The sequence below is a fragment of the Sardina pilchardus genome, chromosome 13 (assembly GCF_963854185.1).
Source record: "Sardina pilchardus chromosome 13, fSarPil1.1, whole genome shotgun sequence".
NCBI lineage: Eukaryota > Metazoa > Chordata > Actinopteri > Clupeiformes > Clupeidae > Sardina > Sardina pilchardus.
The window spans coordinates 19,250,449-19,320,873 of NC_085006.1; the positions used below are offsets into that span (position 1 = coordinate 19,250,449).

The 70,425-nt window shown below is 43.6% G+C and overlaps 7 protein-coding genes across 9 annotated transcripts; 5 read left to right on the forward strand and 2 right to left on the reverse strand.

The window, feature by feature from the left end:
• The first annotated feature begins 2,143 nt into the window (after positions 1–2,143).
• Positions 2,144–4,430, forward strand: LOC134099773 (P2Y purinoceptor 14). Its single transcript, XM_062552772.1, has 2 exons — positions 2,144–2,423; positions 3,339–4,430. Exon 2 carries the CDS (start codon positions 3,341–3,343, stop codon positions 4,427–4,429), a length of 1,089 nt encoding a protein of 362 aa, XP_062408756.1. The 5' UTR covers positions 2,144–2,423; positions 3,339–3,340; the 3' UTR covers position 4,430.
• Positions 4,431–23,757: 19,327 nt separating this feature from the next.
• On the forward strand, positions 23,758–31,842 carry LOC134099807 (P2Y purinoceptor 14-like). Of its 2 annotated transcripts, none has more exons than XM_062552812.1 (3): positions 23,758–23,877; positions 25,347–25,747; positions 30,953–31,842. In XM_062552812.1, exons 2-3 carry the CDS (start codon positions 25,347–25,349, stop codon positions 31,656–31,658), a joined length of 1,107 nt encoding a protein of 368 aa, XP_062408796.1. In that variant the 5' UTR covers positions 23,758–23,877; the 3' UTR covers positions 31,659–31,842. The 2 variants fall into 2 exon arrangements, with proteins under 2 accessions (XP_062408796.1, XP_062408794.1); XM_062552810.1 differs by having other exon boundaries at positions 23,765–23,886.
• A 535-nt stretch (positions 31,843–32,377) lies between these two features.
• Positions 32,378–36,107, forward strand: gpr171 (G protein-coupled receptor 171). Its single transcript, XM_062552854.1, has 3 exons — positions 32,378–32,820; positions 33,332–33,519; positions 33,863–36,107. Exon 3 carries the CDS (start codon positions 33,901–33,903, stop codon positions 34,888–34,890), a length of 990 nt encoding a protein of 329 aa, XP_062408838.1. The 5' UTR covers positions 32,378–32,820; positions 33,332–33,519; positions 33,863–33,900; the 3' UTR covers positions 34,891–36,107.
• Positions 36,108–36,202: 95 nt separating this feature from the next.
• Positions 36,203–40,821, forward strand: clrn1 (clarin 1). Its single transcript, XM_062552855.1, has 3 exons — positions 36,203–37,742; positions 38,843–39,022; positions 39,702–40,821. Exons 1-3 carry the CDS (start codon positions 37,490–37,492, stop codon positions 39,965–39,967), a joined length of 699 nt encoding a protein of 232 aa, XP_062408839.1. The 5' UTR covers positions 36,203–37,489; the 3' UTR covers positions 39,968–40,821.
• Positions 40,822–42,637: 1,816 nt separating this feature from the next.
• On the reverse strand, positions 42,638–52,437 carry pak4 (p21 protein (Cdc42/Rac)-activated kinase 4). 2 transcript variants are annotated; one of them, XM_062552410.1, is made up of 10 exons: positions 52,199–52,437; positions 50,044–50,268; positions 49,374–49,591; positions 48,149–48,569; positions 47,177–47,674; positions 45,891–46,024; positions 45,524–45,650; positions 45,125–45,250; positions 44,556–44,690; positions 42,638–44,368 (listed from the first exon to the last, which is right to left on the reverse strand). In XM_062552410.1, the coding sequence occupies exons 2-10, from the start codon at positions 50,245–50,247 to the stop codon at positions 44,213–44,215; spliced, it is 2,019 nt and encodes a 672-aa protein (XP_062408394.1). In that variant the 5' UTR covers positions 50,248–50,268; positions 52,199–52,437; the 3' UTR covers positions 42,638–44,212. The 2 variants fall into 2 exon arrangements, with proteins under 2 accessions (XP_062408394.1, XP_062408393.1); XM_062552409.1 differs by having other exon boundaries at positions 50,044–50,273.
• Positions 52,438–54,538: 2,101 nt separating this feature from the next.
• Positions 54,539–60,731, reverse strand: sae1 (SUMO1 activating enzyme subunit 1). The gene is made up of 9 exons (XM_062552324.1): positions 60,497–60,731; positions 59,790–59,901; positions 59,345–59,518; positions 58,997–59,142; positions 58,597–58,696; positions 58,376–58,481; positions 56,132–56,276; positions 55,629–55,698; positions 54,539–54,988 (listed from the first exon to the last, which is right to left on the reverse strand). Exons 1-9 carry the CDS (start codon positions 60,595–60,597, stop codon positions 54,896–54,898), a joined length of 1,047 nt encoding a protein of 348 aa, XP_062408308.1. The 5' UTR covers positions 60,598–60,731; the 3' UTR covers positions 54,539–54,895.
• A 1,823-nt stretch (positions 60,732–62,554) lies between these two features.
• Positions 62,555–66,817, forward strand: socs9 (suppressor of cytokine signaling 9). Its single transcript, XM_062552725.1, has 2 exons — positions 62,555–62,862; positions 63,287–66,817. Exon 2 carries the CDS (start codon positions 63,567–63,569, stop codon positions 65,493–65,495), a length of 1,929 nt encoding a protein of 642 aa, XP_062408709.1. The 5' UTR covers positions 62,555–62,862; positions 63,287–63,566; the 3' UTR covers positions 65,496–66,817.
• The last annotated feature ends 3,608 nt before the right edge of the window (positions 66,818–70,425 follow it).

Consider the following 70,425-nt stretch of genomic DNA (forward strand, 5'->3'; position numbering starts at 1 on the left):
AGGTAGGTTGAAAGTTTCACCCGCCAATCACAAAAGTTACCCGCATTTGGCTAGTTGGCGGGTGCCAATTTCATGCCCTGTTGACTAGTAATGCAATTCCAGGGAATTACCAGCGGATGCTGAGTGAAATAATGATAAATGTTCAGCATCCAAGCACAATGATAGAGGTCAGATAGAGAACAAAGTTGGTAGGAGTCATAGTTGACGACAACAGACAGTTGGAATGGCTGCACGGTTAAATATTTGGATAGATTAAATTGTTAGCCTAAACCATTTAATAGTGAATTATTATAGTGAGAACTTTTATTTTGAAACAGTTGTGGGCAGAGGAAATCATTGGGGGGAGTCATAGTTGATGACAACTGTTGGAATGGCTGATCAGTTAAATAGTTGGATAGTTTAAATTGTTCAATTATCTAATACTGTACTGAGGACTTGCATTTTGAAACAGTTGTGGGCAGAGCAAAGTTAGTGGGAGTCATCGTTGATGACAACTGACATTTCCATACAGTTAAATAGTTCAGTAGTTTAGATACTTAAAGTATTTACTGTAATAGTAAATTATTGTAGTGAGGACTTTTATTTTGATACAGTTGTGGACAGAGAAAATAGTTGGTGGAGAGTCATAGTTGACTCCTGGAAAAAGTGGTAAGCGGAATAATAAGAAGAAGCGTAGGAAGAACAGTACAGTGCATTTTCACGCACTGTAATTGTAAAAAAATAACACCATTGCTTGAGCGCTGTCTTAGTCCATTCCTCTTTTCTGTTTCAGATCCTCCTTGCAGGGAAAGAATGCACCTGTGACATCCTCTCTGGTTTCTGCTGTCGAACGGTAAACCATGTATGGCCACACCAAGAGTGAATGAACTTCTTCCGGTCTCATTCAGACAGATTTGAGACCATTTGTATTCATTTCCCATGTAGCTTCCGCACTGTCATCAGATGCAGAAGTATAATGTTTCCGTAAATTCTTGTAAGTTTGTCAATTGATATATTGTCAATTGATTCATTTCCCAAAAGCTCAAAGGGTAGTGTCACCAGTTGTGTTGGTTGTTGAAATATTGGGTGTGCATATTGGAAAAGGGTTGATGTGTCAAAATATTCAAAACTGGAATTATGTACATTTTCTTAATCTGAAATGGTCAGAGAGGGTCAAACACATTAGCAAACCAAAAAAAGAAGACCATTTTCAAAATGAATGGGAAACCAGTCTAATGTAAAGTGTATACTCACTGGTCTTAAATCTATTTCTATTTGATAAACAGCATGTTTGTTTGGTCTGGAGCGTTGTGGGTTGTGGTGTGTGAGAATGTGTGTGACTCCCATACACTGGTCACATGCCACTAGAGTCTGTAGCCAGGGCTTCCCATCAGCTGTAGCTCTTTCTTGAGAAATGATAGTCATGGATGGTAAGCATGACAGGGCAATATGAAAGGATCATGGAAAAGCAGAAAGAAGAAATGAGAAGTACAGACTAGAAAGTGAAAGGCAGAGAAGAAAGATAGTGACGGATAGGAGGGAGGAATGGTGTGAAGAAATATTGGACTGAAAACAAGTCATGATGTGAGATGTAAACAGACATTGGTGTGTGTGTGTGTGTGTGTATGTGTGTGTGTGTGTGTGTGTGTGTGTGTGTGTGTGTGTGTGTGTGTGGGTGTGTGTGTGTGTGGGTGTGTGTGTGTGTGGGTGCGCACGCCAACCACAACTTTTATCAAGGTACCACCAGGCCCTATAGTCATTTTTTTACCTCAGTGGAGAGAAGTGCACCATAGCACACAGCACAGAAGAACAATGAGTGAATATGTGCACTCTACCTATTATACCTTCACCTTTACACAGGAGATGAGAGCAGAGGGGAGAGGTAGGTGGAGTTCGCCTCAGGCAATTGAAAAAATGTGTTAAAACGTGAAACAGAAACGGAAGAGTGGGAGGAAAGAGAGCATACATTTCACTTCCTGTCCGAGAGAGAGAGGGGAAGAGAGAGAGAGAGAGAGACAGAGAGAGGGAGAGAGAGAGAGAGAGACAGAGAGAGGGAGAGAGAGAGAGAGAGAGAGAGAGAGAGAGAGCATGCTATAAAGGAGCAGGGCAGATGATCAGGGCTCTTGTAGTGCAGCTGGACCTTACATGAGGGGAAGTACGAGTTTGCAGCGCTGGTAGAGTTTGCTAAGAGCTGTGGAGATATCATGACATGAAATATTAGTGGTAAATCTGTGATATTAGTGAATTTTGACACATTGGTCAAATCGTTGACTTTTAAGTGATTATCTACTAAAACGTTTCTGACATTGATCGAAAGACTGCACAGCATTTTGACTAGTTGACAACTGAAGAGAGACCTACTCAGGGGAGAGACGGAGAGAGATATTCAACATTCTGGGTCAACCAAACATCCCTGCCTCATCATTCACCGGTCTCCTCATAAGGTCTGTATACAAACACCTTACAGACTTTTCCAGTCTCAGTTCTCACAGTGTGTTTGTTTAGGAAATGTATCAGTAAATCACTTTACCATAACACACAACAGCTACATATGTTCTTAGTGTTAGATTTGATTTAGATTGAGGTTAGGATTGGGAACATAAGTATTTACATAAGATGCATATAGGAATATATTTATTTTCCCGGTTTCAAATTGTTTTACATGCTTATTGTAGATGGGAAGTTGAAGTGGTCCCTGGTTCCTCCAAAAACAAAAATGTAAACCAAACCACCACAACATCAACAACAACAACACCACTAGAGCAATAAAACTTAATTCCCACCTCTAAAAAGACACTTCCCACCATGGTCCTTTGGGGCTCCGTAATTTATTGCTATCTTTGGTGTTCTATTTTTGCAAATCTCCTACGACAGAACCATTATGCAACAATCTTAACAGTCTTGTCTCAAATGAATGTCTTATCAAGAGGGCTTAAGCAACAGGAAAGCAATATCTAATGGTGAAAATATGGTATTGAGACTCTTCACACAGACAATGTTTCACCCAAAGCCAACTATAGAGGCTAACATAACACTAAGCTAGTGCACAAGTCTCTCCTGACATTTTTCGTGGGGCATCCACAATATATTTGCATGAAATGATGTACATATTTGCATGTAAAAATGATCAATGGGTACACTGTAAAAATCCATTGAGCCCCTTCAATGTTTACACTGTAACACTTTTTTACAATATTTTGATATGGATTTGTACTGTTCTGTTGTTTAAGAACCTCTCAGAAGTTTTAATTCATTTGAACTTCAGCATAACTGAAAGTTGTTTTTGGGGGAGACTGACACTACATGTCCATGCATCCGACTAACCGACTGCTCCTTCTTGACATCTCCATGGTCTGTAGGCATGGACTTCGCCAACAGCACCGGTCTCCGTGGTAACCAGACGGACCTCACCAGTGTGTTCACGCGTCAGGTGCTTCCCGTGCTCTACCTGGTGATCTGCGTGGTGGGCGTGGTCCTCAACGGCCTGGCCGCCTGGATCTTCTTCCGCATGTCCAGCTCGTCGGCGCTCATCGTCTACCTGAAGAACATGGTGGTGGCCGACCTGCTCATGCTGTTCACCTTCCCGTGGCGCATCGCCGGCGAGGCGGGCCTGGGCGGGCGGCCCCTCCAGGAGGTGACGTGCCGCTACACGGGCGTCCTCTTCTACCTGAGCATGTACGCCGGCATCCTCTTCATGGGCCTCATCAGCCTGGAGCGCTACGTCAAGATCGTCCACTCCTCCTCGTCCTCCTCCTGCTCCTCGTCCTCCTCCTCCATGCCCTCCGCCGGCTCGCTGTGCTCCTCCTCGATGTCCTGCTCGTCGTTGCTGCGGCACGTGCGTTTCGCCCGCGCGCTCTCCTGCCTCGCCTGGCTGCTGCTGCTGGTCTGCAGCCTGCCCAACTCGTTCCTGAGCAACCAGCGGCTGCCGGCCAGCAGCCAGTGGAGCTGCATGAAGCTGAAGAGCGAGCTGGGCAAGGAGTGGCACCGCGTCTCCAGCCTGGTGAGCGTGGGCATCTTCTGGGCGGCGCTGCTGCTGCTGGCCTTCTGCTACGCGTCCATCGCGCTGCGCGTCTACCGCTCCTACCGGCGGCTGGGCCGCGGCGGCGGCAACCAGCAGGTGCGGCGCAAGTCCAACCGCAGCATCCTGAGCATCCTGGCGGTGTTCTTCGTCTGCTTCGTGCCGTACCACGTGTGCCGCGTGCCCTACACGCTGAGCCAGAACCGCGACAACGGCTTCTCCGACGCCGGCCGCTACGTGCTCTTCCAGGCCAAGGAGGCCATGCTGTTCCTGGCCTCGCTCAACGTGTGCCTGGACCCCGTCATCTACTTCCTCATGTGCCGCAACTTCCGCGAGTCGCTGCTGCAGAGGCTGCCCTGCTGCACGCGACCCACTCACGCGCCCGCCAGGCGGGGATCCTTCTCCAACGGCATCAGCATCAGCAACCTGTGATTGGGCGAATGTCTGAGGGGGAGGGGGGTGGGGGGGGGACAGACAATGAGAACGACCAATGGAGAACACTATAGACAGAGTAAAGGGGATGTGCTAACTGGTCTGAGGGTTTTCCAGAGAAAGAAAATGGAGAGAACAGGAGGTTTAAGAAGAAGAAGAAGAAGAAGAGAGGAAGAGAGATGGAGTGATACAGAGAGAGAAGGGAAATGAGATGCTGGCTTTGTGACATAAGGACACGGAGGGACGTGGGCATGACTCCAGTGCTGCGTCTGCCAGTTTCAGTTTGCAAGTCAGCTGAAAGGTGAAGCAGAAGTCAGACAGTGACACTCCTGTTCTTCTATGTCCAGTGTCCAGACAGACAGAAAAAAAATAATTTTCAAAGGTGCTTTTAAGACATTTTAAAGCCTGTTGGCTGTATCTAGTGCAAGGAAATACTGGGTTAAAACTAATTTGGTTTGGCCTCATTTCAGAGAATTTGAGTGATTCAATCTCCAAAGTGTTTTTTTTTAAGATCCACCTCGATTCAAGTTGATTCAAGTCTTTCTAATAATTTTCTGGTTGTTGTGTGCTTATCATAAGACTGACATATTTCAGTCCTGCAAAAAAAAAAAAAAAAAAAAAATCCTACCTCTCAAAGAAACCCAAGTATAAACAAGATGACATTTAAGCTAACTACGTAATAGAGTGGAACATCTGCGGGTCAGGTCGTTGCTCTAGCCTCTAGCGCAACCGTTAGCATTGCTGCGTAGCTAGTGTTGGGGTGCAGATGGGCGTTATGTAAGAAGAGGCAGCAGCAGCAGCAGCAGCTCAATAGGCTGAAGGTTAAGGAGGAAGACGAGGAGGAGATCAACACAAGCCTGTGGCGGGGTGCGTTTCCTTCCCTCAGCAAACACGCCACAGGAGGATACTCTGCAGGGTGCGCACGGACACTGGCGGACTCGCACGCACATGTTTACACATACACACGTGTACAGTACACCTTAGCACACACACACACACACACACACACACACACACACACACACACACACACACACACACACACACACACACACACACACACACACACACACACACACACACACACACACACACACACACACACACACACACACACACACACACACACTAACACACAACACAAGCCCACACTGAGACACAGAGACAGATGTACACAGGATGCACTGGTCATTGGTTTATTTGGAGAGCTTACACATGTCCAGATTTTACACACACACACACACACACACACACACACACACACACACACACACACACACACACACACACACACACTGTATGAATAACCTTCAGGGATAGTGCTCTGGAACACCGGAACTGTGAAAAAAAACTGTTGGCTGGAAATATCTGCACTGCCATATAGCACTGGACGATCCACCATGTTACATAGTGAAACCCAATTTGTCCAATTTGTATGTCTTATTGTATGTAAATAATTGTAAATTAAACATGCTCTGCTCAATATTGACTGTTACTGTACGTGTGTATTATTGTGTATCTGAGGACTTCAGACACCAAAAGACGGTCAGTTCCTGGTTTCTGGTGGCCTTCAAGACATGATCCAAGGCACTACAGGAAGTAGGGGCCCCCCAAGTGACACATGATAGCATAAGGCCAAAATGGAGCTGGCAATGCAATAATCCTAGTCTAGGGTGACCAGACGTCCCCGGTTTCAGGGGACAGTCCCCGTTTTGGGTTGCCTGTCCCCGGGAAAACACAGAAAAACTACATACAGTTTGTCCCCGTTTTTGAAGACAAAATTTGTATGTATTTCAATCAGATTGATAGTCAAATTGAAAATGTCCCCTTTTTTTGGGATTATGTACCCGGTTTTGGTCCCCGACATCTGGTCACCTTACTATAGTCCTGTCTACACTTTTTTGTTACTTTCTTTTAAATGTGCACCAAGATGATTTCCCTACGGTGGCCGAGAAGGGCCAAACGCGCTCAATTAGAGAAAGCAGTTTCAAATACAAAACGGTGCAAATTAACAAAAGTACAAACAGAGAAACGTGGTACAGAACTCGTCATCCTCCTGTGTGTCTGCCTCTCCATGGCGCTGTCACTGTGAGAGCGCCCTCTGGAGGTTTGGAGCACTTCCGTTGTAGGAGCGCTGTACATGCAGCTTTTTGTATCTTGCATCGTTTCTCTATTTGTAGCGCATTTCATGAAGATGCAGCGTTTTGAGTTTTGCATCGTTTCTCTTCCTGCAGCGCATTTCATGAAGATGCATTTGCTTTTGTTTCTTGCAGTGCGTTTTTTTCATTTGTACCACGTTTCTCTGTTTGTACTTTTGTTAATTTGCACCGTTTTGTATTTGAAACTGCTTTCTCTAATTGAGCGCGTTTGGCCCTTCTCGGCCACCGTAGATTTCTGTAAAAAAAAATAATAATAAAAAGACTAAATAATGACCTCAATTATTAATGGAACGATCAAGAAGAAAACTGCTATTAGTAGGACACCAGAGGGATGTTTGTTCCATCGTCCCTAAGCACTGAACCGTGAGATGCTTAGAGTATCCCAGTGGTTAGTTAGTTACGAATTGTACTGGATAAGGACAGCTAAATGATAAAGTAATCAAATCAACGTTGAGGACGATGAAAACAATCTTCAATACAACTAGATAACACAAACACCTTCAACATAGCTTAGTAGGCTAAAGACCTTTAAGCACTACAATATCGGATTTTTTTTAACCCATTCAAAAAAATCATGAAGGTCATGAAGGTTAAAACTATAGTTTGTTTTTAAATCTACAGACGCTCCAAAAAGAACACACAAGCCTTAAAACAGCATTTCCTCAGGAAGTCAATGCCCCCTGCAGCTTCTCTTTGTTGCCTTTTAGTCAAGGGGAAAACTTGCAAAATTACATCGGACCCCTCAAAAAAAAAGTTGCAGTTTTTGCATTTTTGGTATCCTTAGGAAATCTAGTGAACATTTCAGGATGATAACATTAAATGTAGGCAGTGGCAAATTTGTTATTAGTCAAAATCGTCGGATGGAATATAAGAATAGCATATCTGCACCTAATGGGTCAGGGTTTTCTGGGATGCTGAGTCAATTTCTAAGGTGAATGAAGAGGTTGGGGGTCAAATTTATATTGTACTGGACAAGGTCATTTCAAGCCAAAAAATGCAAGAACAACAAAATAGATACAAAATAATAATAATAAGGGAAAGGTCATTCAACCACCTACACTAAGATAAACACGGCGCCATTTTGTGACTTTAGGTTATTAATCATATTCCCCAGAGTTACCGGGCCTGACGCACCCACCGCTCGCCTAGTTTAGCACAGGTTTCTTGGTTCCAATAGCCAGTTCTAAGAGGTCAACACCCAAATTGGGGCCATAACTTATGGAGTAAAGGGAAAACTAATTAAACAGCCTACATTGCATATTTTCTTTAAGTGTACACCCTCTAGATGTGAGTTAACATGGTTAAAATATGCCCCACCTACCTCTATACTCTGTAATACAGCTATCACACTAGCACAGCTAGTGCTGCTATACAGCTAGCACACTCATGAAATGTAACAATTGGCAAAGACTGTAAAGAGTCCCAGGCAACATGACTGGTTTGCGTGGATGTGCTTAGGATTTATATTCAGTCATTTGACTTGTGGTAAGTGTTGCTGTTTTCAGACTATGTTGAAGTACAAGCAAGTGCAGATGCATGATAGGCTATAGGCCTACTCTGCTTGTCACACACACATTTTAGTAAACCAAGCTCTGGTCAGGCTGCACACCCAGGATGTTGCTATGGACGATATTCAGGATGTGGCTAGGCTGGTATCCAGGATGTAGCTAGGGGACGATACTCAGGATGTGGCTAGGATGGTATCAGAATCTGACACATCTATGCTAGGCCAAATATATCGAGGGCTGAGAACCAAAGGGGCATAAGTGACATTTTGGTCAAAATTGAGTTATATATCACCTGAAAGCTCCTGATGAGCTCTTTCTAGCTGACAAAATGATAAAAGTAAAATATTTATAAATATAAAGTTATTGAACAAAAACCAAAGGTCTTTAACTGTGAACATATAGAAGCAGTTAGATTTGTTTTGGCTCTCCTGTAAAGTTGGTGAAATGTCACTTACGCCAAAAACAGATTGGTTAAAAAAAACTACTAATCTTGTTGGTTAAGCACATATTGGCTAATTTAACTAAGACATTGGTAGCAATTAAACAAATACATTGGTTATCAAACAACCTAATATCATTGGTAAAGCATACATTGGTTGATTAAATTAAGATATTGGTAGATATTAAACAAATACATTGGTTATCAAACAACTAATATAATTGGTAAAGCATACATTGGTTGATTTAATTAAGAGTCCTATGTTCGCATTTGACGTCATTACGTCGTCGGACGTCTCTGTCTCTGTTTTCAGTGCAGGCTGGATGTTACCGTTGACTTGTGTTATCTCCGGCACCAGATTAGCACCAGATCAAAGCCATCGATATCTCAAAATTGCGACAGCCGTTGACTTCCATGTTAAAGCCAGATTAGAGCGGTCACGTGGTTAGTGGGTAGCCTCAGTAGTTCCCTTGGTCCCTGGTTCACATGTTTGAGTTCAGGACTGCTATCCTTGCATTCACTGAGACATGGTTGAATAAGAACGATGATGATAACTGTCTGCACATTGATGGTTATGGAACCCCTATAAGACTTGACCGTGATAACGAGCTCACAGGCAAGCAACGTGGAGGGGGCGTGTGCTTTTATGTCAATAAGCGCTGGTGCTCAACATGCATTGTAAGGGAGAAGTTGTGTAATTGAACTCCTTGCCGTCTCCCTTCGCCCATTTTACTTACCTAGAGAATTCCCCCAACTTTTCTTCATACTGGTTTACATTCATCCCAAAGCGAGTGCCACTACGGCCACAGAGCATATTGGAAGAACTTTAGAAAAACTGGAACTCATCTCACCTGACTCTCCCAAATTCATCCTGGGGGATTTTAATCACTGCCTAGTAGATAAATTCTTAAAGGGCTTTCATCAATATGTCACCTGTACCACCCGCCTAGGTAAAACACTAGATAAATGCTATGGCTCCATCCCAGAAGCATACAGATCAATTGCACTGCCCCCTATTGGTGCTGCAGATCACAATACTGTGCTGCTTGCACCTGCCTACCAGACAGTTGTTAGGAGAACAGAGAGGGTTGTGAAGACCATTAAGCAGTGGACGAGTGAAAGTATTGACAGGCTACGGGGTTGCTTTGAAACTACCATCTGGAACAATCTTGTAGCTTCTTCCAGCAATATTGATGATCAGGTGGATACAGTCTTCTCATTCTGTGTAGAGAGTATAATTCCAGAAAAGAAAGTTACTATTTTCCCCAATAACAAACCTTGGATCACAAAGGATCTTACAGTAAGCAAATCCTAAACAAGAAAAAGAGAATATTCTTCTCAGGCACTGAGGCTGAAAAGAAGGAGGTCAACAGGGACGTTAAGTGGGCCATTAAACGTGCTAAACTGAGATATAAAGAAAAGATGGAACAATCTTTTTCTGAAGGAAATCTCCGCTCAGCTTGGCAAGGCCTTAAGAACAGTGTAACCGGTGGATTTAGCTCTCTGCGTTGTGATTGGTTGAGCATAGATGATAAAAAAACGTGACGCCGACACACAGCTGTTTCAGTCAGAAGCGGGCGGTTTACTGCAAAACAGTCACAAACAGCGTACAGCTGGGGTTCAGGTTCCTTCCCAACTCCTCTTCCCAGGGTAACAGAAAACAGGGCTCAGGTAACCCAACATATACATATTACAATTAGAATGCCCAATAAAACCCCAACAAATATATGTCAAGTTCCTTAAACAATTCGCTAGGAATTCAGGCTTAATTCGACACAAAACACTGCCTAGCTTCCCATTCTAACAGTGAGCTAGTTAGCTCGCTAGCTAGCTAGCGGGAGCTAGCATAACGGACAAAATAGCTAACTCGTCCACAGTTTTAACATCAAAACACATCAAATTAATCAACAATAATGACACACCTGCAAAACAGTCACAAACAGCGTACAGCTGGGGTTCAGGTTCCTTCCCAACTCCTACAAAAAGCAATAAACGAAAAAGCTAAGTAATAGCGATTCATGCTAACTAGCCGTTAACAACAGTCTGTGGGTAATACAGTATTACAGTAGCTAGTTAGCTACAGGGCTGTAATGCAGTAATAACAAGCTAGTTAGCCACAGGCTTATGTTACACATGTGGCTCTTATTACAATACAAAATACATTAAAATAGTAAAAGTCACCACTTCAATACATGAAGGGAAATGTACCCAAAGAAATAATATGCAATATTATAGTTTCAAAAGTGGTGGATGACAATGTAGAAAGGGGATAGAGATTAGATTTAGAAGAATGAATTAGACATGAAGCATACCTCTTCCCAGGGTAACAGAAAACAGGGAAGAGGTGAAGGGGGCAGGGACATAAAAATATGGAAAAAGGAAATATTAGAGGGGGATAGGGATAGGGGGCAGGAAGCTGAATAGATACCCAGAAGAAGAAGAAGAAGACTATGTACATATTCGGTGTGTCAAAATAAAACCATCTTTGTGTAATTATAAATAATAGAGGAATACAATTGTACTTGTTACACTCACCCCCCTAGAATTATACAAAGATAAAAAAACAATTTCAAACACAACAGCACCCATCAATTCCCTCCAACAGCCATTACAAATACCAGCGTGGCAGCTACCTAGAAAGGTCAGACGTGAACCGGGGTGATCAGGACCCGGGACACTAACTGGGTACGCGAGGTGCCATACACACCTCAGCAGTAAGGCTACAACTAAGCACAGTCTATGACGAGTGAGCAATAACTCTGTAATGTCACACAGAAAGAACAGTTCACACACTCCACAACCCATGGATGACAGCAAAAAGCTGAAAGACAACTAAATACCAACCCACATGTGCCTACTACACGTGAATGACGTGGCCTAAGGCCTCATCCCCACCTAGGATAGTCTGTAACTGAGTCATAGACTCTATCAGTCTACACACAGGTCTAATAACTCTACCAAACCTAGATGTGGGAGGGGGAGGTAAGGGGTCAGTGTAGTCAGTATCAGTGTTGTGAGGGGGATTGGGAGGGGCAATGGGCGTGACATCATCAACAGGGCCCACCACACCATCAGTAAAAGATCCCATATCGCCATCAGGAGACACATCTGAATTGGGGGATCCCAGGCCATCCACATCAGATCCAAGAACATCATCCTGCACTGCAGACTGTTCAGCAACCCATGAGGAGGTACGGTCTGCAACGGGGCCATCCTGGCATGACAGATCAGTGGCAGTAGGGGGTAGGGCATCATCAGAAGAGAGGTCTGACAAGGGAGCATCGGACAGGGACGCACTCACACTGACACATTCGACTGCCTTGCTTGAAGTGACTTCAGAAGTTCCACTGAGTGGCAGAAAGTTCACTGGCAACAGGAGGTTTCTGTGCAGCACTCTTCGTTTACCGTCACTGCCCTCAACTCTGTAGATGTGGAGACTGGGCTTTGAGGCTATCACAGTGTACACATCCGGTTCCCATTTGTCAGCGAGCTTCCGCTTCCCTCTGCAACCTTTGTTGGCAACAAGGACACGGTCACCGATGGAAAGCGCCAAACCTTTGACTCTCCTGTCGTACTGCTCAGCCTGATGTCTCTGTTCGAGCCTGGAGTTCCTCTGAGCAGTCTGCATGGCGGACTGGAGATCGCTGGCCAGAGCCTTCACATAAGAGCCATAGTCCGCAATCTTCTCGTCACAGCTCACGTTCCTGAACATCAGGTCGACAGGCAGCCTCGGGACCCTGCCAAACATCAAATAAAACGGTGCGAACCCAGTCGTCTCATGGACTGTGCAATTATACACAAATGTCATGGTTTGAATCAACTGGGGCCACTTCTGTTTGGACTGTGGAGGCAAGGACCGCAGCATGTTTCCCAGCGTCCGGTTAAACCTCTCTGTACCACCGTTGCCCATCGGATGGTAGGGAGAGGTGTGAGACTTCTGCACGCCAGCCAGCTCCATAAGCTCCGCGATCAGCTCACTCTCAAACGAAGCTCCCTGGTCTGAGTGCAAGCGGATGGGAAAGCCATACACACAGAAATAGTTGTCCCAGAGCTTCTTCGCCACGCGCCTAGCCGTCTGGTCTTGACAGGGGAACGCGTGGGCCAGCTTAGTGAAGTGGTCAGTGACGACCAAGACGTCCACGGACTTGTTGTTCTTGTCCTCTGCAGACCAGAAATCAATGCAGACGAGCTCCAGAGCGGCAGATGTTTTGATGCTCTGCAGGGGAGCTCTGGCTGCTGGCTCAGGGGTTTTGCTGAGGACACATCTCACACAGTTTCTGACATGACTCCTAACATCCTTCTCCATGTCGTACCAGAAAAACCTCTGACGAGCAAGGGAGAGTGTTCGAGGTTGACCTTGATGACCGGCCAAGTCATGCACGCCAGCCAATGCATCAGCTTTCAGAGAGTCCGGCACAACATACTGAAACCTCTTTGTGTTGGTGAGCAGGTCTTTGGAAACTCGGTAGAGAATTCCATCTCTAAGCTGGAACTTTTCCCATTGACGCAGCATTTTCAAGGCCAGATGATTCTCTTGAGCACGTTCACGCCTTGACGGTCTCAGTTTCCGGTCAACGTAGAAAATCACTCTGGAAACGGCCACATCCTGTAGCTGGCGGGCTTTCAGCTCTTCCGTCGACCATGTATGGAGTGTGTCCTGACCACAATTCCCCAGGCTTGTCAGGTGGTCACCGAGGGAAGTGGCTCGCTGCTGAGCCCCATGTTCCCAAGCATCCTGCGTATCCAAGGCAGCTGACACATCATCACCTGACATGGAAAGAGGCTGATCGAGACTGAGGGAAGAATCAGTCATGGTCTGAGGATTACAGGTGAGGCGGAACATGTCCTGAACACAGCCGTTGTCCACTTCAGAAGCTCGCTGCAGCAGATCTAAGTAGGACTCAGACAAGAGCCGTTGGCTGACAAGCTTCACAAAGGGGTCACGACTCAGCGCATCAGCAACCACGTTCTTTGTCCCAGGGACATGTCTGATGTCAAAAGTGTATGGCGCCAGCTTTGAGACCCACCGCTGCTCACATGCATCTAACTTGGGCTTTGTCAGAATGTACGTGAGAGGGTTGTTGTCTGTCCAGACGGTGAAGGTGTGACCTTTGAGCCAGTGACTAAACTTATCACACACAGCCCACTTCAAAGCCAAAAACTCAAGCCGATGTGCTGGATAGTTGGCCTGGCTCCGACTAAGAGACTTGCTGGCGAAAGCTATAGGCCTGGCTCTGTCCTCACCCTCTGGAACCTGAGACAAAACGGCCCCCAAGCCATCAAGGGAAGCGTCAGTGCACAGGATGAACGGTTGGCTGAAGTTCGGATGGGCTAGAACTACACTGGTCATCAGTGCCCCCTTGAGGTCCTCAAAAGCTTTTACACAGGCTGGAGTCCAATCACCCGGAGTCAGCTCACGGTAAGTACCAGGCCTCTGGAGCTTCCGGTCATGCCTACCCCTACGTTTCTGTCCAGCAGTCAGGGCAAACAGTGGTTTAGCGATAGAGGAACAGCCAGGGATGAAATGTTGATAATACATCACCATTCCCAGGAAGGAGCGAACTCTCTTCTGGGAAGGCGTGCACCCATCCGCCATCATGAGATCCTGTGTGGTGAAGCTTGAGATGACGTCAACCTTCTCTTGATCGACAGACACACCACCCACATTCACAACATGCCCTAAGAACCTAACAGACTTGCGCAAAAAGTGGCACTTCTTCTGGGAGAGCTTCAGATTGTGTGCCCTCAACCTGGTGAATGTAACCTCAAGACGCCACAGGGCCTCAGCCTCAGATGGAGCAAAGACTAAAAGATCGTCTAAGTAGCATAAAAGGGTGGAAAAGTTGAGGTCACCAAAAATGCTCATCATCATGCGCATGAATGAAGCTGGACTGTTACACAGACCTTGGGGGAGTCTATTATACTCATACAAGCCAAGTGGTGTTGTGAAGGCTGTGTACTTCTTGTCAGACTCATGGAGGGGAATGTTATAAAACCCAGATGTCAAATCCATGGTGCTGAACAGTGCATTCCCACCAAGGGCAGCGAGACAGTCTGACTGGTGTGGCAAGGGATGTGCATCCTTCACAGTTTTGGCATTAAGCCAGCGAAAGTCTGTGCATAACCTGAGATCTCCGTTCTTCTTCCAGACCATCACTAAAGGCGAGGCATATTCACTGATGGACTTTCTGATGATATTCTTCTCCTCCATGTCACTCAGGACTTCTCTCAGCTTGTGATAGTGAGCAGGTGGAATACGGCGGTAAGGAAGCCGGAACGGGCGATCATCAGTGAGGTGGATGCGGTGTACAAAATCTCTCGCCTCCCCACAGTCAAGCTTGTCCTTGGAAAAGACGTCGTGAAACCTGGTAAGTAGCTCAGCCAGCCTGGACTTCCACTCATCCGACACCTCACACGCGTCAATGTCGACATCTCCAAGGCCACAGGCATCTAGACACTGCTTTGGAGAGTGTAGCGGCGGTGGCGTGTTTGTCTGAGTATGGACAGCACTGTTACAGGTGATACCCTGAGTCAAAGGCAGATCTTCCACAGCCAGGCACGGCAACACATCAGCTAGCTTTGTGTTGCGGCGCAGTCTTACAGGAGACTCAGTCGGATTCAGAACTCTCATGGGAATCCAGTGGTCTCCCCACATCGGTGTGATAACTTTCCCCACTAGAATGTTCCTAGGACCAGAACGAGCTGCGGTGGGCTCCACTATCACTGTGCTACCAGGTGACACATTAACATGGCTCGGTAACTTGCCCCACACCAGGTACTCTTGCTTGGGCAACAGAGTGATGGCTCGCCTCAGCTTAACCGTGCCAATTGGACCCACTGACTCTGGACCTGCCCAGCGTGAAACACAACAAGTGAGGAGCTCCAGAACCCGCTCACACTCAGGGCTGGAGCTAGCAGAGGTGACCACGTCCCAGTACTTCTTCTCAGACTTCAGACGATTGAGGAGGGGCTTTAAGACGTTGGTTCCAATGATAAACTCATCACGCTGGCCAGATATCACAAAAGTAGGCACCAGAAACTTGGATCCAGAAACCTCAATCTCCAGCTCATATATGCACTTAGGGCGTGTGGATAAACCGCCACATCCAATAAGAACAATGTTACTGGGGACTGGCTGTGGACACGGTAGAACGCCTGATGCTTTCAGTCTCATTTCACCCTCTTCGCTCAGCGAACATGACATGGAGCCCGAATCCAGCATGCCCTCCAACGAAACAAGGCCACTGACTACAACTGGGGTGTAGAACAAGTCACTCGCACCCCCGACCCGCTGGGAATTGAGATAGATAGCCGTAGTATTGGCTGGCAAGAGAGTGCAACTATTTACATACACAGATTCAAAGTCATTATCACCGAGGGTTTCGGCAGAAGAGTCCATGGTACCCCTCGCACTACATGGGCTATCTAGTTTAACTGTGTGGCCGGGGCATGGCCAGCACCAACCTGAGTCTGGCGTGCTGTAGGACATCCACTCTTGACGTGCCCAGGCTTCAGACAGTGATGGCAAAGCCGGTCCATTTTGCAGTGGCTGAATGTGGAGTGCTGCAGTGTGCCACATACTCTGCATGGCAGGCGTGCCTCGCTGTGGCGAACCTGGCTCCGCTGAGTTGGCATTGGGCGTGGGGACACAGAGGCAGTGCACACTGAAAGTACTTTGTCCAACATGCTCACCACATGAGACAGGCTTGGTTCAGCTGCTGGGGAGCTGGGTGGCTGTGCAGACTCAGGCGTGACGGGGCTGCAGGACTGGAACATCCAAGGGGCCATAGCCGAGAGTTGTGGTTCGCTATGCTGGACAGTGGACTGAACTAGCGGACGCACAACGTCTGTGGACACTGGTAAAGGAGGCTGACGACCCACTCCCCCACTTCTCTTCAATTCACACTGACGCGCATCCAACCTCTCTTGGATCTCTGACGGCGTCCACTGCTCAGCTGGCTTGAATGTGAGAGAAACAGCAAGTTTGGGGTCTGGACAGTGAGATACGAACATAGCCACTACCTCTGCTCCAGTATCTCCTACAGCCTTCTGCTGCTGACGCAGACACTCCTCTGCCACACCAATAGCCTTATTGAGACGAATCCAATACTCCATAGCAGACTCACTGCGGCGTGGAACAGTGTTGTAAAAGTCTCTCATCGGCATGTTGGAATACGTCAGCTCACTAAAGTTCCTCTTTAGGATTTCAAACACGACAGATAAGCTGCCACTGGAGGCCAGTCCAGAACTGCACCTAAGGGAGACCCTCACCATATCCCTGGCCTTGCCTAGGAGACGACTCATGACAAAGTCAACCTTCTCACGCTCTGTGCGGTCCAAGTGACAGAGATGGCTCATCACCACATCCTCCCACTCATCAACAGAAAACTTGTCTGTGTGGTCGCCTCTGAAAAAGGGAGGGAGTTTGGAGTCCGACTGCACAGTCACACTAACCTTAGAAGCATCTGCCGCTGCCAGGGGTGATGAAGAGTGGCTGGTGTGTGGCTGACTACTGGCCTGATGCAGTGTGTGCATACTGGCAGTGATGTTATCACTGATCTGCCTAGCTAAATCAGACATGATAATGCCCAGTGTATCTGCACTAATCACTTGTGTGTTGGGCATAGGGGCTGCACATGTAAGAGGTGATGATGCAGGGGCTGCATGTGCTGCTAGTGTAGATGTAGGGGCTGCCTGTGCTGCTAGTGTAAACATAGGGGCTGCATGTGCTGCTGGAATGGTTTGACTTGTGCGGGGCATGTAGACAGTATCTCTCAGAGGGGTGGAAGTAGCCACTGGGCCTCTAACCAAGGCATCTAGGCCCACACTACTAACTGACCTCCCCCCACCAACACTGTGTACCCCCAAAGGGCAAACTCTCCCAAAACCACCGGGACACAGCCTGTTTCTAAGCATACATGGATCATCCACTGAGTCCCTATCTGGGCTATTATTTCGTCCCGCCATCTTACAGCAATAACAGACTTAAAATTAAATGCAATAATAATGCTAGCCCAGAACCAGAAGTGAAAAACTAGACAGTAACTATCCTGGCTCAGTAGCTTATAAACTACACACTGCTGAGCTTATAGTGTGAAACTTAAAATGTCACTAGAATTAAATATACAGACCCAAAATTACCAATATTATAAGTCACATTGACGGCAATAACATTAAATGAGAAAAATAAAACATTTACAATTATACAGAGGCTCTAGTAGCTACTCTGCATATCAGAACATATCCTATGCACTGAGTACCTCTCTTTCACACACACACATAAAACGGCACCCTGCGTGAAGATGGAGGAGGGGGCGCAGTTATCCCGGCGATCAAGCAGGCGTTGATCTAGCTGTCACGGAGTCACGGCACCAAGTGTAACCGGTGGATTTAGCTCTCTGCGTTGTGATTGGTTGAGCATAGATGATAAAAAAACGTGACGCCGACACACAGCTGTTTCAGTCAGAAGCGGGCGGTTTACTGCAAAACAGTCACAAACAGCGTACAGCTGGGGTTCAGGTTCCTTCCCAACTCCTCTTCCCAGGGTAACAGAAAACAGGGCTCAGGTAACCCAACATATACATATTACAATTAGAATGCCCAATAAAACCCCAACAAATATATGTCAAGTTCCTTAAACAATTCGCTAGGAATTCAGGCTTAATTCGACACAAAACACTGCCTAGCTTCCCATTCTAACAGTGAGCTAGTTAGCTCGCTAGCTAGCTAGCGGGAGCTAGCATAACGGACAAAATAGCTAACTCGTCCACAGTTTTAACATCAAAACACATCAAATTAATCAACAATAATGACACACCTGCAAAACAGTCACAAACAGCGTACAGCTGGGGTTCAGGTTCCTTCCCAACTCCTACAAAAAGCAATAAACGAAAAAGCTAAGTAATAGCGATTCATGCTAACTAGCCGTTAACAACAGTCTGTGGGTAATACAGTATTACAGTAGCTAGTTAGCTACAGGGCTGTAATGCAGTAATAACAAGCTAGTTAGCCACAGGCTTATGTTACACATGTGGCTCTTATTACAATACAAAATACATTAAAATAGTAAAAGTCACCACTTCAATACATGAAGGGAAATGTACCCAAAGAAATAATATGCAATATTATAGTTTCAAAAGTGGTGGATGACAATGTAGAAAGGGGATAGAGATTAGATTTAGAAGAATGAATTAGACATGAAGCATACCTCTTCCCAGGGTAACAGAAAACAGGGAAGAGGTGAAGGGGGCAGGGACATAAAAATATGGAAAAAGGAAATATTAGAGGGGGATAGGGATAGGGGGCAGGAAGCTGAATAGATACCCAGAAGAAGAAGAAGAAGACTATGTACATATTCGGTGTGTCAAAATAAAACCATCTTTGTGTAATTATAAATAATAGAGGAATACAATTGTACTCTGTTACACATGGCTGCTGTAAATACTGTCCCCACCACTCACAAACTCATACAGGTCCCCAACATCAGCTTAGCCGCCCTCCCCAATGATCTGAACTCCTTCTACTCTAGATTTGAAACAAATAACAGCAATCAAATAGATGCCATTCTGTCATCACTGAAACCTGGGCAATCTCCCGTCTTGATAAGCAGGGAAGAGGTGGTGTGCTCTCTTAAGAGGACTTAGCAGAACTCTGCACCTGGGCCTGATAACATCAATGGTCGTACCCTCAAAGACTGTGCAGAGCAGCTAGCAAATGTATTCCAGCTCCTGTTCCAAAGCTCTCTGGACAGTGGTAGGGTCCCACAGGTGTGGAAACACTCTACAGTGGTACCTATACCTAAGAAGAGCAACATCAATGTCCTGAACGATCTGAGACCAATAGCCCTCACTTCCCTTGTGATGAAGGCAATGGAGAGGATCATCAAAAATTACATCACTGGGTCATTGGACTCAAAAATGGACTCACTCCAGTTTGCTTATCGCACTGGTAGAGGAACTGATGATGCTAAGCTTTTCATGAATGAAGTGATTCAAAAACACCTGAAAACTCCCAATTCTATAGCCAGACTTTTATTTGCTGATTTTTCATCTGCGTTCAACACCCTGCAGCCTAACATCCTGGCCCAGAAGCTTACATCCTTTTTTCACCTGGATGATCAGCTGATCCGGATAATTAATTTTCTGACTAACAGGTCACAGAGAGTGCTTGTTAACCAAACACTCTCTGATCTCACCTACATGTCTACAGGGTCTCCCCAGGGTTGTGTGCTCTCTCCACTGCTTTTTATTCTCTACACTGATGACTGCAGAACCACCCAGCCAAACGGTCACTTAGTTAAATTTGCGGATGATACAGTTCTCCTATCACTCCTCTCTGGCCCTTAATTCTTTACATCATGGCCCAGCTCTCCAAGAGTTTGTGGATTGGTGCGATAATAATCATCTGGAACTAAATGTCAACAAGACTAAGGACATATAGGGCCAATTGCTCTGTCAGTTAGCATTGCGCTAGCTGTGCTACGATTTAAAACCGTGCTCCTTAAAGGTATACTATGCAGGATTGGCGATTTCATCGCCGGTTTCGCTTTCACTTTTAATTTTCGCTCGTTTTATGCTTGCATATTTCTCTGCAGAGCTTCCCCTACAGCTTTAGCGTGTATATTTTACAAAACTCCTCAATCGGTCAGTCTGCCGTGCCTTTTCATGAGACTTTACATGACACTTCCTGGAGTAGAGCATGGGTGCGTGCCCGAAGATTCCTGAAGTTGCAAGTGTGGTTCTACGGCTATAGACCACTAGGGCGGCCGAAAAAGACATCGTTTGACCGGTATTGACTCATTTAATGATATATAACGGTATGAAACGAATTGATTAACTGAAAAACGTTGCATAGTATACCTTTAAAACGGAGGTTTTGGAGTTTAACACGCAGCTGATAGAGTGGTACCAGCAGGTGAAAGAGAAAGTCATAATGCTCTCAATGAAGGAATAGTAAAATAGAGTTAGTATGTGCTTACTAACCCCAAATGAGTTCAACTTTCTCAAAAGATACTTTCGCTGCTGACATTTCTTGAGAATGTCCTCTGTGTTGGAATTAAATGTCAGGAAATTATCAAATAATGTGCCCAAGTACCTGTATTCCACCACTAGTTCTACTGGTTCCCCGTGGATAGTGGTCATAGCAGCCTCTGCTGTTGTCCTTAGTGAGTTGGAAAAAGTCACTATTCATGGGTTTCATCAGGTCCCTTTCCCCAGGTGTATTAATCAAGCACCATGCAGTCTGCATTCATAATCTAGGTGCTTGATTCGATACACCTGTGCAAAGGGACCGGATGAAACCCATGAATAGGGCAATTGCTCTGTCGCTATAGTTTGGAGTTTAACACGGTTTTAAACTCGGTGGTGACGCAAGAAAGTCACGTGACGACTTAAGCTCCATTGCTGTGTCATATGCACCAGAGCATGGTATAATCTATTCTATTCTATTCAGTCATTGAATGAATGAAAGCGCTTCCCTATGACTTTCTCTTTCACCTGCTGGTACCACTCTATCAGCCTCTTGAAGATGGGGAGCAAAGACGGCCACCCAACTCTCGATAACCCACACACACACACACACAGACACACACACACACACACAGACACACACACACACACACACACACACACACACATTTTATATTTTCATACAAATGTCATAACCTGACTTTCGCCAGATCCTGTAGTTCGCTGTCTGCTTCAGCATGGCGGAACTACAAGGGTCTGGCGAGAGTCAGGCTACAAATGTCATGTTTGCCTTTATAAATAAAAAAAATACCATTACTTTAAATTTCTGGTTTCTTTCTTGTTATTGTAGTTCACCTGTAAACTGTTTTTTTTTTAATTCAACCAATCTTTTTAACCAATATGTTATTCCGACACATATTACACAATCTAATGGTTAAAACAAATAATAGCTCTGATTGGTGAGCTTCACAGTCAATCTAGGGTGCGTTTCAATCGCAATCCTAGAGGAGTTAGAAATGTCACTCTTGGATTTAGTGTTTCTAGAAAGGGTAGTTCTAACGCTCAATTGCAAACATGGGTGCAACATTTAGTAGCCTAATAGGGACTTAGGCCTACTGTATGACGAAGCTAACTGATGTAGAAAATGAACCCCCTGGAGTGCCGTGCTTCTCATGCACTAGGCCTGCTCAAGTTGCACAATTTCAAGGGAATATTGACTTCAATATCAGAATATTGAAGTCAATAAATGCATTGACATTCAAAAATCATATCGCTAATGCCAATCACAATCCCGACATCTCAGAAAAAAATGCAATTGGATATTTATTATATATTACTGTTCTTTAGTAATGCAGTGTTGCAGCCTCTTTCCTGTAGGCAGAGTGGACAGCCCCATCTCTCACCTGTAATTCGCCAGTGTGGATGTGACACTGGCACACCCATTTACTTTTTGTCAGGTCACAGTTATGCCTGTAATGGGCAGTAGGGGGCAGCAATCTCTGTATCCTTTTACTAAACTTTTCTGTCTGTCTTCAATACACCCTGAATTGTTACACAATATGTAACAAATGTGTTATCAGATCTGTTTGTGACTAATTCTGTGGTCATAAAGTCAAGATAGCCTACATACAACAGTCACAGGAGACATAGGCCTACTAATAAAAATATATTCCACATGGCAAGCCTTTAAAAAAAAAAAAAAAAAAAAAAAAAGGTTCCAAACAGACTTAACTTGTTTACTTAACTTCATGTTTAGAGTTTAGAGGCTATTTCAGCCTGGCAGGACAGTTGACGGCATCACAAGCTCTACAAGCTGGATTGTTATGCCGTAGAACAGATCAACAGCTCCATCTACAGACATGTTCTATAATGCCATTCACATACAGTATAATAGCTGATGACATTGTAGTTTAGTCCTCAGCATGGGGATTCCAACCATTTAGGTCACTGTTCAGGCTGTTAGTCATGCTGTTAGTCCTTATGATCTATGCTTTGACCTGGAATGTGTAGTGTATATTCAAACAATCAAGACACCTGATTGAATATTCTGTCACGTTTCTGTCAAGTATACAATTATGATCTGATGAAAGTGTGTAGAGGCTCAAGTCATCCGGTGCTTAAACTGTGTTTATGATAAGAAACAGTTACAACATGTGCATGAATGGCTTATCAGGTACCAGACAAGTGGTACAAGTTAAAAAGAAAAGAAGGTCTGCACAGGGCAATGTTTCAAACCCCCAGGGTCTTTTTCAGGCCTTAAGAAGACCGTGGGTGAATGCAATGTTGCCTTTTATGAAAATCAAAAAGACATAGCCTATATTTTGTGGAGTCACAATGTGTAGATATAATTATCTATAATAACTTCATTTTACAATAATTAAACTTTTGGATCCTTTTCTAAAACATAAATATGCATGTTGCCATGTAAATCAAATCTAGTCTGACTGATTAGATCTTGTCAATACGCTTGTTTGTGTTAGTGTTTGTTTGTTGTTGTTGTTGTTGTTGTTATTGTTGTTGTGTGTGTTTCCCTTCCCCCTTCCCCTTCAGATGTTGTTCAACAAATATACGCAGTACCATCATAAAACCAGCAGGAGGAAGTGTGTCGCAGCAACTCAATAAAAGTAATTTCACTACAGTCATCAATACAACAGGGTTATTCACAAGCCTAGAAGCCTACGGCTAGTTCTGCAATAGATCGTACAATGATATATTTGCATAGACAAAAATGCACCGTGCAGGGGGAAATTCTTACTCAGTATATCAGGAACTAACAAGATCACCTTTCCAGTTCTTCTACATTCCACAGCAGACTGTTCAGTCTTACTGTGCACTACTATTAAAGTATTGCATTTCCATGTCATTTAAAAAGCCAAATAAACAAATCAACAAATTGAATATGTGCTTATTCATTTATAAATGCACATCAAAAACATCAAAAAACATCAAAGGCAGCATGCTTTGCACATGCGATAAGGAGATTCCCGGAGGATGTGCATCAGAGAATCCTTTGAACTCATTATCATATTGCTTGATATTGTTTATGTTGTATGTCCAAACAAAACCACTTGATGAGGTTGCAAGCATCTCAGACATGGGTTTTTATATTAGCAGCTAAACCACTTCCCCTTGCTCTCTCCCCCCTCTCTCTCTTTCTCTCTCTCTCTCTCTCTCTCTCTCTCTCTCTCTCTCTCTCCCTCTCTCTGTCTCTCTCTCCTCCCCACCCTGCACTTCTGTCACCTTCATAACTTCTCACCAACACACCACAACTTGCTTATACCCACATGAGCTCTTCCTTGTACATCAGAACTCTTGTATAAGTTCAGACAGAAAGACAGAGAGTGGAATACTTTGAGGATTCTTTGGCAACTTAGAGGTGAGAAGGGTGAGTAACAAGCAAACATTTTCACTTAGTCCCTCATGTAGATAACTGTAAAAAGAGGTGTGTGTTCTGGAGTTTCTGTAGCCTTCTGTATGAAGTGTGATTGAAAGTGCATGGCAAACAGAATATTCCTCTTTTTAAGTCATACGAGTGGCTACAAAAAATAAGATGGGAAAACGTAAACAAGTCCAGGCATGCAAGAGAAACCAAACTGATTTGTTTTTACTGTCGATAACAAACACAGTTACATAATCGGGTTGCAGTTTGGTCAAACTGACTTGCGCTACAGTCGAGTTAAAAAAAATCTGAGATCTGAGATCTGAGAGAAATCAAAATAAATATCTGAGAATTTCAGACCTTAAGACTGAATGCAACAAAACAAAACAAAACAAAGCATACTAAATATGCAATGAATTTGGTCAGGGTAACATGATTCCATTTAAATTCCATAAATTCCATACATGTCATAAATGCATCAGTAAACATCTGTTTTTATAAAACATTGGGTCTATCTGGAGCACACAGTTTTACTCATATTCACATATGAGACCATTTTCTCCTGTGTGTCCCGCTCTGTTATTCTGCTATTTATGCTGGGGATAAAGTTCATCAACTTTATAAATAGCAATGGCCCGGGATACATCCCTGTGGAACGCCCGTCCATAATCTAGAATACATTATTGCTTGATTCATTATTTTTCAGTGGCCTATGCAAATGGTTTTGTATGGTTTATTGACCCACACAACGCAAAACAACATCAGGCAGTAGCCTATATGAGAACTGTTGACCGGACAAAATTGCTTGGGAAAGGATGTGGCGAACTCAAAGAGAGGAAATCATCTCACTAGGGAGTGCTATTAAAGGTCCTTATTGTACACTACTGGGAAAAACAAGACCTTTTTAACTTAAGTGCGTTGTTAGTGGCAGAGTTTTGCTTGTCACCCGTGAACATGGGTGACATGTATTTATGGTTACGTAATTATGTTGAGTTTCTGTTCCAAGAACTTGTCGAGTTGGATTTTACATGACATTTTTTGATTTCACAAATGTTGAAACGTATATTACAAATGTAATATATTCTCCAAAGTTTATGTTTGTGTTTATGTTTATATTTATGGAATTTTACAGATGCTTTTGTCAAAGTGACATACAAAAAATAACAATACAACAGTTATAGTAATAGTAAAAGTTATAGTAATAATAACAATAATGTCAATATAAAATCAATGAAATCTCAACTCAATACTCATAAGAACCACACAAATGAATTAATTAAGAATAAACTGAACAGATAAGTCTTAGACCGATCTTGAAAGACCCAAAACTATCACAGTTGAAAATTTCAGAAAATTTAAAATAATTTATTTTAGAATGCACATTTTTCAAAGAGGGTGTGGATGATGGTACCAGTTACTGTTGTTAAAAGTTTGCTCATGCTTGCATCGCTTCTGATCCTCGGCAGATGACCAGCTCAGAGGCAATGACTACTCCTGCGTTCAACTTCAACTCAAGCAATTCTACAACCAATGGGTCGTTGTGTAACAACACAAGTGCCCAAGTACTGGCCTACCCCTTCTTCATCTTTGGCTATGCGCTGGTGTTCCTGATAAGCCTCGTGCTGAACGGATTTACCCTGAAAGTCTACTTCTGCCGCTCTCAACGCAACACCACCACAGTCACCATTTACCTTCAAAATCTGGTCATATCTGACCTATTTCTCAGCCTGTGTCTGCCTCTGCGTATAGCCAACTACGTTGTGGCGACGCCTGCCATGCGTCAAATCTACTGCAGTTTTGGAGCCTCGGCCTTCTATCTGAACATGTATGCCAGCATCATCTTCATGGAGTACATTGCTGCCAACAGGTAAAGAACAGCAAGGCATTCGGGGTGAACTTCACCTTTATGTGTACTATCTACATGCTGCACTGTAATACACTACTTTAAGGTATAAATTATAAACTGGCCTTTAAGACTTGGGCAAAATGGGCACGCAAATTCAGGTAAAATGTGAAAACCTGCCCTGACTTGACCTGAACATGATGTTTTGGGTATAAAGTCAACATCCACAGCTCAACATGATGCGTAACATGTTCTAAAGGTTTTGGTCTGTGGTTTAACACTGTCAAAGAATGACTGATGCAAAATGTCCAATGAAGTCGGTTGATGTGTGACAATTCGGGCTGGACATGAGTAAGCTGTTTCTAAGTAATTTCATTTGAAATAGGCCATGTTTGTTTGATTTTCAGCGATAAGAGCAATAAGGACACCGTGTGCATTTTTGTTGTTCTGTGTGGTTCTCTTGCTGTGGCCTCAATGCAAATGCAACAAGAAGGGCAAGCTGTATATGACGCACATGATGCCTTCCTTTACTTAAGCAATAAGCCCCGATAGGCCGTGCTTTATACTGTATAATCAAACTGTTTGATTATACAGTATAAAGTGTAGTATATTTCCCATAGAACAAAATATACATGAGTGCTGGGCACTGACCTACTGTAAGTATTGATGACTGAGACAGCTGGTTATTCATAGTTAGTCAGACTTCATGGGTCCAGAACATGTGAGACGCACAGGCGCCTCTCAGAAATGTAGACCTAAGTAAAAACTAGCCTTCACCTAGTTTGGAAGGAAGATGTGCAACTGTCTGCTACTTTGGGTGACCACAGATATGTTACAGTAGTTTCACCAGGTATAAAAGCAAAGTGACATTTTGTACTGTCCGAGCATACTTCATGAACCGTGGCTCTGGGAGGAATAAACACAATCTTCAGTATTCTTTCATCTTGCAAGTTTGCATTATTGGACTTTTGAATACCCACATTTTGACACGACAAAAGCACGGCCTCTAGGGGCTTATTGCTTAATTAAATCACATTGGGCTGACGCTTTTTAGCCGAAGCGACTTTTGTTGTTGTAAACAGCTTATGCTTTTTCAAGCAATTCTCCCAACAATTCTAGGAAGATTTTAGGAAAGGTAGAGTGCAATAAGAATAAGTGCATCAGTGAGTGCTGTTGTCAAGTGTCAGGTGGTAGTCAGGTGGTAAGTCTGGGACACCTTTCTAGACTCCATGTCTCACTGCATAAACTATGGCCTGGGCACCCATAGAAGGGGTGTGTTTGGGTTAGCTGTTTCTATAGTTAAAGTCATTTAATTTGAAATAGGCCATGTTGGTTTGATTTTTCAGCGATAAGAGCAATAAGGACACCGTGTGCATTTTTGTTGTTCTGTGTGGTTCTCTTGCTGTGGCCTCAATGCAAATGCAACAAGAAGGGCAAGCTGCATATGACGCACATGATGCCTTCCTTTACATTACATTGAATCACATTGGGCTGACACTTTTTAGCCAAAGCGACTTAAAACATTGTAAACAGTTTGTGCTTTTTCAAGCAATTCTGACAACAATTCTAGGAAGATTTTAGGAAAGGTAGAGTGCAATAAGAATAAGTGCATCAGTGAGTGCTGTTGTCAAGTGTCAGTTATAGTCAGGTGGTAAGTCTGGCACACCTTTAGACTCCATGTCTCACTGCATAAACTATGGCCTGGGCACCCATAGAAGGGGTGTGTTTGGGTTAGCGGTTCCTATAGTTAAAGTTTCTAGACTTTGTTCTCCGTAAACCTGTTCTGAGATATACTCATAGCCTTATCAAATGTAGCTGCTATGGGACATGATCAGAGTATCACGATAAATGCAACTGTAATGGGTTTTTGGAAACTCTGGCAGTCATGTTTTACCTTTTACCTTTTACCTTAGAATGATAACTGCATCATTAAATAACTTCTTTATTATTACAGTGCATGAAAATGCACTGTACTGTTCTTCCTAGGCTTCTTATTATTCTTCTTCTAACGTATTTAATGCAGCTTCAACCGTTTGACGTAGAAACTTCATTCAAACTTTGTAACGTAGGTCTTGCTTAGGACACCCGTGCTATGAATTTTTCAACATTGTAACTTTTATACTTTTTAAACTATTAGTTAAAAACTATTACAATTTCCCCCATAGACTTAACATTGCTCATTATGACATCATGGCAGCAATTAGAATCTTACGCCAGCTGGTCAGCCACCTGCAGCCAACTGTCAATTTCTCTGGCTTTAAGCATACAGTCTCTCAGAAGACTACATATCCTGTTAACTGTTTCCTCTGCCCACAACTGTTTCAAAATAAAAGTCCTCACCGCAATAATACACTATTAAATCATTTAACCATTGAAACTGCTCATCTATTGAACTGTTCAACGATTCCAACTGTCAGTTATCATCAACTATGCTTCCATTCAACTACATGAAACCTCCATGTACCTAGCAACCAACATACCAACCATTAAAATTAAGCATTTATGACCGTTTCCATAGCAACCAACATGATTATGCTGCAGTAACTTCTTGCTTCCTGATAGTGGCCACCATGGATACCCTAGCAACAAATGTTTCAAAATAAAAGTCCTCACTAGCAAGTTAGCTAGTTAGCATGGTTAGCATAGTTAACATTGTTAGCATAGTTAGCATTTTTAGCATAACTGCAAAAAAACATCTAACTAAGTTAGCTAATCAACCTGGTTAGCATTGTTAGCAATTTTAGCTTTGTTAGCATAGTTAGCATTTTTAGCATTATTGCTAGAAATCATCAGTTAAGTTAGCTAATCAACCTGTTTAGCATTGTTAGTTTAAGTTAGCATTGTTACCATAGTTAGCATTGCTAGCATAGTTAGCATTTTTAGCATAACTGCTAGAAATCATTAGCTAAGTTAGCTAATCAACCTGGTTAACACTGTGAGCATAGTTAGCATAGTTAACATTTTTACCATTACTGCATGAAATCAGTAGCTAAGTTAACCTATCAACCTGGTTATCATTGTTACAATAGTTAACATTTTAACATGAATAGAAATCAGCAAATCAAAATGTTTCAGCTTTAAACTGTCTACCTTCACACTATCAACTCTCTGTAAACTATGCAACCACCATGTTTACCCTAGCTACACCTTAGTAACCATATCTACATTATCTATCTATTTTTGCATTTTCATGCACTGGTAATTCCTTGGAATTGCATTTCTAGTTCTTTTTTGAAATCATTATTATTATTTGTTTTACTTTTATTTTTTGTTCTTCTTTACTTTTTTCATCTTTTCCCTTTTCCTTACTCATTTTCAAGTCACTGAAACTGAAGGTAAAAGAGGAATTATGGATTGAGAGTGAAGACAGGGAAGTGGTCAGCACTGGTATACATAAGCATATTTCAGAGGTTTTTTTGTTAGCAATTGGCATTTAAGGGACTGCCATTTCCTTTTCTGTGTAATTATGCAAGTTCCAATTGTAATGCTGGATAGGAGGTCCACTGTCAACATTTATCACTTCCTCTTACCTAGCCCTGGTAGCATATACTGTATGGAGACCTTGATTTGTCAAAGGTTCGTATGGGTATTTCCAGGCTGCCTCTTACCTATAGTGTACACCAGTCTGTGCACAGTACATTGCTGTAGTTTACAGTGTCAATGTCAGGCAGATGTGTTTGCATTTTCACTACAGTACTATAAGTACAGCACACCACAGCATAATTGATCATTTATATACTGTACACATGGTTTTCAGTCAGATTAACAGATAGCTGGTTGCTGAGCCCAACTGCTGACATGGCCATGTGAATTAAAAGAAGAAGCAGAACTTGATGACATGATATTGTTTTTCAAACTAATTTGTCAAGAAAGGAACAATGGCAGTCAGGCATAGCCGGTTGCTGAATAATGAACCCAACTGCTGACATGGCCATGTCATTTAAAAGGAGAAGCAGGACAGCTTGCTTGCTGGTCCAACATAAAGTGTGTAGATCAAAATAATTTTGTAAACAACTTTTTCAGGAAAGGAATGATGACAGCCGGACAGATTAACCTGGCCACGCCCACCACTAAATCTCCTTTCAGGGGACACTAGTCTGGAACACGACAGTTCACTAGCGTTTCCCCAAGTCGGCAGACTATCTGCCCAATCAGCAGCGAGAGGGGATGACGCTAAAGATTTGAAACAGAAAGGGGTTATTGTTTCCTGGCTACCAAAGCTGTCGTTTATGAGTTTGTAAAGTTAGCAGAGTAGGAAGTAACATATGGAATCTCTGTCCGATTGTTAACACTATGGGCCTCTCTCATTCGTCTTTTTATCTATCCTCCCTTCCTTCCTTGGTCCTCGTTCCCATTGATATAGATAAAGAATTATGGGGCGGCAACAGTGGGATAGTCTATCCAGTGTTAGATCAGTGGGAACGAGCCTGGAGGATTGAGGATCGAGGAGAGAGGTTGCAAATGGGCCTATGTTTATGCCTGTCAACATGTTGTTGTAAGCTATTCCCAATCGGGTGACCACTCTCTTCACTTTGTGAATGAGATACTAGTCTAGTGACCGCTAGTCACCATTAATCTTGCATGCCAGGCTAGTCAGACATAACTGGTTACTAAATAAAGAACCCAACTGAAGGTTCTAATTCCAAAGATTGCGATTGAAACACACCCCAGATTGACTGTGAAGCTCACCAACCAGAAATGCTGTGCTTCTCAAGTACTATGCATGCTCACCAATCAGAAGATGATCAGTCAAGGAGGATGGATTTAAAAATTATTTGTGAATACATTGACTGTACATGAAATATTGTAGCCGTTGCAATTAGATAAATGCAGTGGTTCATATTGCAATTGTGATTGCACTACAAGTTTCTCAGTTTTAGACCTGCATATGCAGAGTGGAAAAGTCCAGCTTCAGAAAGTAAAGGTCCTACCACATATATGTGCCAACCATTTACTTAAACCGGCAGAAAAGGTCACAGCTGTGTCATTTGCGTCAGACTCGACTCTGATCAAAAGGGATTTTTTTTTATGACTTGAGCTTGACTCGGACTCAAACACCGGGGACTCGAGAGTGGGCTGACTTGATGTTTAGTGACTCAGCTCCAACACTGATGACGGTAGACCTAAAAGAGTCTTATGAACCTAAGACATCCTGACCTGTATATCTGTGTGCTATTTTTTAACTATCAGGGTGATTAACCATTGCCCGTATTCCTCCTCTTCAAACAGGTACCTGAAGATTGTCCGGCCACTGGAGAACAACATCTTACAAACACCACGCGCTGCACGAATCATCTCCATAGTAACCTGGACCTTCCTGGGAGGAGCGGCCCTCTTGTACATGGTGATCTCCCTCATCTCCTCCAGGGACAACATCACCTTCTCTCCCCACAGCGTTGGCTGTGAGTCCCTGCACAGCCAGAGGGTCAGCCAGCTCTACAAGGCCGTGCACACCACATCGGCGGCCATTTTCTTTTTCGTGCTGGTCTCCCTGGTGTTCCTGTACCACGGCACCACGCGGCGGCTGAGGCAGGCCCAGAAGTCCCCGCAGTCCAAGAGCGGCTGCCGGAAGCTGGCCAAGGCCAAGCGGAACATGCTGATCCTGGTGAGCATGTTCTGCGTGTGCTTCGTGCCGTACCACCTGGTGCGGCTGCCCTACGCCTTCCTGAAGCAGAAGCTGACGTGCTTCACCTGGGCCCACGCCTTCTTCACGCTCAAAGAGGCCACGGTGTTGCTGTCCGTCTGCAACGCCTGTCTGGACCCCTTCATCTACTTCATCTTCTGCAAGGCCTTCAGAGCCCAGCTGGGCCTAAAAAAGGAGGCCCAGGGGCCGTCGTCAAGCGTCACCGAGGTGCGCCGGCTCTCCATGAGAAGAGAGAGCCTGAAGCCGCTAAACGCGGCGACCATCATTCAGGCCATGCAGCCCAACAAGTGAACTTCCTCAAATGCATCCTCATGAGTTCGTCTGAAACGTCATGTTCACATACGCTTTTAAATATAGATATGGAGCTGCTGTGTATAGTGACTGAGTGTGGATTGCAATCAAACTTCAAAACTCCAGAGCCCAAAAGCTGTAAACCACTATAGTTCTGTCATGTGTGTTATGACAACTGTAACTATCAAAGAACTCAACTGAAAGTACAGCTGAAGTACAGAATTATTTAATTTTTTATTCTAAATAATATTTATATAGATTTTTTTTTGGTTGGGGGGGGGGGGGGGGGGGGTACACAATACTGTTAAAAAAATACTGAGAAACAGATAGTAATCTTGCTTCCTCTTCTTATACTTTACTTATACACAGCAATCAGACGGTACACATCTGTCCTTAGACATCCTTGGTGGAACTATTACAAACTCACACACAGATTCTGTGATGATATTTAAGCTTTTTAGAGCATGGGGAATTTAGATGTAGTGTCATCTATTACCGGCAGTGCCCACGCATTTAGAAATGTAGTGAGTCGCAGTCAACACTGCGTTATCGGTGAGACCAACAGACTAAACTCATTTAGGGGAGAGCAAACCACAAAAGGTTGAAGTTGGCTGAAGTGCATCATCCCAAACACCCACAAAAGAGGGGAAGCACGGAGCTCCTCAGCTGGGGGGAGAGGGGGGGGGGGGGGGGGGGGGGTACACAAGGTTTGGGTTATATTTGTGTCTACTGTATGTTCTACAGAGGAGGAAGGACTGGTGTAAAACTCTTCAGCTTCATCAACCTCCATGAAACAAGACTAGACGAAGGAAATGAGAGCGTGCTCTCCGAAAGCAGGAACTGATAAGACAGAGTTTGGCCACAGACATTTGAAAGGGGAGGTGTTTTTTTTTTTTTTGCTGTTTTCTTGTGGTTGCTAGTCTGACACAGAATCTGGAAACTTTGGTTTCCGTAACGTCACTACACTGCTGTCCACAGTATAGAGGAGGGACTTGGTTCTCTCTAGCACTTCTTGGTTTGCTTTCTCTCTTTTTGTTGCTTTTTTCTAGTCGTCGCTCTGCCACAGAAGAGTCATGGCTGGGCTCTAGAGCCGATTCGGACTCCTAGTCGCGTGGCCGATTTGCACGTCAGTTTGTGGCCGTCTTGCTCAGCGGTACATGCGGTGAGTTGTCTCTTGGAACATGCCTTATCTCCTGTAGCACATGTCAACTTGAACTAGACACGTTCCTTTTTTCAAACCATGAATGTCTAATTCTATCTATATGTTGGTGATTTTGTGGTGCTATCTAAATATTAATAGCGATAATCAGCTTGGCTTCCCAGACAAACTGAGCCTATTTTATTTAACAGAGTTTAATTTAAGTTTGACTCAGCCACACTGGAGGTGCACTGATACCAGACCGATGCAGTTTGTCAGGCTCTATATTTGCATCTCTTCCTGTTGGTTTTACCAGTGCCATGTAAGGGGTTTATTGTGTGATCAGGAACAAAATCGTGCATTGAGTTACTCATGGACACCTAGCTTTCCATGTAGATAAGACTATTTTCAAGTGTTTTCAAGTCTTCCAACATCAAAGGAGGTGCAGAAGTTTGTTGGAATTGATACTGCATTGATGAACTAGATTTAAAATCCCAAGTTAAAGTCCTGTTTTCAAACTTTTTGTCGTGGGCAGAGTGATTCATCTTCAAAGGGACTGCGATGCATGAGGGGAAAACTAGAAACTTGTGCACGAAACGGTTCACCACTTCCTGACATGCTCATGTAATGTGTCTGCGGAGAGGCCCAGTGACGTGCAGACACAGACACCGACACCAACGTACCGTATGTCAGTCAACCTCAGCTTAGTCATCAGGAGCTGAGGTATTTTGGAGATTTGGGGTCATTTGTATTGATGTGGGGATTTCTAAGGAATCTTTCTAAGTATCATTTTAGGCCAATGTTGTTAGAGTGCATTTGTAAGGCACAATTAAAGCACCTGATTTAAGGGCAATGGACATTTAATTAAAGGGGGATTTGAATGAGGCAATAATTCTTAAACAAATGAATTTAATGAGATGCTTCAGTTTGACCATCACTTACAGTATACTATCTGCCTTTGTGTGAGATATGGGAGGCTATACAGTTGCGAAAAATGCAGTAAAAAGGCAAATTGATCCTCAGGTTCTTGTGCCACTGATATGAACTCATGTTCTTGCTTCTATAGGTTTTGAGCTATACTCACCTTCACTTCACCAATCAGCAATGGCGTCCTCCTTCAACTCCAGCTGTGTGGTCAATGACAACATGGAGCCCTTCGCAGCCATGTACATCGTCATCTTCCTGGTGGGGATGGCTGGGTGTCTGGTGTCCCTCTGGGCCTTCGTCCGCGGCCGCGCCACCAAAAAGTGCATGAGCGTCTACCTCATCAACCTGCTGACCTCCGACTTCCTCCTGATGCTCGCGCTGCCGTTCAAGATCGCCAAGGACCTGGGCGTGGACTCGGTCCCCTTCAGCGTCTTCCAGTGCCAGTGCAGCAGCGTGCTCATCTACATCAACATGTACGCGTCCATCACCTTCCTGGCCTTCGTGAGCATGAACCGCTACCTGCAGATCACCCAGAGCTCGCGCCTGCTCCACCTGCAGGAGCCGTGCTTCGCCGGCGTCATGTCCGCCGTGGTCTGGCTCCTGGTGCTCTTCATCAACGTGCCCAACATGGTCATCCCCATCGAGGAGGAGCTCCCCGCGGCGCCCTTCGGCTGCGCCGAGCTCAAGACCCAGTTCGGGAAGCACTGGCACGTGCTGTCCGTCTTCCTGGGCATGGCCATCTTCCTCAACGCCTCGGCCGCGCTGCTGCTCTCCAACGGCCTGGTGCTGAAGCAGCTGTGGGGGCGGCGCCACGCCGAGCCGGCGGAACGCGCCAGCGCGCGCCAGGCCACCGTCAGCATCGCCACGGTGACCGGGGCCTACGTGCTGTGCTTCGTGCCGTACCACGCCGTGCGCATGCCCTACACCTTCACCCAGACCAACATCATCGGCGACTGCGAGCTCCACCGCTCGCTCTTCCTCGCCAAGGAGTCCACGCTCCTGCTGGCCATCCTGCACCTGTGCTTCGACCCCATCCTCTACTTCTACCTGTCCAGCTCGGTCAGGTTAAAGGTCACCGGGGTGCTCTCCAGCATGAGGGGCCGTGCCGTGGACAAAGAGACGGCGCCTGGCCCTGAACTAGAGCAGAAGCTAGCGACGGAACCATGAGAGAGAGAGAGAAAGAGAGAGACAGAGAGAGAGAGAGAGAGAGAGAGAGAGAGGAAGAGAGGGGGGGAGAGAGAGAGAGAGAAGAGAGGAAGTGACAGTGGGACTAAAAGAGAGGATGATAGCATATTACGTCTGTAAGAAAGGGTTTGTGGTTTGTGGCTTTGTGCTTTTACATAACCCTACAACTCTAACCCTCTCCCTGACCATGGACCCTGGCCATAACGAATGTATAATGAGCGGGTAAAAAAGAGAAATGAATGATACAGTATAAGTGTGTGTGTGTGTTCATGTGTGTGTGAGATAGATAGATAGATAGAGAGAGAGAGAGAGAGAGAGAGAGAGAGAGAGAGAGAGAGAGAGAGAGAGAGAGCAAAGGAAGGAGTGCATGCGTATGTGTACGTGAGAGAGAGGGTGTGACGGACACCACGGGAAATAAGAAAAGCAGACAGAAGGAGACAAAATCAGTGCAACGTGACTGTGAGACATCATGAAACCAGTAGAAACCTGTCCAAAATGGTGGAAAGACCATGTACGGTCAATAATAGAGTCCGACTGACCACAGAACTAGGATTGGTATCTAGAAAAAAACAACTTCCTGTTTTCACACACAACTAGGGCTATTGTACAGAGACTGCCTTCACAGGCAGGTGCAGACTGAGTTTGTCTTTTTCATCTTTGTGTGCAAGCAAAGTGCGCTTTAGCGTGTTCTACTGTACTGTCTCTCTTTTTATACTTTTTGGTGCGTTTACTCAGAGATATTGTAATTTATTGTATAAGATTATCATATTGTAAATAGAAGTACAAATCCATAGAAATATAATAAAATACTGCAGCAGTATTATAATTATTGTTGATTAACCTTATGATACTGCATTGTAGGTCTGGGCTACTATTGACACATTTTAGTCATGATGCACTTAGGTGATGAACAGTCTACTTCTTAGTTCTTTGAGCAAAGACTATAATTTAATAAATGTATTTTAGGTTAATGTACTGTATAGGCTACTTTGTTTTTAATTGAATTGCTTATTAATCAAATAAGTAGAATCATATCATAAATGGGTCAGATTTATCTATACATTTGCAGTCCTCTGCCTGATGATCTTTGGTAAAAGTCCACAAATCAACAAATGAAAGAAGAAAAATAAATGAATTACAAAAGAAAACAAATCAACAAAACATGCAAAACATGCAAACATACTGGCGGCTGTAATTTGCATTATTAGGCTACCGAATCTTGTTGAATTAAAATACAGCTTATTTGATTCTTCTGTTGTGCTTATAAAGCTTTCTTGGTCTTGCTACCACCATACTAAGCTCAATCTTTTAAGATTGAACATTAGTCTAAGGAGTCTGCGCTTTATTTCTCCTGCACAAGAGGCGTGATCAATGGGCATATAGTTCAAATGACTGTACGCTTTTGGATAGTCCTTCAAGCAATCAGAGCATCAATCCGAGTGGGCCTTTTGCTAGTTTGTGATTGGACCAAAAGGTGTGGACTGGAAGCAGGAGAGATAGCCTGAATGTGCAAATTCCCGATCTGAGCTGCAGGGCAAAATCCAAATCACCAGCAGAGGCAGGGTTCACAGAGCCTAAAGCTTTTGGGTACTTCACCTCTAATACAAAAGTGGCTCTATTGTCTGCCAGTGGTTGAACACAAACCCAATAATGTCCACAATTTGGGGAAAAAAGACTCATGCACCCCATGGCATTGTTGGAAAGCTAATTGCCCCTGAGGTTTGCTCTTGTTTTGCATGCAAAATGTAGCCTGTTTCATTTCATTTCATTCGAGTTATGAAGATGGAGGGACTGAATGTAATACTTTACAGATTTCAAGGCACAAAGACACAATTACTTGTTTACAGATGGTCAAAGGCACGTTACTTGCTTACACTTGAATACAAAATGAAGAACTGATATGGCAAACTTAAAAGGCTGCTCTGTCCAAGTCCATTCAAGCGTTACATTACGCTGCTGTATCTAACACCCTTCCTGATATTCATTTTTTTTATTGAGTAATTTAATTCAGTCTGTGCCATATACTTTTCATTTATTTAACGTTACGTGTCCTTCAATTAAGCTACACATGCGAATTTAGGTTGTTGAACAGTTTAGTGTTGTTGGCCCTCTCGTCGCATTGCAATTACATATAATTTATGGGCTATTTAAACCAAATGAAGGTGACATTTATGGCTTCCCCCTATCAGGAGTTGGTTTTGGCGAGGCAGCTGAATGAAATGTATAATGGTGCCTGCACCCTGCGACATAACCAATCAGTCTTTAAGGTCACTGCATCGGCTGGCTCCAGAAACTCCATCAGTCAACTGACGCTCTCAGAAATTTAAACCGGTGGTTACTTGGAGACGGAGAAAGGGCGAAAACGAGGCGAGCGCGGTAACCTTATACGCTGGACATCTAATGGCTACAACGCACATCGAGGGGTAGCTTACCTTTTGATTCCCAAATTTCATACATCTTTAACTGATACTCAAATACAATTTACAGCGCTTTCAGGAAGCCAAATGACCGCATCTGCTCGTAAGAATGCGCTGTGATCACCTGGATCTCACCTGAACTTTTACCGGGCTTGGAGAGCGCAATGGCGAATCGGCAAAAGAAAATAATATTTTCAGTAGGCGGTTTTCTATGTTTCGCCTGCGTTTTGATAGTCGCCGCCGCGATGGGTACACACTTTTGGATCAAGGGAACCGTTCTTTGTAAAACAGGCGCGCAGTTGGTCAACGCCTCCGGTCCTGAGCTGGATAAATTTATTGGTATGGTGAGCTACGGACTTTTTCACGGGCAACGCGTGAAGCAATGTGGTCTTGGTGGAAGACCTTTCCGATTTTCATGTGAGTAAACTACAGTATGAGCACACTTTGTTTCTGTAACTGTACAATTATTTTACATGCATGCGTCACTGATTAAAGGCTATTCAATTATAGGCCTACGGTCCCATCGTGTTGTGTTACATTTACATGTATTATTTAAAGTTCTACAACGCAAATGTTGTTTAACAAAGTCTGAATAATAAACGTAAGAGGGGAACCAATATTGAAGCATGTCTTGAAGCCTATTTCATTTGGTGGCTGTGCTTTCGGACCTAGGTTAGCTCTGACAACAAGTGTGGCTTACTATCGCGCTACAGTCACGCTAACCATGACTGGGCTTGTAGCCTAGACCTACCCATGCCAATTTGCCCGTCTTGTAAGGCCAGGTTACGCATGACTGTAGCACAATTATCTGAGAGTAAAATTAAGCCTTGACTGACGAAGAAGACAGCTGAATGTCCCTTTACTGAGATACATGTGCATAATAGCTTATCTATCTTATTAAACTACTGAATGAGCTTAACGTTCCTTGTTGTATTGAATCTGTGGTGACTTGGGAGACACTGTTTTGATGACACCCCACCGAACGCAGTCCAATCGCGCATTATCTGCAGTGATGCAATGACAGTAGGCCTAGCTGACAACAGCAAAATTTCCTAAACGAATTCACTTAATGAGTTCTGGAATGGCGAACAAATTGAAAGGCTGTTATTTCTGGTCGAGTGGGCTCTACTGCCACACTGGAGAACAAGATACAGATTGTTTTAGTGAGCTTCTCTCAGTGGTCAATACAGGGCCAGGCTACAGCCTAAATTGAAGGCCCAATGCTAGCTTGCGCTGTACCAATGTAGGCTACAAGACTGATAGATGATAGAAGATAGATACTTTATTGATCCCCAAGGGGAAATTCAAGGTCCAGCTTAAGACACCACACACAACATACATTACAATGTAAACAGGAAAAATACAATGATAGGCCCGCTGTCAATCAAGGCAACGGTAAAATACAAGGACAAATGCATTCAACTCAAATGTAGTCTATACCTATTAGGTTAACCTGTCTAAACAAGGCAAACTGATGATGTTACTTACTGATGATGAAACTTACCACTTCCTTGTAGTCTTTCCTGACCTGTTGGATGCCATCCCAGCCAATCTCCACATCAGTGTGATCTTCTTCTGTGGTGTGCTCATTTTCTTCTCCTGCGTCTCCACGGCCTTCTTTTTGTACAACGCCTTTGGCAGCCCCTATGAGACTCTACAAGGCCCCCTTGGACTGTACCTGTGGAACTTCATCAGCTGTAAGTGCCAAATACAACGATAGGCTACAATTCCATACATAACCCTCTGAGTAAAAACAAGTTACCTGTAACCTGTACCTGAAGTATGAAGTTTTTGTTGTAAAAAAATGAAAATGCTTATGGGCTTCTAATAAGCTCTAAGAAATGATAAATACATTGTATTTCCCAACATTACTCTCACTTTACATGTTTCTTGTTTTTTGTATACTTGATGTAGTTGTGTCATTGTCCTTATGCCCTTGCAGTAGATTTAGATTATGTTTTTGTCCAGCTGTAGGAATTGTTCATTATTCAGGGGTATACTGAACCCCCAAAGGACCATGGTGGAAATGATCTTTCTAGAGGTGGTTAGAGGAGTTTATTTTTAGAGCCTCTTTGGTGTTTTCTTGCAATACCTCTACTTTCCCTTGCAATAAGTTTTACGTTCCCTCGCAGTACTTTTGTCAAAGTCAAAAGTGTTGCGAACGAATGCAAAACTGATGTATTGTAATGCAAAAGGAGTTCTAAAAATAAATTCCCACTTATAAAAAGATCATTTCCTCCACGATCCTTCGGATTCTCCGTACGTATCACTGACCATGATTGATCTTATACTGACAATTAACACTCTTGCAGTTGCCTGGGTCACTGTGACCTTTCTGTCTGACCGGTCCTCTCTCTTCTCTCCTCACCTCTATAGGTGTCTGCAGCTGTCTGGTCATGATCCTGTTTGGTGCTGAGGTGAAGCTCCATCGCCTCTCTGAACGCATCGCCAACTTCAACGAGGGCAACTTCCTTTACAAGACTTACACGGAGCAGTATGACCGCTCTTTCTGGCTTATCTTCCTCACCTTCCTCACGCACGGCCTCAACATCCTTTTGATACGCCTCGCTGGGTTTCAGTTTCCTTTCCAGGAGGCCAAAGAGCCTGACCTGAGCACCGGGGCATCCGATCTCATGTACTAGTCGCAGTAGTTGGCCTACTTTGATCCTGTGCGATTACTTTTTCTTTATTATTATTATTGTTATTATTGGCTCCTATGATGGCATTGGAGCAACTGGGCAATACATTCTCTTCGGTGGGATCCCTGGTGGTATTAGATGTTCCGCACACACACTAAACTGTATCGTTTGAGTGGCAGTGCGTGCTGTGTATTGAAATGTGACATTTTCAGATAGAGGGGGCCCATACTGAGAGGAGTGGGTTGGTGTAGTCATGATTTGTCATGACACATTGGGCCTCTCTCAACATCCCTCCTTGATCCTCGATGCTCGGTCCTACGGATTCGTTCCCACTGATCTATAACTAGCACTGAATAGAATATTCCATTGTTGCCGCCCCATCATTCTTTATAGATCAGTGAGGACGAGGGCCGAGGAAGGGAGGATGTATAAAACACGAATGAGAGGCACCTATTGTGGTAAAGGTGGAAATGAGTTAGTCCCTAGATCCTTCTCTCGTTTTTCTAAACTGCTAACATAGCTGAAGGTATCAACCTGATTTCACTGTGGTTCAAATGGAGAACAGGAAGTAGAATAGAAAAGCACATCTTATTTCATTCCTTGTTTCTCTTAGTGTTGTGTGTGACAGTCAGTCTCATTCTTAGTTTGTCCTCAAAATACACCATGTTGTGCCAATGACTAATTGTTAAAACTGTATTAAAATTGTAGTATTTTTCTTTTAAATAGTATTTTAGTTTTTAGTTTTTTTTAGAAAGCATAATGAAGTAACATGCTAATGTAATGTGTACAATTCTATCTGTGCAGTATGTGGAAGTATTTTGGACAAAAAAATGAATAAATCCTGCAATTTTCATGGACCAGTGTTAAGTGCAAAAATCTCCATGTTATGTGATTGCATCTGAATGATCACTGTTAACCTGTATTACATTTTTTCTCAATTGCTTTGACCTGCTTAAAGAAACTGGGATCCACTTGGTCCTTATGAACACCTTCTTTGCACAGCAGAAGTCATCGTGCAAATGTATTCACACATCTCTCACACCCTTTAGCAAAACAGTTAACACGGATGTCATTCAAAGACCCCGCACGCTATTGGTGTTAGTTAGACATTCTCGCATAAGTCAATCTCTGGTACAGCTGTGTGAAACTCCTTTGCACAGTTCTTCAATCAGCAATCATTCATTATCCATAAGAGATACCATGTCAGTTCTGTGTAGCTATTTGCAAGTATGGATCTAACTAGAGAAAGTATGGCACATTTAAAGAAAGTACTGCATTGCCTATTTTGTGAAGAAAACAGTACAAAAGCTAGTTAAATTAAAATAGTTCATGAAATTTGTCTTGAAGAAATGGAAAAGTCATAGCAAAATTGTTCATTTTGAGTACTATATTTATTTATTTTTTTAGACTTCAAACAAGCACATTGGCCACTAGATGGCGATACAGGCCGATCTCTAAAGTGCCCAAATTAGAAAATGGCCAGCATATGAGAATGAAAGAGTGTAAGTGTGAAATGAAAGTCACACCTTCAGACCACCTACAGAGCTCCACAACACATCCCTCATCGATGAGGTCTCACTGCTGAGCAGCAATGCATTTTACGCAGGAATCTTAGATCATAGTAGGCCTGCATTTGATTACACTGCCATGGTTGCAGAATAAAGCTCTGGAGATGGCAATAAATAGTTATTTTGAGTTTTTATGAGTTATTATTTTATGACTGTAGTTATTAAACTTTTTTTACCCAGTCTTTCCAGAAAAAGTCCTGGCTCATCCATGTATTGTGTTTTGTTGCCAATGCCAGATAAGCATCCTTACATCCCAGACGGCCTGGAAAAATACAAACACATTCATGAAGTGAATAGTCTAGTGACACATGATTGGGATTTATTTCCAACACTTGCATCATGACGGGCATTAACTTTGAAATCATTGGTCCAGCCTTACTGTTCAATTATCACATTAATTAGAGATTCCTAACGTTACTTCCCACTTCTTTCATGTCTCGGGAACTATCATGTTCATATATTTTTAGGGTTCGGCAAGAGTGCATGTTCTCTGCAATTTGCCTGTAACAATAGTCTGTTTATTCTAGTCTAAGAGGTGATGGGCCGCATCATCGGTAACTGAGGTCTCTCAAAAGTGACATGCGAGTGAGTAGGATATCAAATTTCTTATATCTTCTTCATTCTTTCATCCTCCTGTCGTTCCTTCATCGTTTCCTTCACAAAATGTTTGCGTGTTAGTTGTTAGGACAGGGGGAAAGAAGGACAAATAGAGAAATTACCTGCACCCTCTTATCATTAATGCATTTTCACCACCTGCTGGTGAATGCATAGAACACAACAATCCTATGGTTTGTGTACCCTGTAGCCTCATTTTGGTTTACAATGAATAAAGCGAATATTACTCCTGTGAGTTCTGAACTGAATATATATATTTAAGTGAAGCCATCTAAATAACAACTGTATTTAAAACTATAATTTCCAATAAAGATATGTTTGTCGCACTTCTGAAACTATTTGGTCAGGCCTTAAAAGAGAAATCTTTAAGCATTTTTAACCTCTGTTTCTTGAGGTCACAGAATAGGCTACTGTCAGCACACACACGCACACGCACATTTGGTTATAGTTGATTGATATTAGCTAAGAAATGCAGATAAGAAATTAAATCTTCAATGACAGAACAAATCTACATGCCAATATCATGATGCAAATTCCTGAAATGCTGCTTATCAGTCGTCATTTGTGAAAAGCTTTATAAAACAACACAAAAGCATATTTGTATTAAAATGTATTGACATTTCAATATCATTTACAAATCAAAGTGGCATTATATTGTCAGCTGAACAACTTCTAACCTCCAATACAATTTTTTCCTATATACTGAGACTGGAGTGGAGCTTAATCAACAAAAAAGTGATTCCAGGCACTACAGTTTTCAGATATGCTATATACTTTTGCTCTGTTTATACATAACCGTATATCAGAATGATGAGACCAGACTAGATGCTCTATGTCTGAATTATCCACATAAATAGTGCAGAACTAAAGAATTTTGTCTTCAGCTTTAACTGATTGCCAAAATCATGTATTTCTTTCTTTCTTTTTTTTTTCATAGTGTAAGCAGACCAGGCATCAGACAGTATTAAAAATAGTATGTTAGTGTTCGTACATGTGCATGTTAAAAATCACACGTGCTGGCGCATTTAACCAAGGGCTGTTTACTTGTACCAGCAGCCGACCCTTGGTGGCTAAATTCACACAACTCTATGTATAAAAGCCCTTAGAAAACTAAAACTAGCCTGCTCATCTGCTATACTTCATGTAGTCCGTTATCTTACTCCGACTCTCCCATTCCGATTTAGCAACTATTTGCCCATACAACCATTTTCAGCATAATTACCTATCTGGTCTCACAATAGATATCAATCAATAATATAGCCATCTCCTAGCAAAGTGACATGCTTCTAAAAGCTGTCGTTGACTGAACAAATAGGGTAAAGGAAAGAAAATAGGGCTCATCAGAACTAAGAAAAAAATAAAAAATAAAAAGAATGGTCGCCGTTTCAAACATACAGGTAGGAATGCAGCTTCTATTCCTCAGCAGTGACTCAATAATCTCATTCACACTCATTAATAGACATCTGTACAAGTTAAAATGTATAATAGAAAAGAAACAATCTGAATCATAAACATCTCCAGTGTTTAACCTTTCTTAGTGTTCATAACGGGTGTTATAAACAGGAGTAGTTACTTTCTTGTTTGTTTAGTGTACGCAAGGAATCAAGGAAAAGAAAGAATAATCATAATTCTTCAGTAGGAATGGCTAGAAATGAGATCAACAACCTTGCATATCTTCATGTCAGTTCCAGTCCAAAGCTTCATAGCATTTTTCACTAGAGATGATTTTCCGCATCGCAGTATTTTAAAAGTTTGCTGGAGAACACTACAGAGTTGGCCCCTAAGCAATCCCCAGCTGATCTAGTATGTTAACCCCAAGCGGTTTAAGCAGGGAAACAAACAAACAAAAAAAACTGTGCTCAATTTGAAACCTGTAACAGTCGCATCTGTTCGCATTAGTGTCCAGTCGAGGTTGACTCAATTCATTCAGTCACTCTTCAGTTGCCTTCAAAGACAAGTCGGTAGTATTTCATGACGCTGCTTTGGGCCGGTGAGCCAGCCGGGGGTGTTTCTGTGGGAGAGGAGTGCAGTCCCACCCGGCGCTGGCCCCGACGGCCGTCACTCCTCATCTCATGCGGTTCTGCCGCATGAGCGGAACGATGCAGGAAGGCGGACCTGCTTTGCCCAGGAAGGGGTGCTTGAGGAGCTCGATGGCTGTGGCTCTCTGTGTGGGGTCCCTCACCAGCATGCGATCCAAGAAGCCCTTCAGAATTGGTGACACCTAGTGGTGGGGAGAGCACATGACATGGAGAGTTCACACATCACAAACTAGACATGAGTTAGTTTAGTAAGAAAGTTAGTTCTTACTATTGTGCCTTACTTACACACATCGTTTCAAATTAGGAGAAAGAAAAAAATAAAAATTAATAGACACTTTGTGAACAGGTACTGGCTGAGAGGTAGCTTGCCTTATGGAGGTTCTTCAGCTTGGGTGGAAGGTTGTCACGGATCATCTTCATGGCCTTGAGAGGGGGCTCGTTAAAATATGGGGGCTCTCCATCCACCATCTCAATTACCATCACTCCCAGAGACCAGATGTCCACCTGCACAAAGAGTAAGCCATTACGTTATTATACCATCACATTACCTTACTCTGATGATATACGATATCAAAACTAAAATGAAGTGCACTAGTTCTTTTAACAAGAGGGTCTGTCAGGTAGAGCCATGGAATCTGCCATTCATCATGATGAAACCGTCATGGTGACTTGAAATAGTGTTGGGCTTAGTAATAATGCTAATACAGCTAGCCATAATCATCATCAGGCAGGGCTCCGGGAATCTAACCGTAACCATGGCAACATTAAATTCACATTCATAAACAGACACTATGGGCTGTCATTGTGACCAACTAAGGTTGGATATGGTAGTAACATACTACACTTCTCTATAATCCAAAGTAGTTATGTGCGATAAACTTCATAATGGGACTACAAAGCAGATATTGTTTCTGAAAAGGCAAAAGGTGAGAGTGAACCTCAGGTCCATAGGGTAGTCTGGAGATCAGTTCTGGTGCCATCCAGTATGGAGTACCGACTAGAGACTTGCGATGCTTAACCTCTTTTGACACCTGGGCACAGAAGCCAAAGTCTGACAACTTTATCTGCAAGAGAGGGAGAGAAAAAAAGAACAAGTGAGTGACTTGAGATAACACAATGCAGCTGAGACAGGCCACTCTGCAAGCAGGGAGCTAGACACAGGGCCACGTATGCAAGCAAGTGGCATACACAAGAAAGAGTAAACCTTCATATTGCAGATGCAGTAAACTGAGACAGTAGGCCAAATGTGGCTGAGGCCAAGACCGAATGTCTACAACACAGGCAAGGCTGCTTCAGGTTAACTTTGTACAGGAAAGAAAGCGTCAGTGGGACCATACCCTTCCGTCTTGAGTGAGTAGGATGGAGTCACTCTTGATATCTCGGTGAATGACGCCCTGGCTGTGAAGAACAGCAAGTGCTTTTAGCACAGACAGGCACACTGTGGCTATCTGCTCCTCGTTCATCCTGTGACAGGAAGAAGAGAGGGAGTCAAAAGTCATTAGGCTTATCTGGTGAACACTTTTTCTATTCTTCCTGAAGAGCTGTGGTCTTGCACACCCCAGCAGTCGCTGAGTTGCAAACAGTATTTGATTTTTTTTTTTGCATGACGTGAAAGGTGATACATTTTTATTACTATGATAATATCGAGTTCCATAACAGACACACTGCATGGTTATAATGTGAGCCATGTTTACCAAAACTCACCTTGTATGGGTGACGATGTCTGTTAATGCTCCACCTTCGAGGAATTCCATGACGACCCAGAGTTCGTCCCCGACCAAGTAACTGTTGTACATCTCCACCACGTTTTCATGGTGATAATCCCGCATGATCACCACCTGTGTGAGAGAGTGAATGCCTGTCACGGAAAAAACCTTGACGTTTCTGAAATGTCTTAAAAAGCCGATTTCTGATCCATAACATGTTTTGCCACATTCAGCGCAGTGTTTCCATTACAGTGTTTACTTTCTAAACATACTATAAAGATTGTTTAATACCACACACACACACAACATAACTATTACAAAAAAAGACTAGAAAAGCACTCAAAGAGCGCAGTTACCTCCGCCTGCATATGTTCTTCCTAGGTTGTCATACATTTTAACCTAAACTATTCCGATCGCCACCACGTGGCCATACCATGCCATTACACCACTAAGCGAAACACATAAACGGCTCCGGAATCCCGACGGTGTTACGGATCACTCCCAAAATTTTATCGTTTCTTCCTTGGGTCATATCTGACCTTCCCTGAAAATGTCTGCGAAATTCATCCATCACTTTTTGAGTTATCTTGCTAACAGACAAACAAACAGACAGACAGACAAACAAACATACGGTCCCCGATGAAAACATAACCTCCTTGGCGGAGGTAATAAAAATCATCAAAATACTGTAAATACTGTATTTCTATACCTATTCATGGCAGCACATTATGCAGATATTACGGTTACTATTACATTAGGCCTGCTGCTACACACTGTAGTGATGTGTGCCTATGCCTTTATGCCAGATTCAAATGAGATCTGTTTTCTGAAAATAGTTCTTTTGTCATCTGCCCCAATTTACATATCTCTATGTTTGCTGTCCATATCGGCTGTTGCCTCTGCACTAACTGCACTCCCACAGCAAGTTATATGCGGTCCTTCTCCTGTCCAACAGCTGACAGCAGCACTAGTTGAAGCCTGGCGATACTGGAAGCAAGGTAGCCTAATTGCATAGCGTGTGTTTATGTTTTAAACAAATACGTTTTCTCCTTGGGACGAGCCCTTTTGAGTCTTGGAAAACATCGGGATTGTGTTAACATTCCTTGTCAGAATCAGAAACCAGTATCCTATAGTTACACTATAGCAACAGTTTTGAACAAATTTGTGCAGTTTGGGAGACACTACAGTGAATATCTCACTGTGCTGTGCTAAATAAAAATACACCACCATATAACAAGTTTATAATGTGGTAGTAAATGGCATGCAGTCTGACAAAACACGTACCTCGTTGAAGAGCAGCTCGCGTCGTTGTTGCTTGCGCAGGTCCATCTTTTTGACGGCGACCAGCTTCCCAGTGCTTTTGACAGTAGCGATGCAGACGATGCCGGTGGAGCCTTCGCCGATCTTGATGTAGTGGTCCAGGTAGGTGCGCGGGTCTCCGGGGTCCACCACCATCTGCAGCGCCGCGCGGAACTGCTCGTGCGTCACCCGCTGGGGCTCCCGTTGCGGCGAGCGGCCCTGTGCTGGGGGGGCGGCGGGGGCGGCGGGGGCGGGCTGCTGCGGTGCGGGGGGCAGGGACTGGCCGCTGCCGGTGGGGTGGTCAGGGCCCAGGGCTGGGTGCGAGGCGTGGTGGTGGTGCTGCTGCTGCTGCTGCTGCTGCTGGGGCTCTCCTCGTTGCCGGCTCGGCACCGGCGGCTTCCCCCCGCTGTTCACAGGTCTGCTGCTGGGATTGGAGGGGCCGTTGTGAGGGGCGGCCTCCTTTGTTCTTCCTGGTTTCAGGTCCTGAAGCGGGACAGTATGCAAAAGAGAATTGTAAAAATCAGGCTGCTCTATGTATGGGTCTCTGTAAATCAAAATGCATGTTGCAAGGGCATGGGGAGGGGGGGGGGGGGCTGACATTGACAGTGACAATACATCACACTACTTGACAGACAGGTCAATGGAATAAGCGTGTGGTAAGTGTACCACAGCTGACTAAACCACAACGCCGGGAGTAAACAAAACTAACTAAAGCTATATGGCTGATCTAGCTCATAATGGGCAACCAAAAATGATTTTTCAATGGCATAGTAATACATAATCAGTGACTAAAATTGCATGGAAATGCTGTGTTCATGTCATTGCTATGCCTTAAAATAGCGCTAGATAAATGTCTTGTTTTGATGGTGACAGACTCTGAAATTTGATGTCGCCAAACTATGCTCTCAATGGTCACTGGTTAATTAATAGGGTCTCCATTTTTTCTCTAGCAATTACCTGTGAGTGTGCCTGGTTACTGGGGACTTTCCAAGCATTGTTGTCCGTGCAGGGGTACGTATTGAAGGGCCGGCCTGTTTGCTGTGCTGGCTTTACCACCCCGTCGCTGACAGGCAGGTTGGGGGTACGAATGTTTGGCCCCGAGTGCGGCCGTTTGTCCTTGGAGGACTGGGGACCCCCGTCCCGGTCCGTGTAGCTGGATTTCGGCCGCCTGTCGCCGCCGCCGTCCCTCATAACCACCTGGTCCTCCGGGTCTCGTTCGCTTGGCCTCTCCTTGGTCCGTGCTTTGTCTCTGTGCTGTGGATGCTGGCCCGGGGCTCGCTCCTTGCTCGGCTCCTGACCCCGAGGTTGTGGGTGGGAGCGGCCTTCCTCGTGCGAATGACGACTATTTGGAGCTGGTTGCTTTTGTGGAGGTCTCGTCCTTAACACACAATAAATAAATAAAAATAAAATATCAATCAATCAATCAATCAATCAATCAATCAATCAATCAAAGGGAACAAAGAGCAGTGTCCACACTACTTGCACTCTGTACAATGACAATAAAGTGGAATCTAATCTAATCTAATCTCTGGTTGTTGAATGTGCCAAATGATTCCAGCTACTGTAGGATTCTACAGAGGCTTCTGCAGCACTGGCATGAACATGCTTTTGCTCAATGTTTGGGTATTAGTGTTTGGGCATTCGGGTATTACTTTTTATTGCAAATGACTACGGTACCCTCAAATTGACTTTGAAATGTTCACCACCCTAGCTTATCACTGGGTAGCATTCTTTAGATAAAGGACCATCAGGCAAAATGCTATGTTTACCTACACACTTGACCTACTTCATAAAATACTGCTCTCAAGCAGACTACTTGCAGAGTTTTCCTGCTTCACAAAACAAGAGCAGAAGTATTTTAGGCATTGGAACATTTCTGACAAGCCGTAATAGCTGCGGCAATGTGGTCTCTACCCAGCAGTGTGAGTAAGGCCTAAAGTATGGAAATAAGCTTGTGCTCCACTGAATGAGTTGCAGCAAAAGGAGGAGGGGGGAAAAAACATCATGGGCAGTCTGTCAAGTGTGACCATCCCCAGATAGCAGGCATCTTTTAAGTAATGGGTCAACTAATCTGAGAATATCCACTCTGCTTCTATTGCATCAGGAGTGGAATGACGCCGTTACAGGGCAGTTCCTTCATCACACTCATCCACTCCATGGTTTTCCAGTGTGGTATTCTTACCTTTCTGAACCCTCCGTGTGGCCATCCCCATGCGAGTAGTATCGAGGTGGCTGCTCCCCATTCTCATGATGGCCATGGGTTGGGACAAAGTCTCCAGCCTGCATGGCGGGGTTGCTGTACCTCAGGGAGTTGGACCGTATGATCGACATGGTCTCAAACTCATCCAGCAGCCAGGTGAGGGAGCCGTCCACTCCCATGTTCGTGCCGCGCACAATGGTCTGAATGACAGGCAGAAAGTGGGTGAGATTTCCCCTCCCTCATGGAATCAGTAGTCTCTGAACTAACATGGCACATCTTAGCACAGAGGGGGAAAAAATCAAACCGTTCTGTTCTGCTTCTTGAGTGCTGAAAGTATTTCAGTTGACCAGAAAGAGCATGCCAACTATTCGTATTTTCTTAGACAGCTCTAGCTGCTACAAGACTATATATGAATAAATAAATAAGGGGATGTGAAGGACCTAGCAATGCATGTATGCAACTCTGAGTAAACATTAAACAATGCTTCAATAGAGAAATAACAACCGAACACAGAATACAAACCAAAAGCAAAATGTCCTCTTCAAAAGGAAACATATGACATGTAAACATGACCTTACAGCAACGAACAACAAAAGGGAAGACAGACGGCGGAAGAGACGGAGGACATCAGGGTCAAAAGATTCCCTCTAACCTTGCGCGGGTCGACTGTAGTGATGACCGTGGCATCGATCAAGGGTTTGGGCCGCTTGGCCGTGTCCTCGATCAGACTCTGCCACTGACGAGGGAGCCCCACAAACTTCTGCTCGTGCTCATCGAAGTCAGTGTGCACGCGGTGCTCAAAGTTGGAAGGGGCAGAAATTTGGACTCGCTGCTGTTTCTTGTTTTTCTTAAACATGGTGGCGTCTGGGCATCACACCTACACTGGATGGGGGACGTAATGTGTTGCATTAAATAACATTAAAAAACTTTTTTTTTTTTTAATGCACCATGTTTGATAACATTTTAATGACATTCTTGCCAGTATGATCTAAAATGTTAATTATACTGAACTGGAATTATACTGTTCCAATCATAAAGTCTCATTGGATGCATCTGAAAAGATGAAGCAGGGGAAAAAGAGAAGTGTGAATATAGACAAAGAACAATAAAACAGAGTGCATACAGGGAAGATGGATGAATATACTGCAGATGAAGGCACGTTATACAACTGGACCAATATTTGATAAATCACAGCAATTAAGAGGGACATGTTGGGCAATTGTGTATACCATTTTGTGTAATTATGTTGCCGTGTGTGTGTGTGTGTGTGTGTGTGTGTGTGTGTTTTCCCTGGTCAAAAAAGCCAGTATATACATAGCATTCTCTATGTTTGTAGTACTTCCAAGAAAATTATTCTCATTAACAAGATATTTCCAGACAGTGAACACTCACCAGGCAAGTCCCAAAGCCCTATCTGGCCCTAGGAGACTACCAAACTATCAACCAGTCAACTAAGTCAACCAACACGATAATGACAATGAGTAGCTTCCTAATCAGGTCAGAAGCCTGTATCAAAAGGCTCAAACATAAAGGATCTTGAAATGTTGGATTGACATGGACAACTCTGAAGCAAGAATCACCATAGTAGAAGTGTTAAAAGTATATGTAAATACATTATGCAATATGTGTTTACGATCATTGTTATTGTTCTGTTATATTTATTTTTTATCTATTACTAGTATTTATTGTATTGTTGTTATTATTTACGGTATATGACTGGTTACTGCTGTACTGTTTATTGATGTCATTCTAAGTAGTTTTTGACCAAAAGCATGGCATTATGTTTGAAGTCACAGGATAAACAAACAAGGCAGTCACTGACAAGTTAACGTTAGTCATGCATAGTTAACTAGCAAGCTGGTATGATAAAGACTGACGCAGTTATATTATGTTTAGTTAAGTTAAGTTAACGTCAAGTTACTTGAATGATATGAAACTAATGTATGCTGGTTAGCTGCCTGTCAGGTTAAACATCAACTCAGAAACTGTACGTTATGTTGGAATTGGAAATCAAACTTTGTTGGAAAATAACACCAGAGACATCGGTGTTACATCACTCTAAATATTATTCAACTGACGAACTACGTTAAATATTAGACCGATAATATTAGTATAACATGTATAATAGTTGTTTTCATTTCCCTAACGTTCATGTTAGCAAGCCTGCTAACCACGTCCAACCACAAAGACCTTGTTAGCACCTAACTGTGCTAACTGGACCTCAACTTTTGACTGAGGTAGGCAGCTAGCTAACTAGCTGATGTTAGCAAACCAGATTAACTTATTCCAAGGCACAGAGCTCTAAATTAACTCGGCATGACAATATGTGAAATATCTGAGAGGTTAGCACATTAACATCACAACAACAACAGCTAATTCTTGAGCAAGTGACACTGGCCGTGCCCTCTAAATTACATGTTAACATTACGTTACGTTACAACAATTTATAACTTAGCTGGCTAGCTACTTAGCTAAGTGCTTAACTTCTTTCAGACAGCACTTTAATGCGACATCTAGCTGAAAACTCAGCACAAGTTGTTAAAATAGATTGGTAGCATGGAGTTCGCTAAAACACCATAAATCTGTGTCTACTGAGTAGGCATTAACAGATGGTTAATTTGCCGAACGTCACAAGATAGATGACTTAGCCAGCTATGTTAGCTAGCTGTGCCAGTTAAGTTGGTCGTTGCTATGCTAGCTAAGTTTCAAGCCACCTCAGTCCACACAAATAACGCAACGATAAGATAGCTGAATGAGTTGTTGTCCTGCTTGTGCCATCACTTTAGCCATCACTTTACTGGTCCTACCTTTAAATTTTATTTGGTCATTCGCCGATATGTCCGTTTTCCCGAACTCTTGGAAGTTTCTTCGTTACAGAGAGAACCATAAAAGCCTGGTTACCGTAACTTCATTTACATTAGCTAGCCACCTCTCATCCGTATGTTTTTTCACTTTTCACCGCCATATTAAAGGAGGCTGTCGGAGTTGTGGGAGCAGTTTCAGACATCCGGGAAACTTTTTGAACTCCAAAAAACACCCCTGTCCACTCTCGTGACCCCCATGAGCGCGTGCACGTTCTGTGAACTTGTGAAGTCATCAGGGTTCAGTAAGGCTACTGTCAATCAAAATCACAATCAATCAAAAATCATATTAAGCAAACACCTCTGATATGGAAATATCTGACAAAACAATATAATATTTAAAATCAACTACTTGTGGTTTACAAGGTAAAATTCAGGGTAAAAAAGATTGTTTTAATAACAGTGAAAATAATGATAATGATGATGATAATGCAAATAATAATATAGAAGAATACCCTATAAAAGATAGGCCTATTTAATTGAGTATAGAAAGACAACATGTCAAATGCTGAAACAGAAAAAAAACTGTGTAAATGTATGGGAACTGAGACCAGCTGCGGGTCTTTTTACCTCCGCCAAGGAGGTTATGTTTTCATTATTGTTTGGTCTGTCTGTCTGTCTGTCTGTCTGTCTGTTGGCAAGATAACTCAAAAAGTAATGGATGGATTTTGATGTAATCTGAATAGTTTAGGTTCAAATGTATGAAAACCTAGGAAGAACAATACAGGCGGTCTGCGCTCTCTGAGTGCTTTTAGTTTGTTAATGAAATACATCCCATTCTTTCCTAATCTAGGATTTCAGCTGCTTGATAGTCTGGGTCTTAATCATTTTTAATTCTATGATGCAGGCAGCCCAATTAGTCTACACCTCTTCTCCTGTGGAGCATACTGGTGAAATGTGCATTGCAGAACGCATATCGCATTATATTCCACATATTCAAGGTCTTCCCTTGATGTCTGGATGATAGCATGTTTTACCTGTATTCTATGTACTATTCTGCATAGGCCTACATAGTGCCTCTCCTAATGTGCAAACTGCCCAGGACACTTATGCACTGCCATACCATCACAATTGATGGTCCCTCTCCTTGCCTGGAGGATACAGTCTATGATTTCCCAAAATAATTACATATCTATGGATATTGAATTACGACAAATTCTGTCTAAATTGACATTATTCAAAGATTTCTCTGGATTCTCTGAACATTTTAATGATGAAATCCCCAAACACTTTGCAATTTCCTATTGAGGAGCATTATTCAATATTCATACTGCTGCATTTTTTACCCACACAGGTGTTCATAGAGTGATGAATACTTGAGATGAATACCATCTCTACTTCTGAGAGACTCTACCTCTCTGGGATGCTCTTTTTTATTCACAAACATGGTGTCAAAAACCTAATGAGTTGTTAAATGTTCCTTTGTGTTTTCTTTAGTAATGTAAACGTGCTAAATGTAAACTTCATGAATGAAGGATAGCATTTACAGCACTTCTAATTACCCCACGGATGTCCCGAAAACATCCATGAGACGATTAAAAAATAGTTAAAAAAATAACTGTGAGTGCTATTCTTCATTCTTAAAGTTTACATTCATGCCCAGGAAGATTCAGCACCCAGTTGAACTTGCATTAAGGTGTTGAGCACGTTAGTCCAGTTTTTGTCTTTAGTAGGCTATTACACACATTTTCCAGCCTTTTGTTGCTCCCAGTCCCATCCCAACTTTTTCAAGGCGTGTGTTGCTGGCTTCAAATTTCATGACCTGGTGAAATTGGTTAGTTTCAACATTTGATATGTCTGCAACTAAATATTTAGTTGTATTATTTATATTATAACTAAATATTTAGTTGTTTTTTGCAGTTTGAGGATGATCACATTCAGTGATAATTCAGTGATTCAGTGTCCTAACTTTTTTGAAAAAGGTGGTTGTATTTAACATTTAGCTTCCACTCAGATGGATATGATAAGCACACAGCTGGATGCTAATGTTCAGTCTATGACATTATCCATTCTGAAATAGGTGTATAGAACATAACCTAACTCAACCCAAACCATACTAATAATTTCCCTTGTTTCTAATATATTTAATAGGAGGTCACAGGAGGTGACAGAGATACACCATCTACCTCCAGTTAATAAGCTAATAAAACGTGAATTAACATCAAGGAACAGACAGGTCAAGTCATTTCTACCTCCTTAGACATTAATGTGCATATCCAGTATTTTCTCGCTAACATTACATTTTACAGTATGGGCATTCAGTATAGTAAAAAAGGACAGACATATGTTCATGTTTTTGTAATCAAATCTTGTATTTCTATAATGGCAAAGAGCACATATTCAAAATGTTTAACTGAGCAGAGGAAAATGAAAAATACATAAAAAACTTGTAGAAATGGAAGTCATATGGCTTACTTCGTATACATGGGAGCATCATCAAACATGGACAAGAACATTACGGTGTTGTAACTAAATGCACAGAAGGGTTTCTCTTTATCAAAGTGAAGACTTACGGGGGAAAGTGTTACACAGAAAAGATGACAAATGACAATATAACTGATTTTGGCCTGCTGAGAGCACAGTAGGTTTCACGAGGGCGCCTTGGGAAAGCATGTCACCTTCCAAACCGTCTCATGGGTTTTGTCACTCCCTACCGAAATAGTCCACCACACCACTTCCATTGACACCATCGAAGAAAAAGAAGTTTCGGTGTGGAGCGTCTCTTTGGGACAAGGCCTGTAGATATACACAACGCATACTTGTAATAAGTGTCGATTAACATTGAAAAACTCTACTTGTCTACTTGTCTTAGTACACTGGTCAACTACCTGTAAACATGAATAAACAATTGAATATGTATACTCTGCCAGAATCTGCAACACAGGTTAAATTGTACAGTATTGTAATTATATTATAGTCATATTTAGATGGTCATAAAATGCCTCGGGACTGGCACAGGAACTTACCATGCTATATAAATAGTGTACTCCAATATAACTACATATGTTTTCTTTTCTGTTTCAGCACTTTTATCAGATATGTCAAAAATCATGTATTTAATTTTAAAAGACAATTCAACTGAAATAAAATAGATTAAGCCCACAAAGAGCCTAGTTGTATGTCAATATGATAAACATGTTGCTCTTGTGGAGGCCCTCTTGCTCTAGTGGGGGCCACAGAAAGTTCATGTTCATCCATCCACTCATACTTGCACAGTAGTTAAGAATTTCACATATCTTCCATAAGTAGCCATCTATGGAGCATGTCGCAGTGAGCCACCCTCATCACCATCTTAGAGAAGTGAGTATTTTGTTGATAATGGAGGGCTGCCATTAAAAGGCACCCAAGAAAAACCAAATATCAAACAATAAATCACCTTAACAACTTCTTGGCCGAGCACTCCTCCAACCACAGCACAGACCGGCGCCATCTCAGAGAAGCAGTAGCTGTGCCAAAAAAACATTAATGAGCTGACAGAAGAACACGCTGTCCAAAATGCATTGCAACACCTGAATTGCTCGGGTATTCCTGTTCCTATTTGTTTTTCATCAACCAAGCCAATACTGTTCAACACCCACGGTCCTAGAAATCATCCCCTGTTCTCTAAGATTTATCTTTCATTATAACTAAGAGATTCATTGGAATCTGAGAGTAATATGATGATTCAATAATGTAGAAGGTGCGCACATCTGAATGTTAAAAAGTAGGTGCTGGACTCAAAAGGCAACAGTCATAATGACAAAAAAGTCCACGCACCATGGCTCCAATAAACCTTTTCTTTTTATTCACCACATGTGATGTTTCGGGACACACTGCCCTTGAGGGAAATAAAAGTTTATTGGAGCTCTATTGTCATTTTTACAGTAATGTGATGATTACCTGGTGAAGTCCTGTGGTAGAAGGTCATCCTGGAGACCCTTGGACTTCAGCACGTCCTCACACAGCTGCAAGAGCCGCTCAGAGTCCTCGGTGAACTTGGCTGGCTGGGGGTCGCGGCCCTTATCCGAACGGAACTTCAACAGCACTGTGAACAACAGTGCAGAGAGAGGATGAGGACATATAGTTGCAGAGGCAAAGAGCAGGACACTCATTTTCACAACATTTTCCTGTTTACTGTCTGAAACTATGGATGCATGAGATCATCAGATTACAATTTAAGAATTGTATGATCAGCAGCTATTTCAGCAGATATTCCTGGCAGATACAGCAGCAGACTACAACATGCACACAGCTTAGATATTAAGGTTTCAGAGGAATCATACAAATCTGTTAAAATAAGGGGAGTCCAACATTTTTACACCATATCATATTGGAATGATTTTCCTACTTTTCATTCTTTAATTATACATTAAGAGAAGTATGAAGGGAAGCGTGCTGGGTATCTGCAACAACTAGGCCATCACAATAATACCAATAAGCTAATTCTACAGTAGTACAAGACGGACACTTAAAAAATGCATATCAGTATGGACAATTAGCCCAAAATGAGTCTGAAAATATCGCATTTCGAATATCGGAAGAAATCCAATATTGTGCATCTCTGTCTAAAACTATGTGATGTTGAGATATGTGATCTCACAACTATTTTCATAAGATCACAGAGCACAATGTCTGAAAATAAATAATAATTTCACACTGTCTTGGTACAGATTTGACTGGTATTTAATAACTATGAATAGCTATAAAGATAGGAAAGACAAGCACACACAAGTATTTCGCTTTTACATGCAGCTTATTTAGCATATCACTTTAACATGCAACATATTAAAAGCCTCCAAATTATTTCAATCCTGAGCATCTCCAAGAATCACATCTGAGGCATACTTGCTTTTAGGTAAATAATCCACAGTGCCTGGGAGGCCTACTGTACATACTGTATCATGTTCTTTTCAGTATAAATGACATCAATGCATTTGTGTGCTTCAATGCCCATAAAATGCAACAGAAATTCCTCCAGGCAGGAAAAATAGATCATTACAGGGGAGTGTTAAAGGGAAGGTAAACAAACCAGACAACCCAAGGCCAAAAACCTCACATAGTTGCACTTCCTCTAAAGACTGCCATTGTGGGAGAGCAGCGGGGAGTGTCTGACAGCCTTGGGGTGGCAAACAAGGCCTCACTATTAGGCCACATGCGGGCATGCTAGTGCATGCCAAGGCCAGCTGCGCTTTCATTGTCAATTCTGAAGATTGATCGCAATCGACTGAGCGTATAACTGCCGAATCCACACAGTTGGTGATCTTACAGTCCAAGTAGTACATGGCCAAATTTGCCAACACCCTTACACACACATACACACACAAAAGAAAATAACTAAATGTTCTCTTGAACATTTGTTGAAAAAGTAATCTGCATTCATCTTTTTCATCATTGTGTTTTCCATATAAAATGCAAATCAGACTTCGCTCATCAGAATTTTTCATTTAACAGAATATTGGCATGCACAGAAACGATGGCACCCGTTACTTAATAGTGTGTTGCACAACCTTTACAGGCAATCACTGGCACTGCCAACAAACGCTTAGCTTGGAATGAGACTTCAACAATCTACATATGTCGACAGGTATGCTTACCCACATTGCCCAGACAAACTCCGACTCCCTCAAGTTTGAATAGTGCTTTCCACAGACTGACAGATTTGAACTTTTTCCAGAGATGTTTCATGGGATACAGGTCTGGACGCATAGAGGGTCAGTTCAGTCCACTACTTGTTCCTTAAACTTGGGTACTTTTAGCCATGTGTTTTGGTTATACTGTTGAGCTCCAAACCCATACGTTATTTAAGTCTAAAAAGGCAAGGTTTCAATCTCACATGATCTTCATCAGGCAAATGAGACAGGGAGGACACGGTCAATAAATATCCTCTTGGAGGATGGTACGTGACCTACGACTAAGACTGAGATTTCTGACATGGAGCTATATGTTTTGCTCCCAGATGCCTTCTCAATTTTTTATCTGTGCACATAGAGCTGATGTGATGCCAAAAAGCTCCAGTTTCATCTCATCAGCCCAAAAGAAATGTCATATAGAGAGGGATTGTGGCTTGATAAAATGCATTTTAGCCAATTCTAAGCCAATTCAATTTCTTGAAGTCTTACTGTGGCTTGGACTGCATAGACTTACCTTGCAGGAGGAAGTAGTCCTTCGGCGTGCGCTTGAGGCTCTTTTTAGCTTTATCACTTGTCCAATCAATTTCAAAAGCTTCTTTCAAGGAGCAGAAACTAGCCGTCTTGTTGAGAGTGGGACAGCAAACGAGGGAAATGAAAAAGCGTTATTAACCACTGGAGTTGAGAAATGCATTAAGGGAGTGCTATTCTGTTAGCTCAGCCTAAAGAGATGCCTACCTTTTTAATCATGGTGGTCTCGTTGGGGTCAACCTTCGCTTTCTTTGCTTCAGGGCCATCTGAGGCTTCCTCTGTGATTTTACGCACTTTGGGTTTTTCTCTAGGAGTCAACACAGAAAGGTGAAAACATAAGATGCCATAGGAGTATATAAAACCTTGAACTCAAGGTTTCTAAAACAATACCTATCAAAAGTAAGGCACTCCAACACAAAAAGAGAAATAACTAGGAGAGTCACTTAAGGAATATACAAGTAGCCATTTGTATTTTACCAACATAGCATAAATAATTGCAATAAAATACAAAGCATGAATAACAATAAACAGAACCATTGGATGTAATTATGACTTATGATTAGGGAAAATACTTGGTCAAATAACAGTTGACATAACATATACTTACTCAACATAATTATGTTCTTTGCCCAAATTTGAAAACATATAGCCATGATAACCGAAGACATCTCCACAGAAAATCTTTATGTTCTTCTGGGAACAGAGTTGGTCCACCCGCATCATGAGCTTCCATGAGCATCGTGTTAAACAAACCTGTGTACCAACATAATTAGGTTTACATCAATGTGCATGTAATCTGGTTCTGAACACATAAGACAAGACCTCACCACAATGATTCATTTAAACAACTCATGCTGTTGGCTCGTAGACCTTTTCATTCAAACCAACCAAACTGTGTCTTCGTAACATGAAAGGCTAAATAAGTGATGACATGTCAATGATGTAATTCACTCACTGCATCAAACTGCAGGAAGAACTCGTCAGGTTTGGACTCCACACTTTGTGTGTCTGCTTTGACCTCCACCATGGGGTTGAGCGCCTGGGCCCGCTCCAGAGATGCTTGGGCTCGGTTCTGGCCACGTGCAGACACTGGTATCAGGAACTGGGCCTGACAACACTCCTCGTTCACCTGTACAGAGGAGAGTACAGCTCAATTAGTTCTGTCAGATAATTCAAACCAGTCAAAATAAATATATGATAATATTTCATGTTATAAAGAACAACATAACATGAAATACTTGAGATTTCTAATATAACCAGAATGTATATCATTTGCAGCATAATATGACACTCAGTAATGAATAATGCATACTGGGTCAATAATAATAATAATCTAGCACAGCTTTATTTCTAATCACCACAATATGAGGGTTACTTGATTTATTTGACTCATAATGTACCTGTTCATGGTCCAGTAAGGTTAAACCCTTAACCCCAGACAGAATGAGATTCTTTGCCACTTCAGCACCCAAACCCCCAAGTCCAACCAGGAGCACATGGGATCCACGCAGTCTAGGGAAAAGGGTACCAGGTGTCAAAACAAGCTATCTTGAGAACGGACTGGGCAAAATGCTGCACTGTACAAAATGCTCAAAATTCCTCTTGTGAACTCTACTCTCTGATCTCAGCACTGTGGAATCTGGGATGGTCAACCATAATCGGTGGGATACTGCCATGATGAGAGTAGTGTGTATTATGTAGTTTTCAGTCAAGTCAATTTGAGACATTGCTAAGATGAGGTTTACATGCATCTTCTTTGTTTGTGTGAGGGGTTGTATACGTTTGTTTACATTTTCCAGAGCCAATAAAATGGAATCAATATAATAATTAAAAAAAAATGTCAGATGTGGAAGATAGATACTCTACTTCTGTCTTGCCTTCAGAAAGCAATCGCCATAAATCTGTATTAGGACGTTACTGAAATGCGCTATAATAATAGAAAGGATCAGACTGACCAACTACGTAGTGTAGTAACTAATGTAGGCCTAAGCCTCAGTGCTCTCCTAAAACTGATTATTTTGAGTGATGCATTGTGACTCTAGCATAACAAGCCAACAATATTATATAGAAAAGCATGTAAGTTAGATCAGAAATCCAGTGCTCAGACCTCTTTTGTGCATCCAGTCCCCACAAACGAATCTGACGGTCATACTGTGCAGCCTCCTCTTCACTGATAATGGTGTCTTCCTTCTCAATCATATCGATCATTGTAAATGAAGGAATGTCAATTTAAAAACCTACACGTTGCAAAAATAACACTTTTTCTTTTGGATGAAAGTCCCGCTTTGTGCGATTCGAAAAGGCGCACAATGATGATCGCAGCTTCCTCTAATTCTTGTTCTATTGTTATTTTTTTTCACACGGAAAATAACCAGAGTGGCCCCATCACCGCCACTTACTGGCCTGGAGGCTTGTTGAACCTGATGTCAGCCACTTGCAGTCAATCTAAATCCACCGCGTCAGTGAAGACATATAATTGGATCGGACTAATAAAATTGGTCTGTATTGTTACTTGTGTTCAGCATGTATTGGCAAAGAAAATCACGTATGAGCTCTGCTTCATCAGAACCTGATTATTAATGCCTCCTACAACCTACTCCTAGCCTATAGATGGCAGGATACAACTGCTGATCTCCAAATGAAGAGGACGGAATAGAAGAAGAATTAAGTCTTTTTTTTGTCGCCATCTGTCGGAGTGGGAGGATATTGCAGCGAGCTGAAATGTTGAACTCCTAGCGGCATCCTAACCAACTTGTTTTCTTTTCCCTTAAAATATGCGTAAATAAAACCTTCTCCGCCACAGTGTAGTGTAGCCCACAGAGCTGGACACTTGAGGGCATTCTGATTAATATTGCTGCACTTGTAAGAATATTACATACATACAATCATACAATGGACTTGAGTTATTAAGCACTCTAAGTGCAATAAATATTGGCCAACCATTATACCCCTAGGACCTAGGGTCACTGAGAGAGTGCATGATCTATTACCACCATTCCACCAAAGCCGTGGTCTCATCTGAAAGTCCCTCCAAGTTCAGAACCTCACAGTTTACCCCCCATAATGATTAATGCACACTCACTGTGTAGTTACTCAGTGTCATCTATATTCCAAACCCTGCTAACCACAATGCCAGCTATAGGCCTACCAGTATATAATGTTTTCTCAAGGATAGTAAGAAAAAAGACTTGTACCACTGGGTTATTTCAGCTATTTCTAAACTCTTACAAGCACATGACATGCCACACGCAGACACACACACACACACACACACACAAAAACACACAGCCAAACAGACACACACACACACACACACACACACACACACACACACAGAGTCATTACATACACAAAGGGGTACATCTATTTTTTTTCCTTTGCACAATGCTGTAAATGCCTTTGTTTTCTTTATTGTCAAAATGTCTGTCAACAGTAAAAACATTTAAATCCATCCACTGCCTTGCAATCAACCATCTCCACACACAATCATGTATAACTTTCAAGTGTTTAGGCTACAGTAATTAGTGCCTTACACATTGTTCATTGGAAAACAGTTTCAGAGTAAACTGTCATTGATAGCAAAACAGTTTGACTATCTTGGCATACACAATGGCATCATGACTTGTCATTTTGATTGCACTGACTGTTTCATTGGCATAAAATATTTGCTTTTGAGGCATAATCTAAGCATTTTGAGCAAGATACACACTTTTGCATTGTATCCACTATGCGGTGCAGTTTTCCCTAATTGTTTTGAGAAATGCACTAACTGCTGTGCAAATGATTATTCAAAGTGACTGAGAAAACTGCTGTCCTAAGGGGTGTGTCATTGAGAGTTGCTAGTTTAAGCAGATTTAGTCTGTTAACATGTTAAGGTTGTGCAGCATGAAAATAGAAGCATAGTAGGCCTACTATGTGACATTTGAACCTCCTTGTACCATACTATGCGTTTTATATGTGACCACACAAAATTAAAGAGCATCTTTACAAGACAATACGAGGGAAAGAACATCGAAGTAGTTTACCAGGCTGATACAGCCGATTCTCAAGAAAACTTTAATAATGGTAATGTGGCTCTCCGACCAATAGGGGGAAGACTGTTGCACCAGAGCTCTTGTGCTCTCCTGTCAATGTTTTTCTTCCTGTCACGAGAGAGGAGGAAAATACGTAGCTGCTGAGCTAGCTAACATGAAGCTGATGAAAGTCTGAATAACGTTACAAAGCCTCCCGGACCTTATGAAACAACATTTATGGGTTACCTCTCGGCAGTGCATATTTCCACTCGCTTGTCGTTTACTTAAATAGCTCTTAGAGGTGTTTTAGGTATCACATCGCGGGACACGGAAGGATTAAAATGTTTTCACTGATCTGTTAGGCTGTTAGCCAGCCTTATAATGTTAGCTAACCGGCTTCTTTTGCTGCTCAGCTGGTAAAGAGATTGTTTTGCGCATCATCCCATCATCATGTGACAAGGTGGGTAACAGATAATGCCGAATTGAACGCCTGTCATTTTATTTCAAAACTAGTGTGTCAATGTTATTCGACAAAGTTATTCGAGGCTGACATCTGAGTTTTAAAGGGCAGTAAGTTTGTAGTTTTCGAGGGTCGGACAGCTGACAATATCCTATGTTGTTATTGTGACGGGCCTCTGACGGTTCTAGCAAGTACATTTTCCTTCTGGTTTAGCATGATTAAATGTGCGTGATGATATGATAAACTGTAGTATGTTAATTTTATTTCAGTAATCTTGATTTAAGATTACGGGGTGAGGATGCCACTTTATATAACTTGTCCATAGCTGTGTAACTTAGCATGTAGGCTACACAAACACTCAGGCTGTGATGTAGTCATAACATTTTCAGAGCTTGATGATTCACCCCCCTCCCCTTTTCTCTAGATGTCTATGCCATGACTAGCGGATACTCTGGACCAATTGCATTGGAAGAACTCGAATACTCATGGAGTTAACGTTTAATTATACTTCTGATATGACATGTGAGCAACAGTGACAATAATGGACCAAGCAACAAACAGCCAGTGGTGATCTGAAGAGCTGTCGAACAACTGAGAACTCCTCGCTAGCAGGACCTCATCATTGTCATCCTCATTCCTCTACTCGAGGTGCATCTCGAGACAATCGGCCATTTGGTACCCCGGCATCTTTCTCCTGCCTCACTATGTCTCTGCCCAAAGACATGGGAGAGCGGGGCAAGGACAGAGAGCGTGGTGCCCGACCCAAGGTCCGGCAGAGTCGCTCCGAAGAGAGGAGGGAAGCGGGCGGGGACCGGAAGGGCGGACGACGCAAGAAGAAAGGCTTGCCCTCGCAAGGCATGGTCATGGAGAGACCGGTCAGTGACGGATTCGAGTACGGCGACCAGCTGGGCAGCCTGGTGAGAGAGGGCGGCTCCTCGTCGCCGGCACGGGAGCGGCGGAGGTGGCCGGGCTTAGGGGGCGACAGGAACACGGCGAGGCTGGCGCAGGCTGGCGCGTACGGGGCGTCCCTCTCCGAGCTGCCCACCCAGGAGGCCGAGGGAAAGGCAGCAGCGAGCGGCGGTGGCAGCGGCAGCGGCAGCAGCAACAGCAGCAACAGTGGCAGCCGCACCCTCCGGCAGAAGATCCAGGACGCGGTGGGCCAGTGCTTCCCGATCAAGAGCCACAGCGCCGTGTCCTCCTCCGCTCACATCTTCTCCGCCTCCTCGCCCGTCGGTTCATCTTCCTCCACGTCCTCCTCGTCCTCTTCGTCGTCGTCCGCCTCCTCCTCGTCGTCGCTGTCGGCGTCCTCGCGCCGCAAGATCCACCTGAGCGAGCTGATGCTGGACAGCTGCCCTTTCCCCGCCGGCTCGGAGCTGGCGCAGAAGTGGTACCTCATCAAGCAGCACACGGCGCCCATCTCCCAGCCGCCGCTCCTGGAGGCCTCGTCTCTGGGCGGCTCGGCGGAGCTGGTCGCGGGCTCCGGTGGTGCCGCTGCCGCTTCAGCCGCCGCCGGTTCGGGCGCCAGCAGCGCGGTAGAGGACGAAGACGACCTCCTCCGCGAGCGCCGGCGGATCAGCATCGAGCAAGGCGTGGAGCCGCCGCCCAACGCACAGATCCACACGTTCGAGGTGACGGCCGAGATCAACCCGCTATACAAGCTGGGGCCCAAGCTGGCCCACGGCATGAACGAGCTGGCTGGTGACGAGCGAGCCACCCTGCAACAACAACAACAACAACAGCAGCAACAACAACAACAACAACAGCAGCAGCAACAGCAACAACAACAGCAACAACAACAGCAGCAGCAGCAGCAGCAACAGCTCCTGCTACAGAGACAGCATCAGCAGCACCAGCTGCTCCTCCAGAGCTGCCTGGACACACTGGACGAAGTGGCCGCCTCCTCTTCCTCCTCCTCTTCCGTGGCTGTGCCTGCCTCTTCCTGCCCCTCCTCCTCCTCCTCCGCTGCTGCTGCTGCCGCTGTCCTGGGAGCCTCGTCCGCCGACCTCGCCTCCGTCTCCGAATCTTCTCCCTCCTCCCTGCGGGCCGGCGGCTCACTGCTGACCTCGGGCGACGGCGACCCGGCCAAGCCCAAGGAGCGCTTCCGCGTCCACACGCAGATCGACTACATCCACTGCCTGGTGCCCGACCTGCTGCAGATCACCAACCTGCCGTGCTACTGGGGCGTGATGGACCGCTACCAGGCCGAGGCGCTGCTGGAGGGCAAGCCCGAGGGCACCTTCCTGCTGCGCGACTCGGCCCAGGAGGACTACCTGTTCTCCGTCAGCTTCCGGCGCTACGGCCGCTCGCTGCACGCGCGCATCGAGCAGTGGAACCACAACTTCAGCTTCGACGTGCACGACCCCAGCGTCTTCCACGCGCCCACCGTCACCGGCCTGCTCGAGCACTACAAGGACCCCAACTCGTGCATGTTCTTCGAGCCGCTGCTGTCCACGCCCGTGCACCGCACGCAGCCCTTCAGCCTGCAGCACGTCTGCCGCGCCGTGGTCAGCAACCACACCACCTACGACGGCATCGGCGCGCTGCCCATCCCCAACGCGCTCAAGGAGCACCTCAAGGAGTACCACTACAAGCAGCGGGTGCGCGTGCGCAGGCTGGACACGTGGTGGGAGTAGAGGGTGTGTGTGTGTGGGGGGGTGCGACTCACAATTACAACCCCCCTGCCCCTCACGTTAACTGACCCCCCTGCCCCTGCTCCTGCCCCCCACACCTCCAAGACACCCTCTCACACTCCTCAAACTACCAATCCTCACCCTGATACCTTATTTCCCTCCTTAAGCACACCCATGGGAAAACAAATCACAGTGGCTATCTATCCATTGTAAGCCTTAAGTTGCCAAATTAATGTATTCTGCAGTGCTTTTTGGGGACAATGCTTCCATGTTTTTGTTTTGACCACAGGCTGCTCCTCCCTGTCAGTGTCTGTGCTGTGGTAATAGCCATGAATGTACAAGTACCTGTGCTTTTGGACTTGGTGGTAGCGCAGGTCTCCTCATATCCTTCTTTTACGTAAAAAGGCCGAATGTATCTCGCGCTGCGGAGCGGACCCTGAACGCTTTTGAATCTATCTGTGGAGATGGAAGCTTTTGCGATTGCACTGCAGATAAGGAGAGGAGTCCTCTCTGGCCTGCAGTCGAGAATAACACTAAATAGTCGAATGAATATTCCCCTTATGGCCTAGCCTGTGGTGTTTCAATATGCCACATTTTTAAACTGAAGACATTTCATTTGTGTAAACAAGTTGCTGCAGAATCACGCCTCCCCCCACGAGGTCCCCACTCTTCCACTCCACTTCACGGACCAGAGATGATTGTCGCCTCGTGTGGCATGAGAACATATTCCGAGAGCAAAATCAGTGGGGGCATTTCAGACACTCCGCAGTCATGCCCTGGTGAGCAGGGGAGACATTTGTGAACATTACATTAAGGTTTTTTTTCTTCTTCTTCTTTTTTTTCCCCTTCTTCTTCTATTGATGTCCTCCGGTCCACATTCTGAATGCCCAATGTTCACTTTCTCCAGACATTCTGCTGCGGGTGTCCATGGGAAACCACTTAATGAAATGGGGCCAATCAATGATGGGACTGAGCCTCATCCTGTGAATGTACGACACTTAAAAGTCCCCCCCCCCCCACCACCACCACCCCCACACCACTCTACACACACCCTCACACCAGGCTCTCTCTCCCCGTCATACTCAATTAGCCCCGCGTAGAGTTGAATAACGGCACAGCTCTTATACCAGTCTACAATGGTGCCAAGGCTGGTGTAAATCGGAGTTATGACTTCTTCAGTGGCGTCACAGGGACAGAGGCTAGCTTACCATCGTCCTTTAAAAAAAAAAAAAAAAAAGACAGAAATGATGTAAGAATGGAGAGTCTTTTCACAAGTGTTACATTTCTTTGTGTGACAGCTGTATTTATGGGGACTCGTCTCCATAGCGGGGAGGGAGGGGGGGTGGTGGTGGGGGAGGGTCACTTGAGGAATGCGGAGGGCTGTCATGGGGAGTATCAAAGAATGATACGGTCCAAGTATCCCCTCTCTGAATCTGGTGCACTGTTTGATCACAGGCCGTGAGCTCTGTGAAGTCAGGCCAAGGCTTAATGTGCACAGACATGTAAGTAATGCGCAGCCTGTGCATGGCATAATGAGTGGGGCCCTGGTTGATGTGTGCACTATATGGACGGGCTGAGAAAAATTCTTAAACCATCCACTCCTACCACCGATATCAACGAGCATATGTTATGTTAGTCAGGACAACTGATAAGTCTCTTGAAGCACATTCCTCCCCACAACAAAAGAGAACTACAGTGATTGTTAATCTTCTGCTTTGCTGATATCTTCTTTCTACACAGGCCAAACATTGAGAGACAGCGCAGCTTAAGAAACCTGGAAATGGCTGATGCAAAAAAATGTGATAACAGTGTTTTCTTCTGCTGTTTCCTTGCATTCCTGCAAATCAAATGGGATCAGTTAGTCGTGTCTCGTGGTTTGAAACAGAAAAAAAAACTATGGCCCTAGGGTGCTTCCGTTATTTCCAGTATTTTTCAGTAGCTGGAGAACTTCAGGCAAAGTTTAAGTTTGTTCCGTGGCATGCTTCTAATGCTTCCATTTCTGTGAGCTATTGTGCCTGGTTACTGCCTCGTTATTGTACTCATTATGCTGTACTGAGGTGCCATCTCGCCGAATGCATACCTGATGCCGTGGACTGACGCCTGGGGTCGAGGCGGCGCTGTTTTAGTCGATGGTGTTTCTGTTGAGTGTGGGCTGTGCCTCACCTCTTCAGTCCTGCTGTGTCATCTGCTCAGCACTCTTCCCACAATCCCCTCTGGCGGGGCCACTCTGGGGCAGGGCAGTCTGCTCTGCAGCCAAGTCCAGATGTCTCGGGAATAACACCCCAGAAATGATAAAAAACACTCACACTCACACACTCTCTCTCTTTCTCATTCTCTCTCTCATGCACACTGTCTCTCTATCTCACTCTCTCTTTGTCTCTCATGTGCACACACACACACACACACACACACACACATACACACACACACACTCCGAATTGCTCTCAGACTCTCATGCGTACACACTCTTTCTCTCTCTCAGTGTCTCTCCCTCCCTCTCACACACACATTCTCATGCTCGCATACACATATTTATTATGCACACACACATAAACATATACTGTATGTATAGGGCAGCGTGTCGTATACATTTACATAATATATGTCTGTGCGTGTGTGTGTAGAAAGAACCTATACTTATTCCCAAATGCTATGAAGGAAGAATGTGTGTGTGTGTAGCTTCACAGACTGCTCAAAGCCTTTGAGGGAGCCTGCTGGCGATTGTGTAGGATTTGGAACTAGGAGTAATATCCAGCTTTCCTTCTCACCCACTAAGGAAGTAGTCCAGCGCCTTGATAGTGCTTATGAATGTTACATGAGCTGATGAGCAGAAACAAAAAGAGAAGGCAAAAAAAAAAAATTAACTTTCTTACTTTTAACATTACCTTTGGTTGATATCCTGTATTGACCCATTTTTACACTGGTATTTATTTAATTGCTATTTAACTACTGTTGTTGATGATGCTGTTTTTTCCCCTTTGTTTTGATTTTTTTGATAACATCCTAGCTTTTAGTTCAGTGACCCTGCAAAGTGTTCTTTTCTATTTAATCCTGTTCAGCATTGTTTGAGAGAAGCACATAGTTAGGTGACAATGTGCTTATATGGCAGCATGTCAGTTGTCAGCTAATGTTGAGTGACTACAAGTGCTGTGGAAGAGCTTGATGACACTCTTGAAGCTTTTTATCCAAATATAAACTACTATCATGAAATGGACTTTGATGTTGTCTTTTCTCAGGTTCAAGAGACAGAAATTATTGGTTGTAGCATGACTGTGGGAACATCAATGAATAAAACTGTTTAATCCTACTATAGGAATGCACTGAATAGCCTACTACTCAGCCTTTACTATTCAAGTACTATGTAATACTTACTATTACAGACTTTATAACAACTTGTTTATAATAACTGTCATAGCTAATCATGGGGTGAACTCATAGCTTTTATGTTAGACATTTACTAGTGACAGGGAGTCTACACGGGGCATGTAACAATTAGTTTACCTCCGCCAAGGATGTATATGTTTTCATCGGGGACCGGCGTTTGTTTGTTTGTCTGTCTGTTTGTTTGTCTGTTTGTTAGCAAGATAACTCAAAAAGTAATGGATGGATTTCGATGAAATGTTCAGGGATGGTCGGACATGACCCAAGGAGGAAACGACTACATTTTGGGAGTGATCCGTAATTCCGTTGAGATTCCGGAGGCTTTTATGTATTTAGCTTTGTGGTGTAATGGCATGGTATGGCCACATGGTGGCGATCTGAATAGTTTAGGTTCAAATGTATGACAACCTATAGGAAGAACAATGCAGGCGGAGGTAGCTGCGCTCTCTGAGTGCTTTTCTAGTTTCCACTGTAATCAAAGGAATCGGCTACACCAGACGTGATACAATAATGTCCTGTGTATTAGCCGCATTGTAAGCCACAGGACAATGTTTTACGCAAGTTAAAAGAAACCATATAACTGCCCCATGAAGAAATTCAGCAAAATCAATGTAAGCCGCTGCCAGATCGGAAATTACAGATACGTGTACAGTAAGTTTGAAAATCATTAGACTAGCCTTCTAAAGCTATTTTAACGCTCCGCAAACTGAACTCTTCAGCCATGTGCTTGGTATAGCCTCCCTGTAAGAGTCAAACCCACACAGTGTTGCACATACATTTTCTAGGATTCTTTTATTCCCCAGATATGCCGGTGAGCGTTTGACATTTAATTGAATGGTTCAAAATTCTCCATGGTGGAAGTATAGGTCAAAAAAACACTAAGGAGGAGCAAAGGGCACAGGTCTAAACCGACACAGGTGCCTGTGGACCTGAACTTTAGACTACTTCCACCTTGGCCCAGAAATGAAACATCTCCTGAGCTCCTAGAGTGTGTATTATGTTATTGATTAATAGAGGGGAAAAATACCTTCAAAATTGATTAAATGTTAGAGAAAAGGGTATGCACCCACAGCATTCATATTTCGGATAGGCCATAAAAACATTTATTTTTACATTTTGCTCAGTGGAGCCCCTCTTAATCTAAGCCAGAGTCTACTTGGGTGCAGTGGGCGTTATGAGCATAAGGTGATTGATTTCTTTGGAAAGGTTTCTTGAAAGACACACACTGCAACACTACTTTAGATTCCACATCTAATGCCTCATCTGAACTTGGGGCCAAATCCAGCAGTTTCAGACTGTGTGGCTTTGAACTCTGTCCAAAGGCATTGCATGCGTTTATGACGTTTTTTTTCCTCTCTTTTTTTTTAACGCTACGTGTCAATTCCACTGAATTTCCCCCATGTTCGCACCTCGCTTGCTTCATCCCCTCCACTGACCTGCCTCACCAAGAACTGTTTAAGCCAGAGTGCTTTTAAAAGAGTTCTCTCACCGCAGACCTGGCTTGACCCTCGCTCAGAGCATTTTGGGACAGGTACATGCATTAGTGCTGGGC

Bases quoted from the DNA above. Each gene is read 5' to 3' on its own strand.
- LOC134099773 (XM_062552772.1), top strand. From the start codon at position 3,341: ATGGACTTCGCCAACAGCACCGGTCTCCGTGGTAACCAGACGGACCTC.
- sae1 (XM_062552324.1), bottom strand. From the start codon at position 60,597: ATGATCGATATGATTGAGAAGGAAGACACCATTATCAGTGAAGAGGAG. The intron at 59,519-59,789 runs GTACATTATGAG...TCCTCTGTACAG, and splicing joins CCTTACTGGACCATGAACAG to GTGAACGAGGAGTGTTGTCA. The intron at 55,699-56,131 runs GTAATCATCACA...TTTTTGGCACAG, and splicing joins CTACCACAGGACTTCACCAG to CTACTGCTTCTCTGAGATGG.
- LOC134099807 (XM_062552812.1), top strand. From the start codon at position 25,347: ATGACCAGCTCAGAGGCAATGACTACTCCTGCGTTCAACTTCAACTCA. The intron at 25,748-30,952 runs GTAAAGAACAGC...CTCTTCAAACAG, and splicing joins GAGTACATTGCTGCCAACAG to GTACCTGAAGATTGTCCGGC.
- socs9 (XM_062552725.1), top strand. From the start codon at position 63,567: ATGTCTCTGCCCAAAGACATGGGAGAGCGGGGCAAGGACAGAGAGCGT.
- gpr171 (XM_062552854.1), top strand. From the start codon at position 33,901: ATGGCGTCCTCCTTCAACTCCAGCTGTGTGGTCAATGACAACATGGAG.
- clrn1 (XM_062552855.1), top strand. From the start codon at position 37,490: ATGGCGAATCGGCAAAAGAAAATAATATTTTCAGTAGGCGGTTTTCTA. The intron at 37,743-38,842 runs GTGAGTAAACTA...ACTTCCTTGTAG, and splicing joins AAGACCTTTCCGATTTTCAT to TCTTTCCTGACCTGTTGGAT. The intron at 39,023-39,701 runs GTAAGTGCCAAA...TCACCTCTATAG, and splicing joins CCTGTGGAACTTCATCAGCT to GTGTCTGCAGCTGTCTGGTC.
- pak4 (XM_062552410.1), bottom strand. From the start codon at position 50,247: ATGTTTAAGAAAAACAAGAAACAGCAGCGAGTCCAAATTTCTGCCCCT. The intron at 46,025-47,176 runs GTACGTGTTTTG...TCTCTCACACAG, and splicing joins GCGAGCTGCTCTTCAACGAG to GTGGTGATCATGCGGGATTA. The intron at 44,369-44,555 runs GCAAGCTACCTC...CCCCACCACTAG, and splicing joins AGCTGAAGAACCTCCATAAG to GTGTCACCAATTCTGAAGGG.